Consider the following 72,089-nt stretch of genomic DNA (forward strand, 5'->3'; position numbering starts at 1 on the left):
GGCCTTTCTTTTTTCCTGAAAGTCTAAAGAGGCCGCGCCAAAGGAAATTTATTGACTCCCTTTGGAAAAAAGACAAGTCAGTAGGTAGCCCAAAGAACGACCAAAAAAGGATGTTCCGACAGAAACACGAAAATATAGGGGAAAATGTAAAGTGGATTACTGTTGCGGTCACAGGCTACGCGATCAGGGGTTACGCATTCCTCGAGCAGGAAAGAGAAAAAGGCACGGGGGCTTCATGTGATAGCACAAACGTATGTAATCCCGTGAATGGGCTGAGAATGATTAAGTCAAGAGATCCCTGCATGATTTCACAGCAGTTAAGTAAAATAAATAAATAAATAGTCCAATAAATTAGGACTTATGCAAGAAGGGAGCAAGAAAGACGTGGGTAAACATCCCCCCCCCCTCGACTGAGCCAGATCGGCGAACACACCTGCAATGCCGGTACTTAATACTTAAGTATTTGCGCTGCATTATTAAAAAGGAAAAGCTCGCGTTTCTGCTTTCATTAATTCTGGTAACACCTGGTATTTATTCTTAGTTTTTTTTTTTATATTGGCATTTTCAGCGTGCACCTTTCCTGCTCCATTACTTGCTCTTGGTGAATCACGGTGAGCAACATTGTCTAGTTCCCAAACCAAGCCAATCCGTTCCTTCGTCGTTTGTTTCTTTGCCATTTTGCCGGAAAGTGTCGTGGCGCCATTTACAAGTTCTCTGACAAGTTAGCTCTACTTTTTTTTCTTTTCTCGCGTTTCAACTGGCTTTTTGTTTTGGTGAAGTGTTCCAATGTGGGCACGCTGCACGTCTATCCGATCGAAAACTTCCAGGACGTTGATGCTGATTTACGGATGCTGTAAAACGTAGACGATTTGCGAGGAAAGAAATTCGTCGTCAAATGGATTTCCGACACAGATATGCTTCCGAGGCTTATATTGTGGCTACAGGGGAGTCTTCTAATGTTTTATTTATTTCAACGTATTAAGGGAGGGATAAATCTGATGATGATAAAAAGTAGTTGTAGCTGCTGCATGTAGCGAGATGCACTGCACGTGTTTGTCCGATAGCGCTCAGCTCATCTTTTATTTTTTCAAGCGCCTATAGACGATTTCAGTTGCATACCTAATGGTTCACACCGTCTGTATTAGAGCGCATAATACAGTCGGGGATACTTGTTTATTCCACTGTTTATCACGATGACGGTGTAGCATAACTGGTGTATAATTAATCAATGGAAGTATAAATGGCCACCTTTTGCCCACATATTGTGGGTAGGCGTGGGGGATGTGTGATATACCCATATTACGTGTACATACAGCGGATTTGAAAATATTTAGGAGAGCAATATTCTGTTTTCAATCAAATGCTGAAAATTCTGCTTTCCCTCAAGGAACACAAAGTGGAAAGTGGACAAGCACCAGCCTACGTACGACCAAGGAAAGCCTCGCGTAAATGCTTTCGAAAATGAACTGACTCAATAAAGTACACTAGTTCACATGTGCTCTTGCCTTCCTGTTCCTTAATACTTCACAGAAAATTGAATTAAATTTGTGGCCAAGGCAACCCGAGACAACGTGGTATATACAGGGGTGAGGAAGTAATCAAAAGAAAAGTCAATGTCTTTCAGCAGATGTTCAAAGCAGAGTGTGTTCACTTTCAAAAGGAAGCCCAAAGGAAGTCCAGAGCAGAATTGTGTTTTAAATCCAAATTAGTTGTCCAAAGCAACTCCCAGGAATTTTCCATTTAAAATCTATAGAATTCTAATAACATGCTTATTGACTCTTTTGACTTATTTCTATAGGATTTCTATTGCATTAACAAATATTCTTTCATAAAGGCATGTGGTATCTCCTCTGCGGAGAACGGTGTAACAGTGACCTGGATAGCAATTACTTAGCTGCTGTGCCTTAGCTGGGCAACGTTTCCGAATGTCGAGAGTTGGCCTGCCTAAAGCCTGTCGTAGAGTTCGCACAACAGATAATACACTGTGTATTTGTACGTTAACTGGACTTTTTTTTTTCACCCCATCCAATAAAACGTACAGTTGGTATCTTAAAAGGCTAAACAAGGCTAAAACATTGGCTGGTTGGTACGACATCGTTAAACACGGCAAAAGCCCTGAGGGATAGGGCGAACAAACTGACGGCGCCGAATAAATGTTAGTATAGCTTTGCACGGGGGAAAAGCCTCGACAGTTTCTTTAGGTTCGTTGGGCAGTGTCTCTACAAGTTAAATATGATAGTCGTCCTTCTAACTGACCTTCCTCGACTGCCGTAAGTGCAACACCACATCCTTCTATACTACTTACTTGTGAGCCAACTCGTGGGCCATAAGACGCACTACATTGAAAGACCAAGCCTTGTCTTCCACCACAGACGTTTTTGAAAAGTCACATACACCCGCTAAGTACGCCAGACCTGCGAAGATGATATGCGATAAGGCAAATTTCAACGCGAGTGCAGCTGAATTATTTAACACAAAATAATGAAACTATCAGCATTATCAGGGCCAAGCACAATGATGCCCACTTACGCTGTGGTGTCCCCTTCACAAAAGTTGGCTTCCCCTCTTTATAGAATTATTAACTTCATTTATAGACTGTGTCTATTATCCATACACTGCTACTTTCTATCCACTTAATCTAACGGAAGTGTACAGAATTCCCGTTCACAACCTATATTTTTTTAAACAGTGCTGCTTTCTACTTTTTATACACGCGACCTAAAATCATTCTATACAAGTTCTACAGGCACATATATATATACAACGTAGATGAAAACCTTTGTATATACATGGTGTCTATAGCAGTTGTATAGAATGGTTATGGTTCGCGTGTATAGAAAATAGAAAGCAGCACTGGTTTTTAAGAAAATAATAGCTTGTCAATGGGAGTCCAGTATCTTACAGTTCCAATTGACAAGCTATGATATTGTCACGAAGCGAAATATTTCTAACGAGCGCTGCTTTCTACATCTACACGTGAGACGTATAGGCATTTTACAGACACATGTATGTACACAACTTAGACGAGATTTGAGAAAGCGCAATAATAATGTAATGACAAATGTGTAAAATTCTTAATGAATACGTTGCTAATATTGAGAAGTTTACAACTGAGATGCTACAGCAGCACGGATTGTGGTGACTTCAGTAGAAATGTGGTGTCGGCTGTAACAGTAGTCCTCCCAATCAAGTCCCTTGCAGAATGTTACACGGACCATTCATTGCGAGATAGAGAGAGAACAGAGAGGAACGCGGGGGCGATTGCGTGGCACTGCGCATGCTTGACTTTCGGTGGACCTAGTGAATGTCAACCAAAAGCAGTAGGAACCGAAGACGTTATGTCGATGGTGAATTAATGCTCCAAGCATTTCCTCACTTCGGCGTTATGTGTATGCGTAACTGAGTTTATCTTAGGCACTTCACTCTTCAATTTGGCTCTTCGTGCAGGACTCTAGAATTCGCAGAGGCTCTCAAGGCAAGCACTGTACAGGCCTCTTTTTTTTTTTTCGTTAGATAACTTTATAAAAGAAACTAGCAGAGCAAAATAGATGCTGTTTTTGCAGTTGATGCGGTAGGTTTTGCAGTTGTTCCACTTATATGACTACACGAACATTTTCTAGAAAAAATCGAATCTAAGAATGCCGATTTCTACTGAAAATCTGTTATTTATTGGCTCTGATGGGTGTTTTGGTAGGACGTTTACTGATTCTTAAATATTTTTAACACTCCAGATCACTCCATTTTTTTACGCTCCAGCTGTCAAGTAAATATTCGCTGTCTAAAGGAAGGTGTACATTTTGTATAGAACGTCTATGCGCTGGTTGAATAGACTTTCTATAGAATGGGGCTGTGACTATAGAATTTATAAACATGCCCAGTCAAAATAGGTTATAAAGTCCTTATCTTCTGTAAACACATTTTATTGACACTTCCACAAAAAGTACGTAGACATTAGACAAAGTTTTTTTCTAAGCGTCGAAGAGGCGAGAGAGGTTTACAAGTAGGGGTTGACTAGTGCACCTTGTTCTTCGCAGATTCTACCTACGGCTCCAACTGTCCTTCAGGTATACGTCTGTAATACAGTATAGTTCATTTACAGAAAGAGCAGTATTAATGTCGCAACTGCTACCCATATAGGTGGACGGGCCTAAAGTAAGCGTGCAGCAAAAAGGTTGCTGCTCCATGCACAGAAGAATGGGCATTGGTATTTTCAAGTGCTGTGCACAGTTATGCCTTTCATGCAGTGAGAGAAAGTAGCGCAACTCATGTCATCTTGTCCCTGACTGGAGATATGGGCGAAGGGAATATCCGTAGGAAGTGTTTTTACCGGGTGATATTTCACTCACGCCTTCAAACGGTGTATCCTTTCCCGGTGACAATACTGGGGCATCCTATCAGATTTCCCATGGTTTGCATACAGTGTCTATGTTGTAGAGTGGCGTATGGGGCCTTAATACTTTAAACAGAAAGTCAATCCATTTCAACGTCAACTTACCCGCCACGTCGCGAGTCACCACGTTTCCGTTAAGGGAGTACATATCTCGCCTGTATAGGAAGAAACAGACATAATACGACACAATACATGGACAATAAATGGATACGCCGGTCCCCAACGGTCATATGGTAGCTCGTCTGCTTTCTCATCCGCGTACAGATGCGCTCTTCGGAAAGTTTGGTCAAAGCAATTTGAACTCTAGTCAAATTGAACTTGGATAACCGAACCAAGGCCGAGCACGTTATCGTGGCAGTACCTTCCGGCTACATCGAAGGAAGGCTTCGCTGGAAGGCCTGAGATGTCCGGAGCACGCACGCAGAGAAAACGACCCTAGATTGAACGTTATTCCCATGGAACATAGAAATCCTACGGAGAGAGTCTAGAAGGAAAGGCGGGGAGGATGATCGGAGGACAGCGAGGAGAGGACTTGAACGGGGCTCTCACTCTCTCAATGTGTTCGCCCGGAGGCAACCATATTGAATCAGCCCAGAGAACGTCACGTATTTTCAGACCGTGAAAACAGGCGCGGGTCCGAAAACTGTTGGCAACGCTTGCTCCGCCGCTTCCATTGGCAAGGGATTTTGTCACTCTCCGCTCCTACCAAGGCTGATCGAGGCAGCTGAGGCGCCAGTGCGAAGTGACGTACATGGACGCTTGGTGTGTGTGCCGTTTACGTGTTTCACCTTTGAGCACAGGCCTCGTTTTCTAATTGGTGCGCTGTGGGTACGTTATGCTATCAGCTAAGCTTAGCGGTACGAACTCTTGCATTACGAGTTTAAAAGTAACACGGTTTTGCCTTTGATTGTTTCTTAGTTTTACGGAAACAATTCAGACTAGAGAGTTTATGTATTTCCTGTAGTCGATGAACGACATGTTGAATAAATTATATTTGAGAAGTATATAGGTATGTTTTTTTTTCTGAAAGTGAACTATTATTCAATTTGTTTTTCTTAAACAAATATATCATATTGTGCGTCAAAATTCTTTTCACAAGAAGTGTATTTCCCACGGACCTTTTAAAACTTTTTCTTTCTTTTTTTTAAAGGAAGGATTCGAAAGATCTGCGATTCATAAGATTCGTGGATTCGCGGAACCTACATTGGATTCGGATTCGTCCCATCTTCAATATCTACGCTCTTTATATGAAGTCCTGCAACACCGGCGACACGTGTTCTCCTCCCCCTCCCCTCGAGGTTTTGCAGTCCCCATCGAACCTTCGGAGGCTGTCCAATACAGGTCGTATACCAATGCCTATGCATGCCATCTATCAACCCCTTCCACCCGTTTATTTATTTATTCCTTCTTCTTTTTTTTTCGTACGTCGATTTTTGCGAAAACTACTCGGCGGGTGGGCGATTTCAGATATTGCCCTTGTGCTCCGCAGGGGGCCCTCCGTCGCCCAAGTCACGCGCATCGCGCAATGCGTCGTGGGAAATGGTTTGCATTCATGCTTGCCTGCCTGCTGCTTCGGACGGGGGGAAAACCGAAACCGTTTGCGCTCTACTTCTTCTGTCTGAAGTCTGACTCATGAAAACTAGATCCCAAGATGCAGTGGGACATTCGCAACACGGCGCTCTCTAGCGGGCCATCCATGCAATTTCTGCAATCGTCTGCTGAAGCTGCATTATCCTTTCCCGAACGCGTCCGTGTACGTATGTCCTAAAGAAGGACGTCGGGGCACTGCGTCCGGAGAGAGCCTACAGCCCATCGGGCGTCGCTGTCTGGAACGGGAGAAACTACCTCACCTTATTTCTCTCATCAATTCAACAATTCGAATTCCGTGCACAGGTGTGCGCCTCCTTACTCGGCTTATCGGCGGGTAGAGCGATAGCATCCGCGACCCCCCCCCCCCACACACACACACAGCCAGAGACAATTTTTTTTTTTTCTGCACCCGTCTGGAACACTCGTTCATACACTGTTAAAACATAACTTCACCAGATGGCGCGCTCCTAGCCAACCATCATTCCAAATCATAGCATTCTGTGTCATGATTTGTTCAAAACAAGGGGAAGCGCATATCTGGGAAAAGCATAATGTGTCTCAGATAGGCGCCTCCTCCCATTTTCAACAAATCAATGCACAGAATGATATCACTATGATGGTTGGCTAGGAGCGTGCTATGTGGTGAAGTTCTGTTTGAACAGCGTAGAGCACACTGCTCGGTCGCTTACTTTGGCAGTCTTTTTGGTTGGTTTTGTGGCAAAATCTGTTTTTAGGGCAAAGTCGGATAGAAAGGACGGCTTTCTATCCGAGGAAGTATTTTTGTTTGACTGTTTTCTCGAAGTCTTGTTATTGGGCGTGACATAGATAAAAATTGCGGAGTACAATTAATGTTTCGCGGCTGAGCACCATGATGGTCGTGAAAGTCTACAACGTACCCTGTGACAAAGGAAAGCAAATCCGCTCCGTAAAATATGTTGGCATGGCTGTTCTTGTAAAAATCTCTGAATGCAGCAAGCGTGCTGTGAATGTCGGCATACTGGTTCCAGCTTGCACCTTGCACCTTGTAAAACTTCACAAAGTTCGCTTCCTCTTTGCCCTAAAAAAGAAGAAATAAGACGACATTTTATGAATCTTCAAGTTTCTTTCTTGGGCAGGGCACTTTGAACAGGGCGATGAACGGCGCACCATTTGCATTCACCGAAAGCGCCTCACTGGCTACAAAAGCGAACAACATTGTCCAAATACGTGCTGTTGTTTCAAGGTTCTTATCGAAACATGCAGGTCTGTCACTTTTTTTTTTCTCTGAAACGTGGAATGCAAGATCACGTCAATGTAAATTCGCTTATTCCCCAGTAACACCGAATATCCTCTGGACGTACGAATAATGTCCCAACGGATTCACATGTCCGATGGATATCTGAATAATATGTATCGGCCGTACGAATCCGCTAAGACGTTATTTGTATATTCAGAGCATATTATGGTGTTGTTAGGGTTCTACCCCTGTCCGGCACGACACTCGGCAAAGTGTCACGGTGTCATCTAATTGGGAGTGCCCACACTCTTAAAAATGAACTTCACCACATAGCACGCTACTAGCCAACCACCATCCCGAATGACAACGTTCTCGCCCCTGATTTGTTGAAAACGGGAGGAGGAGCCTATTTTGTGCCGTGCATAATAGCACAAAATAGGCTCCTCCTCCAGTTTTCAACAAATCTAGTGTGAATCTAGTGCGGTGAAGTTCATTTTTAAGAGTCCAGTACCAAAATTTGAAAGGGCGGCTCACGGTTAGGGCATCCACACGATGTAAGCAATTGGCAACTGACAGGGACATAAATGGGCGGGGATATCAGCCGGGGCGGCCAGGAGTCGGACACCCGCGGGACGCTTGCGGCATAGCGCAAGGTCAAGCGCGCCAAAAGTTCCGGTGCTTATCACTGTTATTCGTGGTCTCTTAATGGAGTGAGAAAGGTAGATTTCCGAATTTCCCATTTATACTGCTCGTCTGATATCCTCACCTGCAGGAGGAGAAAAGATGGTCCCCTTCATTTGTGAGGAAGGTGACCTTCACCACGTCACGAGAGCATCGTGTCGGCCACCCGCGGCTGCTTTCTCCGGCTGTTTTTTTTTCTTTTTCTTCTTCTGTTTTTTTTTTTTTTTTTGTAAATGCTCTTGCACAGCTATAATGCACCGCAGAGCTAGAATATTTTGCATGGTGACTCCTTTTAGACAGCTTGACAGACGAGGCAGGATTTCTAGCGAAGTTAAATGTCACCTCATTGCTCCTTTAATAAAGTTAAGAAATGTGTCTGTTGTACAGTTTAGTGTTGCACGGCAAGCGAATTCCACAGGCAAGAGGGCGCGCTCTGTGTTTGATTTCCCATTCTTAAAGGCGCACTGAGGAAAAGGACTGGAAAAAAGGTAGAGTGAAACACGTACATATTCGTAAAACGTAAATGCGATGGCGACAATTTCGACTTCCAGGGTCTTCACTGTCTTATACTTCAGATTGATCTGCGAAAATATGTGAGAGAGTAAAACAGAGTTTTGAGTCAACGTTATGGGGTTGGTCAAAGTTGCCGGACGGAAACACAAGCGCGTAAACTTACGGAGTTGATAGCTGCTCCGAAGTACAAAATTGCGTCTGTCGTATTCTTTTTGAACTGTGCAAATAGGAGGCTGCCCACAACGATGTGCGTTTCTGGTCGGGCAAAGTTTTTGTATATTCGGCCCCTCTGCAAGAAAGAATGTGCCGTGAGTTGTTGATTAGGTTTACAATGACACTAACCCCCGCTTGCACCAGCGACGCTCAACGCTATACCGACTTCACGGAGCCCGCTGAGCTAGATTCCCGTTTCCGTGCGTTGTAGCTACAGCGCTCCTGAGACTACCACCGTTCTCAAAACCGGCTCAAATCTCGCCACAGGGAAACCGTCCTTGGCGACGGTTCAGGGAGTTGAACCGAGTTCATGTGAACAGCTGTTTATACGTTTCTGTATTGAAAGATGTCGTGTGGTGACGTCAAAGAATGGCTTTCGGGCATTTACTATGGAGATGAATAGGTTTTTCTGTGGATAAGTAGTAATAGGGGGTATCGAGTGAGGCCAGATGTCATTTAGATCTATAGGTGTCCTGGTTCGAACCCCACAGCGTCTGGGACACCGTCGCGTGTGCGGAGGGCGCGGCGCCAGTGCGGAGGGTTGTCCGCGCGCTTATCGGCGGAGGAGGGCTGCGCGTGCGCTCATCGTAGCGTATTTTTCAGCCTGGGCAGACTTCTTTGGCCATACATGGGCCGACTTCACATATTTTCAGATACAACAGGTGAGCGGTTTACATGCAGAGACATGCAAAGGAGGGTCATACACAAAAAGTACAAGTGAAAATATATTTATTAATGCCAATCAAGTTGCCAATTGTAAAGCCAGTGCTGGGAATTGTGATGCCAATCAGGTGAAGGAGAAAAACCCGACCGAAAAACCTTCACAACCTGTAATAGAAGAAACACAACACACATAATAAAGAACATACTTACTCATTACCAATTTCACAGATTCCATATGGATATGACTCAATGGCATTAAAGAGGTATCTCTTATCAAAGTGGGCCAACTTCTTTCCTCATTTTTCAATCTGCGCCGAATTTTTTCGCGACTTTTTCCCGTGCGCGACAGGCGACGCTCGGGTAGAGGGCTGCTGCGGTGGGCGGAGCGTGGCCAGAGGGCTGCGTGAGCGCTTACTTGCTCACATTTTTCAGCCTGGGCCGACTTCTTTCATCATTTTTCAATCTGTGTCGACTTCAATCGCAATTTTTTTCCAGCTACAGCAGGTGTGCAGTAGGCGATTTACATGCAAAGGATAGCTATACACAAAAGTACGAGTGAAAATATATTTATTAAAGTCATTAGTGTCAGGAATTATATTATGACTCAGTGTGAAGGAGAAAAACTCAATCAAAAATCTGATGCAATAGCATTGAAGGGGTATTTTATTAGTGATAATCACGCAAGTTTTCAATTAAGCAGAAGGAGTAGCACATTTTTAATAAAAGAAGATATTTTTAATCAATACGATTACTATCAAATTAAAAGTTTTATTATAAAAAGTCTAACATGACAACCATAGCAGAGTTTTAATTACAATGTTCTGATATGTAACTTCATGCGCAACAGCTAGTATTCCATTATGACATATTTAATCAAAGAATATATTTTTAATCAATATGATTACAACCAAAATTAAAAGTTTTATTATAAAAAGTCTAACATTATTATACGTGACCACCATACTGGAGCTTTAATTACAAGTGCCGATATATGTATGTGAACAGCAGAGAACCTGGAAGACCATGGGACACGAACACAAGAGGAAATAAAATCTATAACAATACATTGGTTAATCAAAACAACAGAGAAGGAGACTATCATTTTAACTATCATAAAATCACCCTCGTGACTTCCCCATACAATTTTCATTCTAAGAGACACTTTGTTTTATGAATTCAACACAGAAAATATATTAAAACATGAACTTCACCACATAGCACGCTCCTAGCCAACAATCAGCTCTAATAATATCTGCCCTGATTTGTTGAAGACGGCAGGCGTACACCTGACAGTTATGAACATTTTCGAGCGCAATAGGGAAGATTATTCCAACATTACACAATTAATCAATTTCTTATTAAGTAAACAGCATAGACATACGGAAATAATGAGAAAAACGATCAACAGCTAATAGAGACCAAAACAGATCACATAAACAACAGACACATGCAGGAAAATAAATGGAAAAGAATCTATCAAAACGATCAACATGCACGGATGAACAGCAGAGAACCTGGAAGACCATGGGACACGAACACAAGAGGAAATAAAATCTATAACAATACATTGGTTAATCAAAACAACAGAGGAGGAGACTATCATTTTAAATATCATAAAATCATCCTCGTGACTTCCCCATACAATTTTCATTCTAAGAGACACTTTGTTTTATGAATTCAACACAGAAAATATATTAAAAAATGAACTTCACCACATAGCACGCTCCTAGCCAACAATCAGCTCTAATAATATCTGCCCTGATTTGTTGAAGACGGCAGGCGTACACCTGACAGTTATGAACATTTTCGAGCGCAATAGGGAAGATTATTCCAACATTACACAATTAATCAATTTCTTATTAAGTAAACAGCATAGACATATGGAAATAATGAGAAAAACGATCAACAGCTAATAGAGAACCAAAACACATCACATAAACAACAGACACATGCAGGAAAATAAATGAAAAAGAATCTATCAAAACAATCAACATGCACGGATGAATGGCAGAGAAACACTTTGAACAGCACATGATGAATAATTTAATACAGCACAGAGCTAACGCTAAGAAACACTCTAAACGGTGCATCTACCAATGGTAAACAACAGACACATGCAGGAAAATAATTGAAAAAGAATCAATCAAAACGATAAACATGCACGAATGAATAGCAGAGAAAGGCTTTGAACGATGCATCTGCCAACATGTAAACAACACACAGGAAAATAATAGCAAACATTACAATTTGAAATAATATATCTTTTGAACTATCATAAAATCAACCTTGCGAGCTAACAATATCCTACTCAGGCACTTACCTTGACAGAGGTATCCAAAACAAGCACCACAGCTTTACAATAATTACAACCAGACTCGAGACATGGTGGGGTCACTCTCTCCCTCTATGCAGACTGGTGGGGTCACTCTCTCCATCTATACAGCCCAAAAAGCGGGGAGCCTGTTGTCAATCTGCGAGGTGGGGAAATCCTCTCTCTTTTTCAAATTCTTTCCTCCAAAAAGGAAATATTCTTAGGACTGGTGTACAGAGGCGAAAATTTTCATTAATCGCAAATAGACATTGGAATTATTCGATTCTAAAGAACACAATAAGAATTCTATTTAAAAAAAAAATCTAAGAATAGACTTTCTAAGCAAACGAGAAAATATTATCGGTGCAAACAATACTCAACGAGAAACGTTGCATTTAATGTATTTCAGATCAGACAAAACTATTAGGCATACATTATTCTCAACTCACAAATATCATTCGATTGAATATCTGAAGCAAAGAGAGAAAGTCAAATTTATTCAATGATAGAAACAATACTCATTCGAAAACGAGAATCAAATTTAATTACATCATTTTATGTTAACTTTGCAATACACGCAGAAGTCGCAAACAACTCATCTGAAATGCAAATTATTGTGTTTGCTATAGCGGAAATCAACGCACACAATATTCCCAACTAATATAATATTTTTTATTAATATCAACCGAGTGATCACCTGAAACAAAGTCAAAAGCAGTAATTAATTTAGGCAAACATTTTTCGTAATCACACAGCGCAAATATACATCACAGAAACATGTCTTTTTTCATTCAGGACCCACTAGTGGAAACGAAGTGAGAGAGGGAAGCTGAGTTCCCGTACACATTCGTTAAGGTTACGCCCGCAGGGAGTAGGGGAATCCAAACAATGGTCTCGGTATACAAAGCCATAAAATCGCTCCTACAAGTCAAGTTAGGGAAGGAGGGCCTCTTGCGCTGTCCTGTACATAGAATCACTGAAAGCAAACGTTTTTCCTTTACACATCACATCTTTTTTGTAAATTGACTTTCATAATTCTAACGTCAGGTGGAATATTATGAACCTGATAATAAAATTTTAATAAATAAAATTAGCACCAATATGATTTAATTAAATGTCGAGGCGCACTACAAAACAGAACAGACAACTGATATACATTGAAGAGATGGACAGATTTTGTACTCGTTACCATTCGTCATGGAGGACCTGATAAAAAGTTGCTTCGAAAAGGAGGAGCCGCGAAATGATTCATTTATCGCTGCATTTCAATACGTCCTAGACATGGTCGTATTCGGAGATATGGTGCAAATTATGGAATTCAAGATGCGAGAACTTGTATGCCGAATCTACAATAGTTATAAAAAATATTTGCACGTCATCATCGGAAGGACCGTTTGGATTGATGGTGGAGTTTTTGAGGTTCGCTAACGAAGAATTGAAATACACTAGACCAAATGTAATTGTAATCATTGCAATGGGCATTGCATTAATCAAGAAAGCAATCAGATCAAATTATCATATACAAGCAGTCTATATCGCACGATTCATTACGGATTTGTTGAAATTACACCTAACGGTTGAAATGGAAAGTACATAAAAACATCTTATCACGTGGTATATTCCACCCTAGAACCTCTACACATTTATTTTATTCTACCAGTCAAGGATGTCGAATGAACAGAAGTTCAATATTGTCGTGCAAGGTCTGATGTATTATCACCTATTGAAACTCAACAAACATATCAATTGCGGTGGACCACCAGACGATTTTCATCTAATACTCTCTTGTACGCCATTCAAGAACATTCATACAAAGAAAGGAAGCATCAATAAGAGATTGTGTAAGTTCATCGCGACAAAGTGCAAGTTGTTGAAGCAATACAAACACGGCGACAACATATCACCTGCCTTAATCAACGCTGGATTCAAGCGCCCAATAATCAGAATAAACTACCTGATGTCTTCGGAATTCATCAAACAAGACAACAAACGCAAACTTCAGAGTTTGGAATAGAATTGTAATTTATCAAAATAAACAAGTGTATAATTGAAATAATAATTGTATTCTTTGTCATCATTGTAATGTATTCTACACAGCGCAACGAAAGCAGCTTTTGATTAGATTGCTAAGGAGACACTACGTACAAGGATCTTCGCATGGAATCAGCGCTGGCAATCAAAGAGATTTTTACACGACCACACTCTATACAACACCGACGCCCGAAGGAAAGAATTGTAGAAGAATCGATAATAGAAATTTAGAGGCATGTTACATCAATATTTGCTTACAAAGAGGATCAATAATATTTTGCGATAGCTTATTTTACGAATTAAATTGCACAGTGTATATATTTTCTCAAACTATTGGACAGTTGACAATACTATATTGAAAGGAATCTGTTATCAAATGACGCGAAGGTGGAGTCTACAATTCTAATCATGATAACATGCGGCACACAATTCCAATAAGATTTTGGGAGAATCGAATCACGCAACTGTCATCAGAAATGCTTAACCAATGAAGACGTGCACTATCCATAAGATATGTAATTATAATAAGTAAATATTCCTTTTGCAAACTTAACCAAAGCAGCACACATAAACGTAGCTCCAATTCACAGAACACACCAGAGTTTTTTCATTAGCCATACCGAAAAACTATGAGTCTACTCACTATGTCACGGCATATGAGGCACTACAAATGGGAAGGGCATACTTTAATTTTAGAAGATTTTAGATCATAATGAAACAAAACGCAAACTCCAACACCAAAGGTTCTTGTTTAAATTTTCAAAGTCAAAACTGTATACTCTTTCTTACAATGTTTTAATATATAGATTAAAAAGCTGTCTATATAGTCACACATTGTATACAAGATATTTGTTTGTACATTAATTGATAAAATTTATCAGATCACATTCCGGAGCAGTGGTGACTATCGGTAAGTGTTTAATTTGAACTGCTGTCGCAATTTACGAACTGAGTTGTAGAAAGTGTAATTTCACAGTTTTAGCTGGCTCACTTTGATACGCGAAGGTTTTAAGAACTCTTTTGCGATGACAAAGAATTTAATCGAGTGTATTGATGTTTTCTATATACTCAATAACGTAATGTGAATTCTCCACGACGTGGATAGTAAAAGTTACGAATATTTTTCGAACAAAATTTACTTAAAACTCGGAGAAAGGATCACTCGCGTCGACGAACCCGTTTCCGGAAGAAAGCAACACGCTCGCGTGGGGTGCCGCGTTAACGCTTTGGGCGCCGAATCGCGTTCGGTTTGGGAAGGGTGTCCGGGAAACGCTGCCCGGCGTGTTGCCGAAACGCATTCGACGACGCGAGTGACCCTTTCTCCGAGTTTTAAGTAAATTTTGTTCGAAAAATATTCGTAACTTTTACTATCCACGTCGTGGAGAATTCACATTACGTTATTGAGTATATAGAAAACATCAATACACTCGATTAAATTCTTTGTCATCGCAAAAGAGTTCTTAAAACCTTCGCGTATCAAAGTGAGCCAGCTAAAACTGTGAAATTACACTTTCTACAACTCAGTTCGTAAATTGCGACAGCAGTTCAAATTAAACACTTACCGATAGTCACCACTGCTCCGGAATGTGATCTGATAAATTTTATCAATTAATGTACAAACAAATATCTTGTATACAATGTGTGACTATATAGACAGCTTTTTAATCTATATATTAAAACATTGTAAGAAAGAGTATACAGTTTTGACTTTGAAAATTTAAACAAGAACCTTTGGTGTTGGAGTTTGCGTTTTGTTTCATTATGATCTAAAATCTTCTAAAATTAAAGTATGCCCTTCCATTTGTAGTGCCTCATATGCCGTGACATAGTGAGTAGACTCATAGTTTTTCGGTATGGCTAATGAAAAAACTCTGGTGTGTTCTGTGAATTGGAGCTACGTTTATGTGTGCTGCTTTGGTTAAGTTTGCAAAAGGAATATTTACTTATTATAATTACATATCTTATGGATAGTGCACGTCTTCATTGGTTAAGCATTTCTGATGACAGTTGCGTGATTCGATTCTCCCAAAATCTTATTGGAATTGTGTGCCGCATGTTATCATGATTAGAATTGTAGACTCCACCTTCGCGTCATTTGATAACAGATTCCTTTCAATATAGTATTGTCAACTGTCCAATAGTTTGAGAAAATATATACACTGTGCAATTTAATTCGTAAAATAAGCTATCGCAAAATATTATTGATCCTCTTTGTAAGCAAATATTGATGTAACATGCCTCTAAATTTCTATTATCGATTCTTCTACAATTCTTTCCTTCGGGCGTCGGTGTTGTATAGAGTGTGGTCGTGTAAAAATCTCTTTGATTGCCAGCGCTGATTCCATGCGAAGATCCTTGTACGTAGTGTCTCCTTAGCAATCTAATCAAAAGCTGCTTTCGTTGCGCTGTGTAGAATACATTACAATGATGACAAAGAATACAATTATTATTTCAATTATACACTTGTTTATTTTGATAAATTACAATTCTATTCCAAACTCTGAAGTTTGCGTTTGTTGTCTTGTTTGATGAATTCCGAAGACATCAGGTAGTTTATTCTGATTATTGGGCGCTTGAATCCAGCGTTGATTAAGGCAGGTGATATGTTGTCGCCGTGTTTGTATTGCTTCAACAACTTGCACTTTGTCGCGATGAACTTACACAATCTCTTATTGATGCTTCCTTTCTTTGTATGAATGTTCTTGAATGGCGTACAAGAGAGTATTAGATGAAAATCGTCTGGTGGTCCACCGCAATTGATATGTTTGTTGAGTTTCAATAGGTGATAATACATCAGACCTTGCACGACAATATTGAACTTCTGTTCATTCGACATCCTTGACTGGTAGAATAAAATAAATGTGTAGAGGTTCTAGGGTGGAATATACCACGTGATAAGATGTTTTTATGTACTTTCCATTTCAACCGTTAGGTGTAATTTCAACAAATCCGTAATGAATCGTGCGATATAGACTGCTTGTATATGATAATTTGATCTGATTGCTTTCTTGATTAATGCAATGCCCATTGCAATGATTACAATTACATTTGGTCTAGTGTATTTCAATTCTTCGTTAGCGAACCTCAAAAACTCCACCATCAATCCAAACGGTCCTTCCGATGATGACGTGCAAATATTTTTATAACTATTGTAGATTCGGCATACAAGTTCTCGCATCTTGAATTCCATAATTTGCACCATATCTCCGAATACGACCATGTCTAGGACGTATTGAAATGCAGCGATAAATGAATCATTTCGCGGCTCCTCCTTTTCGAAGCAACTTTTTATCAGGTCCTCCCATGACGAATGGTAACGAGTACAAAATCTGTCCATCTCTTCAATGTATATCAGTTGTCTGTTCTGTTTTGTAGTGCGCCTCGACATTTAATTAAATCATATTGGTGCTAATTTTATTTATTAAAATTTTATTATCAGGTTCATAATATTCCACCTGACGTTAGAATTATGAAAGTCAATTTACAAAAAAGATGTGATGTGTAAAGGAAAAACGTTTGCTTTCAGTGATTCTATGTACAGGACAGCGCAAGAGGCCCTCCTTCCCTAACTTGACTTGTAGGAGCGATTTTATGGCTTTGTATACCGAGACCATTGTTTGGATTCCCCTACTCCCTGCGGGCGTAACCTTAACGAATGTGTACGGGAACTCAGCTTCCCTCTCTCACTTCGTTTCCACTAGTGGGTCCTGAATGAAAAAAGACATGTTTCTGTGATGTATATTTGCGCTGTGTGATTACGAAAAATGTTTGCCTAAATTAATTACTGCTTTTGACTTTGTTTCAGGTGATCACTCGGTTGATATTAATAAAAAATATTATATTAGTTGGGAATATTGTGTGCGTTGATTTCCGCTATAGCAAACACAATAATTTGCATTTCAGATGAGTTGTTTGCGACTTCTGCGTGTATTGCAAAGTTAACATAAAATGATGTAATTAAATTTGATTCTCGTTTTCGAATGAGTATTGTTTCTATCATTGAATAAATTTGACTTTCTCTCTTTGCTTCAGATATTCAATCGAATGATATTTGTGAGTTGAGAATAATGTATGCCTAATAGTTTTGTCTGATCTGAAATACATTAAATGCAACGTTTCTCGTTGAGTATTGTTTGCACCGATAATATTTTCTCGTTTGCTTAGAAAGTCTATTCTTAGATTTTTTTTTTAAATAGAATTCTTATTGTGTTCTTTAGAATCGAATAATTCCAATGTCTATTTGCGATTAATGAAAATTTTCGCCTCTGTACACCAGTCCTAAGAATATTTCCTTTTTGGAGGAAAGAATTTGAAAAAGAGAGAGGATTTCCCCACCTCGCAGATTGACAACAGGCTCCCCGCTTTTTGGGCTGTATAGATGGAGAGAGTGACCCCACCAGTCTGCATAGAGGGAGAGAGTGACCCCACCATGTCTCGAGTCTGGTTGTAATTATTGTAAAGCTGTGGTGCTTGTTTTGGATACCTCTGTCAAGGTAAGTGCCTGAGTAGGATATTGTTAGCTCGCAAGGTTGATTTTATGATAGTTCAAAAGATATATTATTTCAAATTGTAATGTTTGCTATTATTTTCCTGTGTGTTGTTTACATGTTGGCAGATGCATCGTTCAAAGCCTTTCTCTGCTATTCATTCGTGCATGTTTATCGTTTTGATTGATTCTTTTTCAATTATTTTCCTGCATGTGTCTGTTGTTTACCATTGGTAGATGCACCGTTTAGAGTGTTTCTTAGCGTTAGCTCTGTGCTGTATTAAATTATTCATCATGTGCTGTTCAAAGTGTTTCTCTGCCATTCATCCGTGCATGTTGATTGTTTTGATAGATTCTTTTTCATTTATTTTCCTGCATGTGTCTGTTGTTTATGTGATGTGTTTTGGTTCTCTATTAGCTGTTGATCGTTTTTCTCATTATTTCCATATGTCTATGCTGTTTACTTAATAAGAAATTGATTAATTGTGTAATGTTGGAATAATCTTCCCTATTGCGCTCGAAAATGTTCATAACTGTCAGGTGTACGCCTGCCGTCTTCAACAAATCAGGGCAGATATTATTAGAGCTGATTGTTGGCTAGGAGCGTGCTATGTGGTGAAGTTCATTTTTTAATATATTTTCTGTGTTGAATTCATAAAACAAAGTGTCTCTTAGAATGAAAATTGTATGGGGAAGTCACGAGGATGATTTTATGATATTTAAAATGATAGTCTCCTCCTCTGTTGTTTTGATTAACCAATGTATTGTTATAGATTTTATTTCCTCTTGTGTTCGTGTCCCATGGTCTTCCAGGTTCTCTGCTGTTCATCCGTGCATGTTGATCGTTTTGATAGATTCTTTTCCATTTATTTTCCTGCATGTGTCTGTTGTTTATGTGATCTGTTTTGGTTCTCTATTAGCTGTTGATCGTTTTTCTCATTATTTCCGTATGTCTATGCTGTTTACTTAATAAGAAATTGATTAATTGTGTAATGTTGGAATAATCTTCCCTATTGCGCTCGAAAATGTTCATAACTGTCAGGTGTACGCCTGCCGTCTTCAACAAATCAGGGCAGATATTATTAGAGCTGATTGTTGGCTAGGAGCGTGCTATGTGGTGAAGTTCATGTTTTAATATATTTTCTGTGTTGAATTCATAAAACAAAGTGTCTCTTAGAATGAAAATTGTATGGGGAAGTCACGAGGGTGATTTTATGATAGTTAAAATGATAGTCCTCCTTCTCTGTTGTTTTGATTAACCAATGTATTGTTATAGATTTTATTTCCTCTTGTGTTCGTGTCCCATGGTCTTCCAGGTTCTCTGCTGTTCACATACATATATCGGCACTTGTAATAAAGCTCCAGTATGGTGGTCACGTATAATAATGTTAGACTTTTTATAATAAAACTTTTAATTTTGGTTGTAATCATATTGATTAAAAATATATTCTTTGATTAAATATGTCATAATGGAATACTAGCTGTTGCGCATGAAGTTACATATCAGAACATTGTAATTAAAACTCTGCTATGGTTGTCATGTTAGACTTTTTATAATAAAACTTTTAATTTGATAGTAATCGTATTGATTAAAAATATCTTCTTTTATTAAAAATGTGCTACTCCTTCTGCTTAATTGAAAACTTGCGTGATTATCACTAATAAAATACCCCTTCAATGCTATTGCATCAGATTTTGATTGAGTTTTTCTCCTTCACACTGAGTCATAATATAATTCTTGACACTAATGACTTTAATAAATATATTTTCACTCGTACTTTTGTGTATAGCTATCCTTTGCATGTAAATCGCCTACTGCACACCTGCTGTAGCTGGAAAAAAATTGCGATTGAAGTCGACACAGATTGAAAAATGATGAAAGAAGTCGGCCCAGGCTGAAAAATGTGAGCAAGTAAGCGCTCACGCAGCCCTCTGGCCACGCTCCGCCCACCGCAGCAGCCCTCTACCCGAGCGTCGCCTGTCGCGCACGGGAAAAAGTCGCGAAAAAATTCGGCGCAGATTGAAAAATGAGGAAAGAAGTTGGCCCACTTTGATAAGAGATACCTCTTTAATGCCATTGAGTCATATCCATATGGAATCTGTGAAATTGGTAATGAGTAAGTATGTTCTTTATTATGTGTGTTGTGTTTCTTCTATTACAGGTTGTGAAGGTTTTTCGGTCGGGTTTTTCTCCTTCACCTGATTGGCATCACAATTCCCAGCACTGGCTTTACAATTGGCAACTTGATTGGCATTAATAAATATATTTTCACTTGTACTTTTTGTGTATGACCCTCCTTTGCATGTCTCTGCATGTAAACCGCTCACCTGTTGTATCTGAAAATATGTGAAGTCGGCCCATGTATGGCCAAAGAAGTCTGCCCAGGCTGAAAAATACGCTACGATGAGCGCACGCGCAGCCCTCCTCCGCCGATAAGCGCGCGGACAACCCTCCGCACTGGCGCCGCGCCCTCCGCACACGCGACGGTGTCCCAGACGCTGTGGGGTTCGAACCAGGACACCTATAGATCTAAATGACATCTGGCCTCACTCGATACCCCCTATTACTACTTGGATAGAGTTGCGTCTGACAAGAAAAGAAGGCGTACAAGCGAACTTTCATCGTTTTTACGGGCAAGCGGTCATCTTGACTGCTCGAGGCGCCAGTGTGCGTTCTTGTAGTTGGAAGCCCAGGTCGTGCGTTGATCTTACCGTTGCAAGATAGAAACTGTAATGCGGTGTCGTGCTGTGAAAACATTGTTGAATCCAGGATGCAGGAGCCTCCAAGCATCCGAACGTTGCGTTGTTTGTTGTGGTGTTTCCTGTCGGAACTGGTCCATCTTTACGGATTACAAAGCAGCGTTAGGGGTTATCAGCTCACATGGATCCCAGACGATCAACGACCTCCACGACTATCTCTTCATACAACTCCGATCTCGCATTCGGTCATACCGTTTGGCTCCAGTGGGTTCCCAGCCACATAGGCCTCCCTGAGAATACCCGTGCTGACGCTGCTGCAAGGCGCGCGCATAGCTGTGACAGTCCCAGCGCAAACCTACCACTTACGGCATCAGCTTGCCTCCTTCAAATTCGTCGATTGTCTGCCTCTGAAACCCGCCACTTCATTGCAGACGCTATTCGATGCAACACCATTCTTCGAGCCATCGAGCCCGCGATGCAACTTTACCACACCCAACACCTTACCAGGGCCGAGGAAACCCTCCTTCATCGCCTCCGCCTCAACGCCTACACTCCGTCACTCCTGCACAAGATGGGCAGACGCGGCAACGCAAAATGCGATGCCTGCGGCGCCGTCGCTGACGTAGCCCACCTCCTGTTAACGTGCCAGACGTTCTCCGCGGCCCGTGCCGCCCTCCCCCGACGCCTCCAAGCCTTGGGCCACCACCCCCTCTCGCCCGCTACACTCCTCGGGCCTGTCCCGCGCCCTGGGCAACGGGATGTTACCAAGGCGCTCTTTGAGTACCTCAAGGCCACCGAAATGATGACCACCCTCTGAAGGACAGGCCGCACGCCTCACCGCAAACAGCACATTCTTGCATCGCGGCTTCTCCCGCACCTGTTTTTTTCAAGGAGCAGCAAGCCGGCACATGCCTGTCTGACATCTCCTCATTTTCTGTGAGTAAACATATACTCCTCCCCCTGTCGGATCACATGATTCTTATCCAGACATCTTTCATTAACTTTTCTCGTTCGTCTTGAGGTTATAGCGCCCCGTTATCATAGTGGCAGATCGTAGTGTCGCCATGCCAGAAATCTTTACATGGTATATTACCTTACGTTGACATATTTATTAGGTACCGAACTGTTGTCGGTCGGTTTCACCTGTGTTCCTTGTTTTTCTTTTTTTTTTTACAATCCACTTATTTTTCTACCCGCAGTTTGCGACGTTTTCACAGACGACAAAATATAGCGAAGGCGTCGTCAACAATTCTGCAGTCCTCCCGAGACCTCACGGGGAATCTCCCATCGCTAATTCCTGTATAGCTTTCAAGACTAGTTTTGAGTTGCCTCGGGACGCCTAAGAAATGCTAATGATGTGGTCATAGAACTGGGTATAATGTAGCTGAACGTCCACTGTATTGGACACTAGGTCAACGCCGGTACGGGACAATGTGGCTTTCCCGCAAGACTCACTGGACTGGCGCGCTGCCTTCGTGCGAGATCATTCATAGACAATGCAGTTATAAAGACATTTTATTAAATATGTATTGAATGGCTGCTTAGAACACTTAAAGAGAAAAGGCAAATATTTTATTTACATTTCTATTCACAGAAGCACATGGTTGTGTAAAGCACTTTCACATTCGACTGACGTCTACTTGCTCGTGTGTGCACTTTCAAGTCCGTCTTTTCTTTCCGTCCTTTCGCCATACAAAAGAATATTTGACATTCTGGGCAGAAAGCTTTCATGCTGCAGCCCTGGATCGATCCTGCAGTGAGCTGCATTTGCAAGGTCAAGTCTTGGCGTGTGCCCAAGTGTTTTTAGCCCGGGCTTCACCTTGTGGCAGTGATGCTCGCTTTGCTGGTGGGCACCAGTCTACATCATTGTCATATGTGGTTTCTTGTTAGACTTGTACCACAAGGTCTCATCAAGAAAATGGCGAAGATCCAACCAATTGAAATGCCATTTTACTTTTTCTCATGGGTCTCATACCCTTCTTGTAGAGTATATAGGAGTAGCTCAAGGCCATGTTGAACAAATGGAACTTGCAACGAATCGTCCACTACCTCACCCTTGCCTGCGTGTGGTAATACATGATCATTCTACCAGCTATGTCGACACCTTCATGTACACTTGTACACTGTGTGGCCATGTGAGTTTTTTTCTTCCTTTGCAGACCATCTGCGGCACGTGTCCTCGGGCTTCTTTCCGTGTATGGGGACAACAATGTGACTCGTTTGTTGTCATACCAACGAACAAGGTGCTTGTCATCACTGCGAGCCCATACCTCTGAGATTCCTCGTCCCTTGGCGTTGAGTTGCAGTTCAGATGAGAGCTTCACCCCCTTTGGTATGCGGTTCTTCATCAGTGTCCCCGTGGCTCCAATGCCCTTTTCCGCAATCTGATATAACGGTGCTGGTAATATGGATAAGCGGTCAAAGAAACCTTGTGTCCTGTCGGTTACTTTCACCTTTTGTAGATACGGCGGCAGCTCGCTTTTATTTATTTATTGAAGGATTGACCCGGGAATGTGCCAGGATTACCAACGGGCACTTATGTTACGGGCATTCAAGGGGCACTTAAAAAAACGGGGCAGAAACCTCCCACTCTTTCGTAGATAAGAACTCAACCTTGTATCCGAGAAGTGGTCTCCTGAAGACATGAACTTCAAAATTGTCTTTCTCAGGTTTATAAACCCATAGGGTTTGCAAATCCCACACGAATAAGATATGAAATAATGCCTAAGACTACACAAATAAGCTTCTCATCGTCCATCTGTTATGTATCTTATATTACTTCCAACGAGAGGGCGCAAGTGCGCCGGAGGTATATGTCGTCACTAGGTGACTTCTAAACCAAGTGCTCACTGAACACCGGCGTGACAAGTTTGTATGTTGTACCAGTTCTGCAGCAAGCGGCAAGTTAGCACTAGCGCAAATAATGGTGTAACAATGGCGACGAGGTAAAACGTTAAATTACGAACAACGCAGTACAGTAAGGAAGGAGTTGCCTCAGGACAGAAGCCGCCGATATTTCGAACAGAGACTGTTCTTCTTCTGGGAACAGTCTCTGTTCGAAATATCGGCGGCTTCTGTCCTGAGGCAACTCCTTCCTACATTCTACCGGTTCGCTGGATTTCTACCCATCTACGCAGTACAGTAAGGCATGTCTCAAGAGAACAACGGAGCCAACGTCGGGAAGCACGGGACTATGACGACATACGGCACCTCGAACCTTCGAGGACCTTCGAGATCGGGGGGAGTATGGCCTTCTTACTTGGAAAGGCTGGAATTTTAATTCAACGCTTATGACATAACGTCAAGTGAGAAGAAGCGAGCTGTGGTCTGCACAGTATGTGGGGTAAGGACGTGCGCAGTGATTCGTTCCCTTTGTTCCACAACTTTGCCTTCAGAGAATGAGTACAAGGACATCGTTGGTGAAGTTAACGGCACATTTTAACCCAGCGCCATCCGTAATCGTTCAAGCATTCCAGTTCGGCAAACGTGACCAGCAACCTGGAGAAGCCGTTGCAGACTGCGTCGCCGAACTTCGTTGGCTATCACGACACTGTAAGCTTGGATATACACTCGACCACATGGTCCGTGGTAGACTGATTTGTGGTCTGCGCGAGGAATCTCTTCAGCGATGACTGCGTACTGTACCCAACCTAACCGTCGGTGGTGGTGCTAATGAAAGAGGTCGCCGTTGTCGGCCTCACGGAGGAACTTTCCGCCTTTCCCAAGCGGGCAGCCCGTACCTCTTTCTCTTTCGCGTCAATCCCTCAAGTCTGTTCGTTATCAGTTTACGCGAACTGCTTTTGTTTAGCATTGGACGAATGACAGTAAAATCACCCAACAGCATGGAAAAATGTCAAGAACTTTACTTAGCCTTTGGCTTATAGCGTTACTTCCTTAGCCTCATTCACCGGACTTACCCTTCGCACTAGTTAATACTCACGATGCTGCCGTATACGTTCTTGAAACGCAAAATTTCAAGGCCTCAACTGTGCGCCACAATCACCTCGGAGTACGGTACACATAGAAATGTCGAAATAAACTTACCAATCATATTGTCGACGCTACGGACTGCTCTACTTGTAGCTGGCGCTGAAACTGGAGGACGCAAACATGGATTGTTATTACTTTTTCACAATATATAGGGATTATAACATGTGGTACATGTTTTAACGCACAATCTATTTAAACAATACTATTGGCTACCCGACAGGTGTAACGAGAGGAAAGAAGGAAGTCACTGAAAAGATTAGCCAGGTTGTAGGACTCGAATCCACATCTTCTGGATTACCAGGCGATTGTGCATGGGTTCGAGTCCTACAGCCTGGCTGACCTTTTCAGTGACTTTCATCTTTCATCTTTAATTTCCTCGGCACTTGAGGTCTTGTATGTATTTCTCCCTTCTATGTGTTCCAGCATCAGAACATCAATTGACATCAAGTGTAACATGATAAGGGCTTTTGGGTGCTGAAGTCAAAGCTTGATATGCCCCCCGCGGACATATGTGCCGCGTGACCTTGCGGATGCTCGCGAAGTGCAATGTAGCACTTCTAATTCCACATAAAGTCATTGAAATGTTATTCAGGTATGGGCATTAACAACATTGTGTAGTGTAACTACAACTACTCAATACCCCTTGGAATCGCAGTTAATCTACTTGTGCAACTACATCGTGGCTCCCGCAGTTAAAACAAGTTTGTAACTATTGGGACCTAGTGTATCTGCGTTTTAGCTACCTTGGCGTTTTGCGAGCGTTGTCATAGAGGGTGTCCACGCTAAAGTACACCGGCGGTTTAAAAAGGGCGATACGCTCTACGTAATGCAGAACTGCTCGATATTTTTCAGAACCCTGAGTTTTGAAATTTTAGTATTCTCGCTCCACACTCAGTTACCCCTAGTAGTACCCTCGAGTGAAGAGCACGCTAAAGGACTTCCGCCTTCTGCTTAAGTCACATCAAATTGCTCTTTCAAGAGCCCTCGACTCTATGGATCATATGATTCCAGAGTACAAAGCAAAAGTTGCTTAAACTCAGCGGTGACACGAAACGTGTTTCTGAGCACTGCCAGGCTTCTAATGACTCAGTAAGTCCATATGGTACTGGAAGGTGGTGCGCGGGCGGTGGACACAAAGACGTAATATGAGGATCAAGCGTAATCTTAACGCGTCTACGCTTATAGGTATCCCCTTTTTAGAGTACTAATGCTTTTGACAAAAAAAAAATCGGGTAGGCATAAAATCTAGAGAAGTGGGATGAACCTGGAATTTTCTGAACCCGATCCCAGAAAGGGTCCTGGATCCACATTTCTTACGAACCTCGAATCTTTCGAATTCTTCCTTAAAAAAAAAGAAAAAGAAAACAGCATACAGAAAAAAGAGTCTAAAATGCCAGGAAGAAACGCTGCAACTGAAAAGTGCTTGGCAGCAAAATTTGACATCTTTGAAGAAACAAATTAAATAATAGTTGACTTTCAAGAGAAAACATGCCCATATACTTCATTGCCGGTATTCAGCAGTCACACTTAGCCACTGGTTTAGTGGCGTCTGGTTTAAGTTGATCACGTGATCTCTCCGGCTCTGAAGCCCATTGACCACAACGCATGCGCATTATTCATATTGTTACGGGATGGTTGAGGGTAGGGGGAAATTAGCAGACGACGGAAGGACCGCAAAAGGAAGAAGGTCCTTTTTTTTTTTTTTTTTGCTATGAGGTTGATAAAGAAAAGTTCAGGCAGCGCTGCTACAGGTGGTTGCGTGATGGTGTGTGGGTAGCCGGCGGTTAAGCCTGCCTTTGTGTTTGTTAATACGATCGCTAAAACAATGTACAAAGAGCGCATTTGCCAAGTTATTGAAGAGGCAAGAGTACGCATTCTCGTGAAGGCGATCGTTGCTCTTTTGTCAGTGTTCGGTCGTCGATTGTGGTTGCGTATAATAACTGCACCTCCATGGATCATCGCTTGTTTATCGTTTGTTGTGCGGCCTGTGTGGTGAATTGCAACGATCAAGATAGCCTTTCGATCGCTGGGGCATGTCAGCACTGTGTTTTTACGCTTTCAAGTCTGGTGTCATGTGCGTAGCGTGTGTGCAGGCGCATCATCACGGTAGGCTGCCCGTAAGTAAACAGCAATAACATTGACGCAAGGGTCGCCATATCCTGGATCGGACTCCCGTACGCATAACTTGTATAGTGTTATGGTTTCAAGAAATTGACGTAGTACTTTACAAGGTGTCGCAAATCTGCACAGCATTAAAGCATCGCTTCGCTGGCTGCGGTTGTTCTAGCGCACGACGGAAAACGAACGGTGCAGTCATGTTTACATCCGCGTCCTGTGTGTGTGTGTGTGTTAGCGCTGTTTTCGTTGTGTTACCCAGGATGCCCCTACCTGTGAGTTGTGTGGAAGTTGCCAGTGTCGTGACCTCCTGTCGTTCTATCAGTGCGGTGCTATGGTTAATTGTGACCTCCTTTATCTGCGTATCTCTGGATATAATATTCCTGTATAAATCATCAAGCACTGAATTGATTTATTCTGTTCAGCTAACAAAGACTGGCTGTGCTGTGACTGTCACTTGCTGGAACTTAATATAATGGGAATGTACACACTTGGCCTACAGTCATATATTGAGCGCGCTTGACATCAGAGATGCATATCTGCAAAAATAAATGGGCACACTTTAGTGTCGTTACAATAGATCCGAGCCATTCAGAATTTGTTATTTATTGAGACCACATACACAAAATACAATCTTCTCTTTCCTGTTAAAATTGATAAAATATCTCGTGCAGAAGGTCTTATTTGTCTCAATAATGGTGTTTCAAGGGTGGAGCAAACATACAATGGACAAAGGCAAACACATACAACAACAGCTGCAACATTAGCTACAAGCAGATCCGTGGTGCTATTTGCATTGTGCTTGCTTGTTCAGTGTCATATATTATTGAGGAAACACTTTTACATATCTGGTAAGGGGCTTGTGAATTTTTCTGTGCTCTTTCTTTATAAGCTCCTCTCTTGACTTCATACTGGCATTGTAAACAACCTCACTTCCATTATCATTGCACCATTACATGCCAAACAATCACCACCACCAATGCCTAAAAACTCCCACAGCTTATGCCATGCTATAACATGCCAGCTGAGACTTTCAATTTAGGCTTTTTGTTCTGAAAGAATTTCTACGGAGATACAGTTGCACAGTTACCGCTTCACTTCGACACAGATAACTGAACTTTGACAGTAAAATCACATGAGAGGCCCGTGTGACCTCTGCTTCTCCTTTGGCAAGGCTGCTCTGAGAACTGCTACTGTCCAATTGTGCAAATTAAGGTATTGCACGATTACATCAGCAGCTCTATACAGCGTTCTTGACAATTTTTTTAGAAGCTTCTAAGTCACGCTATAGTTGTCTGACTGTTCCCAGTTTTCTACACTGTCCTGTATTGCAGACAACCTGAAATACAGATGGTAAAGCTCTGAAAATTCGTGCATGTGCCCCATGCATTTGTGCACTGCGTAGTTACGCAGTTATAAACCGCACAGCTGTGTGCTGAGAGACTGTGCTATTTCTTGAGAAACAACACCGTGGAATATCAAAGCAAAATTGGACAGAAAGTGGAAAGCTGCAATGGACAAATGAATGCAATGCAAATAAGCTCATATAAAGAAAAGAATGAAACTTGAAATCAGATGCATCTTATCTACAATGTGCTGCTATTATTTTTTAGGAAATACAGGACTGTATATCTTTCTTCCACATTTTCTGTTATCTTTTGAGATACTTTGGCAGTTGTCACTTTGCAAAAGCCGACATATTCATTCAGCTGTGTCAGCACAAAATTCTGGAAATTAATAGGTGACGTATGGGGAGGGGGGATGGTTTGCAAGTTAACAGCACCCAACAGCAACAACAGTTTCACAGATTTTGGGCAAACACATCTATGTTGGCACATATGAAGGGCATATAGTTATTTCATTACACTTTACTGAACTTTATGTACTCATATGGGCGCATTACAAAAAAAATTGGGAGGGGGCAGGGTTACAAAAAGAAACAGAGGTAGAGGTAGTATGAAAGTCCCCTTTAGAAGAAAGGAAAAATTCCGCACACACAACCACAATATTCCTGAAGCAATGGTTTCTACTCTTACAATGACATGTTTTTCATGCATTTAAGCAGGGTTAGTCACGTTCCAGCCACATATTTGTACGACAATTAGTTTTCTTCACGTATTGCATTGAAGAACTGCTTTCCTGAGACAAACTAAATAAGAAGGTGTATCATATGTGACAGGCATTTTGTGCCGGTTATGCAGTAAAACTAACACGCTTGAGGCACCACATATCCTGCTGGTGATGATGTGAAGGAAGGAAGCCTCAATCTTTCCAAATGTAAATGAGTGCCGTGGTGTCTTGCATTGTAACAGCATCTAGGCACTCTTTCCTGTGGGCTTTAGAGTGACAAATTCATACACATTAGAATCATTTGTAATGATGCTGATAACAACACTCTTAATCACATGATAATTTTGTGACGGTAGCATGCCCGTATTGCGTTCATCCTTCATTCACTGGTGTGCATTTAGGGGTGGAATGTGAGTCAAGGCAGAGGTAAGCTAGTGCGAAATGGGAGTACCTGTTCCTATCAGGTAATATACAGGACATGTCAAAAAGGAAGAACCGTGGGCACTTAGCACGTACCTGTACTGGTGTAAGGAGAACGGAGTTGCAACAAAATTGAAAGTACAGTGAAGTGAAGTGTATATTAGAAGTGGCCATTGGTTTGGTTCATGCGGTATTACTACAATTTCTACTATTCTATACTTATTGCTCGAACTCAGCTATTTAGAACACATTGAAGACAGACACAACAGAACAAAATTACAGGCATTGGGACATTCATGATAAATAGAGGCATGGTTGCAATATGGATGTGAATGCAGATGTATATAATAAATCTTGTGACCTGATTACACAGGAACGTGTTTTTCTATTCAAGATTTGCCTTGCAGCATATGAGACTACACAACAAGTGCACAGATTACACCAGTGTAAAGCTGGAGTGTCGTTGACATCCGTGTCGCCACCATGTCATGACATCAGTGTCATGACAGCTGTCAACAATGCATAGCATGTGAGATTTGCCAGGAAATCTTGCAAAAAATGAGCATGCCTGTGTTCTCAGATCACGTTATCTGTCATACATCTGCAGTCACATCATAATGATACCCATGTTTTAGCACAGACGATACAAATGTCAATCTGCCACGTGGTGACTGTCCTCAGCATAGCTGCGTTTCAGACAGATCGATGTACTTGTGCGCCGCAGTACAAGGTGGAAAAAACATCATTACCAATAACAACAGGTCCCCGTGATCTACATATATTTCACGGTACTGGTAATTTTGTTACTGGTTCTCTTTGCACCGGCTCAGACACACCCTACATGTCCTTCCATCACAGTTCCCTTTTTCATGATCTCTATTTCTTCGTTATGTGTAACAGACAGCATTTCCGGTGTTCAATCACTCTTCATGTCCAATGTACAGCAGTAATTTCAACTGTTCCGTGTTGGTACTTCCTGTGCCAGTAAGAAAGAGTGTCAGCTACTGCTTCTGCTTTTCATGCTAAACTGCCCAATAAAATTCAGCTCTGTTGCACTATCAATGCATTGGAGTTGTGTCTCCACGCACAATGTAGTAAATACTATTTCTTTTTTCCATAGCATTTGGCATGGGACACACATCTGTACTCCACAACTAATAGTTGATATCCTTAATAATAATAATCCTTGTGAAAATACCTAACAAGTTTTATTGATTTAATGCAAAGAAACAACTCAAAAGTGTGAGGTACAGGCACTGCTGTGCCCATAACAGATAATTTGGAAGAAAAGAAACAAAGTGTTGGGCATACACAGTGCTGCTCACACAATGAAAGGGAACACTGTGTGAATCATGGTCATGGGCTTGTATTGGCAGTAATCGCATCCCAAAAATATGTTGCTTTGATAAAGTCTGCAGCCATGTTTCTTGTGTTTTGTGTCTTGCGGTGGCAGTCTACAAAGCCACATCTACTGTTAGCAGATGATAAATGTGAGCATAAAAGCAAGTAGCTGTCACCTTAAATATTTTCTAATATTACGGTACACCACCACTGCAGAAATGTTGGTTGTTGGCATATTTGCCCTCCCCTTCTGGTGTGGTGTGCGGGAAGCGGTAGAGCACACATTTTAGCTATACGTGTACTTTCATGTGCGTCCTTCTTGTGAAGGGGCTTGTTATTTTATTCCCCACATTCCCACCAGCAATGGGGTAGAGTATCGCCTGCGGCGATGAACCTCCCCACTCTCCGAAGCCAAAATAAAGTTGTTGTTGTTGTGCGTCCTTATAAAATTTTGAGACCTTCACTTCTCTGGATTTTCCCCTGAACCGGCAAGGTGAGACCTGCTCACAATTTTGCACGCAGCATCTGCACACACCTGACAGTGGTATCGACATCATGACTACATGGGCTGCTAGACACTCTAGTGTTGTTATTATATGCCCCCGTGAAGGCTCTATCTGTCCATACAAATTCGTTGACACAAAACACTGCTCGCGATATTGCCTTGTATGCCTCTGCGGGATATTTCTACCTGTACTTTTATCGAATAACCAAGTCTTATATCTGAAAGACACGGTTTTTTGTCAAAATTTCTCCTACTCGACATATACAGCAGCACACTGCATTGAAGCCGATAAGCATAGCCAGATCTCACCGGCACAAGAAACATGCTCATAGCGATTTCCAAAAAAACATTAGTGCTTTCATAATGACAGAACACAATAGTGCTTTCCTATGGGCTTGCACCTTTCTGGGCAAGCAAATCAAGCTTCCAAGGGGATCTAGACCTTCCTCCATATGTTGCCCTTTCCAGAGTCAGACCTGAAAAATTGTACCTTGTTAATGCACTGGGATGTCTAACATATAACTCCAGGTACTCTCTCAATGCTACTATTTTGGAATGTCACTCGCACATTTCAAAGGCGAGCAACGTGTTTCACATTTGTGCCTTTACATGCTGGGTAACATGTACCATACTCTGCTGTATAGCTGTAAGGCACATGGAGGTATAACTGCTCCATGCAACCCACCCTCCCTCTTGAGACCTCAGTTTAGTTTAGAAGACAAACATGATGGATGCATTTTTAACAGGAAACACTTAACAGTAATCTAGGAACACAAAGCTCGTTCACCAGTACCGGTGATCACTGTAGTGTGCAGCAAGTTGTTAAATGTATCAATCAGAACCAGCAACGGCAGCACAGTACGAACTATTGTTAGTGGTGTACAACAGAGGCACTAGGGGCTGTATTAAAAGTACCACGCACAATCAGCGTCATTTTTGTTGCTGGAGGTAACAGCTGTTTGTGCACGACCTCCTGTCAGCTTTGGATCGGAAAGTGACTTGTGTCTAGCTGCCAAGGTTGACATCACTAACTTTGACGATGTTGGTCCTAAATTAGGAGAGCGGATTTCAAAATTCCACTTCATACCGATCGTTAACTTTTTATCGGCGGTTTTATTACTTCACTTACTTCGCTCATCCTCACAACGTTGTTTTTGCTTAATTTGTGCAATTTCGACTTGAAAACTAGGCAACAGCGTCCAGCAACAACTAATTTTGGGTTGTTTTTCGAAAGGCTCATTCACGGCTGTTCCGCGGTAGACCGCCTTTAAACTACCCCCACCCCTAGTTTAAATCAGTCCTATGCAAATACATGGAGTTAGACCATCGCTAGAGCGCCGGGTTTACGTCGTGTGAACGGCGAATGAAATGAGACGTTGAGTGCAAATATTGATTGGAGTGCAACAACATTCGCCTTACGAACGCTTCTAGTAGCTTTACAAGTCAAAACTTACCTGTATTTCGCCGAAAAATTTCCGGCGAAGCGTAGATAAGGCCTATGCGCTGTGCACACAAACTCCATGGTCGTGCTCTGGCAGGCTCGTTGCAGAGCTGTAGCTCGCCGTCAACGCAGCACCCCCTTTTTGTATTGGAGAGGACCGTGCGTGTACTTCTGACGATCGAACTCCAATGAGAACTTTTCGCTATTGGAGAGGCTGAGTTCACACGCAAGTGGCGACATCATCCTTCCCTTATTGTGAGGCGAGGGGCTGTGAGCATCATTGGCTTCCCTCCATGAATTTCATTTGTCGCACTGCCACCATTGTCATGTTTCTTCATCTTTCTTTCGTATGTAAATACTCACCGGAATGAGTGTACACAGACTGTAGATATAACTTGTACATATTGTAATTATTGTCACTGCCTCACGGGAAGTTGACTCAAGTTGTTGTGTGTAAATATTTTGTGAAGCGAATGTACATAATATTGTCTCTATACTTGTAACTGTTTGTTGTATGTTGTGCTTCGGGTGTTCGGGTGTGTGTGTTGTTGTTACCGTTAATAAATTTTCCTATTACAACTCCATGGAGGCCGCCATGGGCCTCACGGTAGCCGGGTTAGACCAGCGGGGTGGTTGTTCGTATTTGGCGGACGAAGTACTGACGTGATCAACTTAAACCAGACGTCACTAAACCACTGGCTAAGTGGGACTGTTGAATACAGGCACATAAATTTAATTGACGTAACACGTTGTTCATCGACCACAGAAAAATATATAAACTCTTCAGTTTGAATTCTTTTCATAAAATTAATAAATTTTAAAAGTAAAACCATGTTACTCTTACACATATACTGAAAGAGTTCCTGCCTGAACACATTCACTCCCGAACAATGTAAACAAATAAATAAGAAAACAATCGCCAGCCAATCATACTTTCGGCGGACACCCGAGGCGCCAATTTTAGAAAGAAATAAACAAAGGTGGTCTGTGGATTCGAAAGATTCGATTCGCACTTTTTGGCACTAGGATTCGGATTCCCAAATCCCGAAATCTCTGATTCTAGGATTGGAGTATTCGTGGATTCAGTTGGCCCATCCTTAATCAAAGCCAACGGAGTTGATACACTGTTCTGCAATTGGAATAATGCAAAAAGGAACAACAACAACGTGTATATTGTGATGATGAATTGGGGAGGTTTTCCACTCTAGGAGTGGAACGCTACCCCATAGCTACGGGTCTAATATGAGTGATGACAATGATAAGTAATGACGATGAGAGATGACTGGAATGATCGAAGTGGCGATGGCGATGCTGAACGTGATCGTCATGGTGGGAATGTCCGAGGGCGCCGCTGGGGTCATAATGCGTCCTTTAGGCCTGTCGCCTCAAAGAAGTCAACCACATGACGTAAGGCCGCCCTGGAGCCGGCCGCGGTGTCCCAAGGGCCGAGGATGGTCGACAAGTTGAAGGGGCGGCAGCCAAGAGTGGCAAGCTGTGACTGCAGTGTACGCCTCTCGTTGATATAGGTCCGGCAGGGGAGGAGTATGTGCTCAACGTTGGCAAGTACACCACACTCGTTGCACATAGGACTAGCCTCACAGCCTAGCTGGTATTGGCAAAGAAGAATATAATTAGCAAAACTGCGAAACTAATATTTCATTCTTGAGCTTCGTGAAAATCTGAAATATCGTCGTCTCTTCAGGTGACAGTCCTTTCTGCCCTGTCAGCGACTAAAAGTGTATTGCAACGGATATTTGTTCATTGTTTGTTTATTTGTTTGGTAGTACACAAAATATCAGGAACACACTTGAGATGAGGGACCGTGAGGGGAAACCCTGTTAAACGGTCCCGCAAGAAAATAATTTATCCAAATACGATTGAACATCTTATGATGGAAGAGGGAATGCAAATACAGCAGCCCGTACATAATGATACAAGGAAGTACGCAAGATGGCGCGCGTCAATACATACAATATGCACAAATGGTGTAGGTTGCTACAATGATGTAATGGACATGAAGACACAAAGTAATGGAGATGTTCATCAACTACATAAAGAGATTAATGCCGCTGCTGAAAGTGTAATCTGCAAGAGCGCTTGAAAGCGAGGTAACTATTGTTGACCGAAGCTTCTCTGAGAATGCATTCCACAACCTAGTTCCAAAAGAAGAAATGGAGAAATGACCGAAATTAGAGCGAAAGGCCGGGCATTGAAGAGAATGCGACACGTTCCGTAGGGAATATGGTGAAACGAAATTTTGAAAATTAAGTTGTAGTCTGTCTAGAGACCTGTAGAAAAAGTTATGCATGAGAAGGGCAACTTTATAATCACGGAAATCGAAAATATTAAGTACAGACAAAAGAGGACAATAACAACAACTTTATTTGTGACCTTGGAGAGTGTGGAGTTTCATCGCCACAGGCGATACTCTACCCCATTGCTGGATGGAATGGGGGGAATAAAATAACGAGCCCCTTCACAATAACGATCGAAGTCCGATGGTGTCCAGAAATGTCAGAAGAGCTTTGAGCGCAGAGCGTTGCTGGGCTGGATTGGACCAGGGACCAAGCAATTTCGAGAGGGAGAAAGGGCGAGAGTCCAGCTGACGAAGAGACGCTGAGAGTGTGGTTCGGGGGCGGTACCGGTAGAGACCAGGGGGCTTCCGGCGGTATAGTGTCCTTAGTTATGAAGCCAGTGAGAGTCTGGCGTGTCCTCTGCGCTACTCGACAGAAGTCGCTTTCAGGGCGGTATTGAATTTTCCTGAGGAGCGGGTGGCGGGGAATGTGAGCACGCAAACGGAGGTGGTGCCGAGCCGTCTCCCGTTCACGGAGAACTTCAATCGGGAGCTCACCAGCTTCAGCCAGTACTTGCCTTGTTTCAGCCATTCTTGGAACTCCGAGGCATCGACGAAGGCTTCGAGCAGACAGGGGCCGAAGTGTATTTAATGAAGTTGTTGATATCATGTGCAGAATAGGAAGGCTGTAAAGCACAGTCGCCCTCACCAATGCCGCGTGAACCGCGAGCAGGGAACGCTGATCACAGCCCCATCCTGAGCCAGAAAGATGTTGAATTGCGGGGAGCCATCGCTGCACTTTAGTTTCAAGGTGTTTAATGTGCCGAGCCCAGAGCAAATCCGAGTCGATTACCACGCCAAAGAAGCGCTGAAAGCGTACCGGTTCAAGCTTCTTTGTACCAAGCCAAAGAGGGAAATTGGCCATAGCTTTTCGCGTGGAAGAGAGCTCGACACACTTTTCGGGTGAACGGTCCATCCCAAGGTGGGTGAGGTACGTATGGATATTGTTTAAAGCGAGCTGCAGGCGGCGCTGGAGAGCTGGGCGTGATTTTCCTACTGTCCAAAGGGCGACGTCATCTGCATATACGGAAAACGACACTTTGCGAGGAATTACTGATTGTAGGCTGGCCCAGCACGTTAAAACGTGTCGGGCTGAGAATGCTTCCTTGGGGGACTCCTTGAGGAACAGGATGCTGAGGGCTTTGGCCTTGGGACGTACGGACAGCGACAGTTCGGTCCGTAAGGAAGTCTTGGAACCAGATGAAGAGCCGACCGGATACTCCAAACGAGCGCAAGGCGTGCAGCACACAAATGTGCGAGACGGTATCATATGCGCGCTTGATGTCGAGGAAAACCGATCGGACGATCCGTCGATGGGCACGAGCATGTTGAACTGTAGAGACTAGGTCGAGAACCGGATCCATTGAGCTTAGGTGGCGACGAAATCCAGCCATTCCATGGTTCCATTTCGTGAGGGAACGCACGTTGCTTTTCGAGCCACCAGTCGAGGCGATGCAAAACCATTCTCTCCATCAGTTTCCCCATACAGCTTGTCAGGCTCACCGGGCGAAAGGAGGATGGGGCATTTGGGGGCTTGCCTGGTTTCAGGATGGGAACAACCAATGCCTCCTTCCATGTATGTGGTAAAAATCATTGTTGCCAAGGATTATACACATGACACAATGATTATTATACACATGAAGGAGGGCTTGGAGTGACCGCCCGTCAAGGTTTCGTAGGGCGGCATAGGTGATTTTATCGGGTCCAGGGGACGAGCCGGCGTTCACAAGCTTCAACGCTGCCTTTAGCTCGATTAGTGTGAAGTCGCGGTCCATAACTTCCGGGGGACGGGGCCAGTCTTGGTGAAGTTCAGCCGCCAAACTGCATACAAAACTGTGGTGTAGTGGCGTGGTCGAGGCAGCCGCCGGAGTCATTAGTACCACACAGAAGTCCGTCGCAAGCGTGTTTTCGTCTACACCCTTAACGATAGCCAAGGCCACGAGAGGATTCTTTTGAGGGGGCGCCTCCTTCAGAGATCGGATTGTCCGCCAGATCTTCGTGGCCGGATCAAACGGTGAAAGGTGGTTGCAAAACTTACGCCAACGCTTCCTGTCCTCTTTCTTAAGTTCTCGTGTTACTTTAGCTTTCATCCGGCGGTATTCCACAATGTCCGTAAGTTGCCCTGTCCGACGAGCCGTTCTTTCTGCTCGGCGACGTAATGCTCTAAGGTGATTAATAGCAGGGGAATGGCCGATATGGCCTGTTACCCTTTTAGACATGACCACCGCGTCCTGAATACCGCGGGTAATTGCTTGAGAGAGAGCCTCTGGGGACATACCGGTGTGCACAGATGTTCTCAGGCCCGCACGAAAAAGACTCCAGTTTGTGAAAGAAATTAGTCCAGTAGTGGCTGAGAGGGGCAGTCTGTCGTGCGAAATATATAGAGGAAAATGATCGCTACCTGTACTGTCGGCGTCCGTAGCGCAAGACAAGTGGCGAATTATGTCGGTTGAGCACCACGAGAGGTCCAATACATCAAGTGACGTTGGGGATCGCATGTAAGTGGGCTCGTGGTTGTTCAGCAGGCACATGTTATTATTCTCCATTGCCTCCAACAACCTCCTTCCCCTACCGTCCGTCCTTCGGCTTCCCCAGGCCGAGTGATGTGCATTGAAGTCACCCAGCACAAGCGCCGGGGCTTCCTTCCAGAGAACCAAGTAAGCGTTCGAGGTCACTCCACGGTACCTGTACCGCGGGACGGATATAGATACTGACGACCGTTAACAGAATGGGGCCAAGGCGGATCCTGCCTTGACGTAATCATAAGAGCGATGACAAACTGACCCGATGGGTGCAGCAACGAGTCATTGCGAACGTATAGCGCTGTTCTGCTCGCAGGGGATTGATGAGATCGATAGATTGTGTATCCATTAACGCGATGTGTACAATCCATGCCGTGTTCGCATATAGCTATGAAAGGGAACTTGTACTGTTGTAGATGTAATTTAAAATCAGGGAGCTTGTTACGCAGGCTGCGAGGATTCCACTGCATTGCCATGGCCTTTCTATACAATGCCGTCATGCTGATGCGAAGATAATGCCTCCAGTGCCAGAAGCGCTTGAACCTCGGGCAGTTGCGACGCACCAGGAAAAGCAGAGACAATTGCCTTAAGAGCAGCGAGTACCGCTGAGAAGAGTCCCAGAGAAGGCATATGTTCAGAGGCTGATGAGGGTAACTGTCTCCTCGTGCCTGCTGGTTCCGTCACACTGGCGTAAGTGTTTGTAATCTGCCTTGATGGACGAGGAGGCAGTGGGTGACTGCTTGTGATAGGTTTAGCCGCAACTGTGTTCAGCGACCCTCGTGCACCTGGTGCAGATCGAGGGGGATAGTGCAGGAAATTCTTGTGCATTTGTACGAGACGGGAGTGTGGCACTACCATCCCTAGGAGCGTCAGACGGAAGTCGTAGGGTCCGGTCTTGGTGCCTTTCGGTGGCGGCGGTCTTGACAGGATATAAAGAAAATGATGCGGGATGGCTGGATTTGCAGTTAGCACACTTTGTCTCTCTTTTATTGTTGCAGTTTGATCTCCGGTGAGGCCCGGCGCAGATGCCACACCGTGTAGAACCTCGGCAATTTCGTGCAATATGGCCAAATCGTTGGCAGTTATAACACTGTATGGGACCTTCTATGTACTCTTGGACAGTGAAGGTCTGAAACCCAAGGGCAATTCGGTGGGGAAGACGGATTGTAGGTTCAAAAGTCAGGATAACGCTCCGTAACGGGGTAAACACATCACTGCCATCTTCTGCTATGGAATGCCGAACCTGTCGCCGTGCAGATAAAACCCCTGCGTCTTTAAGGTAGAGCACGAGGTCGTCGTTTGAATACTCTCTTGGAACATCATATATCTTGCCCATATTTCTGGCGTACGATTGGGGTATTGTCGGTATCACCGGAATCCCAGCTAAGCACTTAGCAGACAAAAGGTTGCGGGCAGCTGCTTCGGACCGTACGGAGAGGAAGAGAGAACCATCTCGGTGGAAACGGTGGTGCATAACCTGTTGTTGGGCTTGCAGGCGTATCTCACTAGCGACCGCATTAGGATTCACCTTCCAGAAGGAGTAGTCACTAGTAGCTGGTCGAAACAGTATGGGAATACCGCCGGCTCGGTTCTTCCTGTAGGTGACAGTGGTGAACGGATCATGAAGAGAAGTGGAAAGGTTGCCATCGTTCATCTCATCTGTCTGCTGAGGAGCTGCCGGTACCGAAGTGTCCATGGTGTTATCGGGAACATTCACGATCTGTGGATTGTTGGGATCACTAGAAGAAGGGCTCCCTACCCGTTGTCGTTTGGCAGGGCTGACGGGGACCTGTTGACCTGTGGTAAGTGTCATAGAGACGTTGGACCTCCCGTCCAGATTACGGCGGGAGGTCCGTGACGGTTAGATTTCTTTTTTCAAAGGCTCTGAAAAAGTCTAAGGGCTGTTCCACTTCACAACGGTTATCGTCGTTCGACAAAAGAGGAAAATTATATCATTCTGTGTCATGATTTCAAAACAGGGGGGAGGCGCCTATCCGGGACAGATTATCTTGTCCCAGATCCTGTCCCAGATAGGCGCCTCCCCCCTGTTTTGAACAAGTCACGACACGGACTGATATCATTCGGTATGATGGTTGGTTAGGAGCGTGCTATGTGGTGAAGTTCTGTTTTAACAGTGCAAGCTCTTCTGAGACGGTCGGAAAACCATATACGACGTTTTTTTTTCTTTTCGAAAGTTAGTAACAAGTTTGTTATGTGATAGCCACAAGTTACACTTATCGAGAACAGAGCTCGCTTTACAAAATAGTATTATGAGGTTTTTAGATTCGACAAAAATAGCCGTGTCATCTGCGTAACGAAAACAAGCAGCTGAAAGAAAGTAAGGCAGGTCATTTATGTAGACGAGGAATAAGAAGGGATCCAGCATTGAACCCTGGGGGACATCCATAGATAGCGTTCCGAGTTCGGAACTGCACCAAGAATGGATGACATACTGTTTCCGATGGCTCAAAAAGCTTCCTATTAATTTGAAAGGGGTGTCTTTAATGCCGTATCTATCTAGCTTCAGAAGTAAAATTTTATGGTTAAATAAATAAAAAGTCTTGGTTAGGTCAACGAAAATGCCCAGAGACAATATTGTTTCTTCGATATTCATTCTAATTTTTTCCGTCGCATGAATTAATGCAGGCGTGGTTGATTTCTTTTTCCGGAATCCATATTGAGATGAACTTAGCAACTGATTGGATTCAAAAAACCTCTTCAAGCTTTGCAGAATTATCTTCTCCGACACCCTACTAACAGTCGAAAGCAAGGAAATAGGACGATAATTGGAAGTGTATGCTAAATGGATATTATTAGGAAGTGTTTACATGGGGGAATCATTGTCGTCTTCTGTCAAAGCCCTTTGTAGAAATGCCATTAGTAAACGTGCTATTCGAGGTGCGTGAAACGTGCCGTGCAATGAACGGAGGTGATGTACGAAGTACTCACCGTACTGGTAAATCGGAGTGTCAGAACGCACTTCTTCCACCTTGTACAGCCTGTGAGCTACACGACCTTCTGAGGAACGCTCAGCTGTGAGCAGAGGTTCGATGCGCAAATCATCGCCAATCATGCCTTGCTGAAAAAAAAAAAAAAAAAAAAGAAGGAAAAAGCTAGTCTTATCCTCCGAACACATAGGAATATACAGGGTGTCTTTATTTTCGATACAAATTTTTCATAAAAAAAACTATAAGGGCTGTAGCCATCCTGTTTACACTTGTGTCATCTCTGAGCCGGCGGGCGTTCTTGGTCATCTGTTGCTCAATCGTCGAATGACTAATTAACTATAAATCGATAATTAACTTGTTAATTATAAATGGAACGAAGCTGTCCCATACGAGAACATCTGTGTCCTTTGGTCACCTGATATCGTAGCCGTTTTCAAAACAAAAGTCCTTCGATAGATCACCCGCAAAAAAAAAAAAAAAAAAGAAAAAAACACATAAAGGAACACTTTTTTTCTCTTTATTTTGTTCATTGCTCATCTTCGAAGACACCCTTCACCCCCAATGTGAGAGGGCGAAAGAGCACAGGATCGCCTCCTGTGTCCTGGAAAACGATTAAAAAGTAATAGAAAATGGAGCCCAAGATAGGGCATTCCCGATGGCGTCATCCGATACATCTCTTTTTCTGCATGTTCCCAAGCAGCACAATGTACTGAAAGTCGAGTGCAACAGGGGTGGCCGGTATCTGTCTTATCAATGTTCTTTAGTTTCATAAGTCTGTTCAAGGGCTCCCACCTACCAGTCCACTTCTATTGCACTCGAGTTTCAGTACATTGTGCTGCTTGCCCAAGAAGCACAATGTACTGAAAGTCGGGTGCAATAGTGGTGGACGAGTACGTGGAGGGCGTTGAACAGACTCATGAAACTAAAGAACATCGATAAGACACATACCGTCCACCACTATTCCACCCGACTTTCAGTACATTGTACTGCCTGGGTGGGTTAGAACTCATCTTCGACGCATAAAGGGCAACCTCCATGGAATTTGTTGCAGCGAAGTTCGCGCGGCAGACTGCCAAGCGCGTTCCGCCGCCAGTTGTTCACCGGCACCGGCTCCATGGGACGAAAAACACGAACGGACGAAGTGGACAGCGTCGGGAAGTCATGCTGTGATGTCACTGATGCAAGAGTACAAGATGAAAGCTTAGCGAAATCAGTTGCTCGAAAAAATGCATTTAATGTCACAAATTCTGCAACTAAATCCAACAACTGTCTGAAATGGTGCGCCCAGTAATGTACCGAAAGGCATATTCACTACTGCGCAAGGAAAACATGTTTCTTGGTATGCCTCGCGTTCTAGCGATACAGCTGTCGAAACAGCGAGCACACGATCTTATCCAGCTGCAAGAAGAGGCCAATGACGATGACTCACGAGAGCAGACGACCATGTGCAGACGATCTGGTGTACATTCGTAGCGGAAGAGCGCTTTGATTGGTTCATCGGCAGTTGACGCTTCCACAATCGCGGACGCTGGGCGAAAATATCTGGCACGGGCAGATCGACGGCGAACGTTCACATTTTTGACGCCTCGCGCAGGGCGTCTGACGCTGAGCGAAGTTCGCAGATTTTTCGCTGTACATTCGCTCCATGGAGGTTAAGCCCTTAAGGCAGCATTGTGCTCGTTCACCCTATCACATTGGAGACGAAGGAAGGACGCGTTTCCGAGGGTATGCAGTGAACGAAATAATGAAACAAAAGGTGCTCCTTCACGAATTTTTCGCGGGCGATCTATCGAAGGAATTTTTGTTCTGAAAAGAGCTACGATATCAGATGACCAAAGGGAACAGATGTTCTCGTATGGGACAGCTGCGTTCCTTTTATAATTAAAAAGTTAATTAGCGATTTTTAGTTAATTGGTCACTCGACAGTCGAGCAACAGATGGCCAAGAACATCTGCCGGTGCTCAGACCATGTAATGTGCCTCATGTTTCTTTTTTCTTTTTTTTTAATTTTTTGTAGAGTGCGGAGAAGATGAAAGACACGCTCACAAAATGAAAGCCGTTGTTGTTGGTCACCACGAGAGATGCGAAGTTGTCCTCATCCTGGAATAGCTTGGACGAGTACGGCGACGACGGAACCTGCAACAGGATATGATGTCGGTTAATGATTCGGCGCTGTCCGACCACTGTGATCATGTCGGTTAAGTGATGGCTAAGTACACATATTTGACATATCATGACAGGGTTACTCCGGCCTGAAGGTTTGAACGTGAAGCCAGGAGACGCGGTTTCATACAATGCCGCTTTTTATTATGCTTTATATGAATATTTAATTTAATTTCTATGCAACGTTTATATTTTTATATGTATATTTAATGTTTTTCTTACGAGCCGCAGTTCCGCCACGTGTTATGTTCAGCATTCACACTGTGCTGGAATATCGGGAGCGCCGTATACTGCGCACTAGAGGTGTACGCCGCCGCCGGAGGTCTGGATCTCGCCGCCTACGCCGCCGTTGTTAAAAAATCGGCGCGGTTGTTGATTGTGCTCATTTTAATCCGTTTACCATAAAAAGCTCTCATACACCTGGTCTTTCCGTTTGTTTTTCTTGCGTCGTAGGTCCCAGGCTTCATTTGTGGTGTTTTTAGCAGTAAGAATTTCATCACTGATATGCTGTTTATGCTTCACAGTTTCGTTTCACAGTCCACCGTGGAGCACAACTCCAGGGAAACTTGTCATTCAATTCCTGCAGGTTGTTTGCCGGTCATCCACCAACACCATAGCGTTGGTCATTATTCGTTAACAGGGCGTTTTTTTTTAATTCGTTACAGGCATTTCGTTAAAAAAAGAAAGAGAAAAAAAACTAGCGCAACAAAATCGATGCCGTTTTTGAGTTGGTCAGGCGAAGATTATCTCGAAGAAAGTATGTAACTACCAGATCACCAATTACTTAAAATTCATTAATTCTTTAATAAAGGATTTCGCGCAAAAGCGAGATAGCAGGACGGAAGATATTCCTCGTTGAAAGCAATTCCATGTTTAACAAATCCATAAACGCGCACGTTGAAATATCCGACGCTGAATGTCGCTATGCAAATCTGCCGAAACAAGAAGTACGCAATTTCTGAGCGCACAAATGACCAGAATGTTGGAAAGCGATCTATCTGTCCAACAGATTAGCGCCTACACCGGAGCTCGATCGCTGCAAAGCACGTGGTCCTCCCACGCTGTTTGCCTGTCGCTATTTCTGCGCTCGAAAAGTGCGTAGCAAATAGTGCGTTTTGTGTGTGCCGGCGACAAGCACCCCGTCAGACGGGGTTTTCAATCGCGAGATCGCCGGCTAATGCGCGCGAAGCGTGCCTGCCTCAACCCACTCGCTCTGGACAAGCTTGGGAAAATTCGCGAACTTTAGGGCACGCCAAAATTTTCAAAATAGAGAGGGAGGAACTCCAGGAGCGCGCGAAATTTAGTGGTTGTGAATACATCTCTGTTGATTGGCGAAAATTTAGGGCTGCGAAATTAAAGGGTTTTACAGTATTTATTCAAGATAACTACAGCCTCTGCAAAAATACTATTCAATGACGTTATCGGTGCGCCTTATGTCATATCGTTTTCTTACGTTTGCATATTTACATATATCTACTATAATTTCGGGAAAATAGCCACTGGATCAGTGGAACAAGCTGTTACGCATTGTCGTCCTGTGAACGTTCGGCACTCGCTATAACTGTTACGTGTGGTTACCATTTAAGGGGTGGCTCATCGTTCTGACTGTCTAGTTATGTTGTTTTCTCCAGCGAAACCGGCCCTTAACGGGCCCCGTCGAAGTTTTTGAGCGACGACCTTCTTGTAGTGCGTTCTCCTAATATCCCTTTGTGTGTTCTGGTTTTCTTTCATAATACGCACTTATACAGTGCTGATGTACTTGGTTGGCGCAAGGTGCAATAAATACTGTCATCGTCTCGGTGTCTATGATGGAGAAAATGCCCCCGCCCTGAGGTGTCTGTGCGTTGCCGTCCGAGAAGAGAACACATATTGACAATGCAAGTCGAAAGTCACTGAAAACGTTAGCCAGCTGTAGGACTCGAACCCACATCTTCTAGATTACCGGTCCAGGGCTCTACCAACTGAGCTAAGCTAACACACCTCCCCAGCGACTTCCAAGGGCGCGTCATCTGAAGGGACAAACCAGCCACTCTCTCTCAGTCATCCGCCTTTCACTCTTACATTTTTGCTCACTCATACACACATCCATACGACGGGATCGACGCAAGTGGCAACTCTTGAACTGGAACAACATAGAAAGGCTGTATGTATTTGTCCATGCTATGCTGTTCCAGCCTCAGAACATCAGTTCTCACATATTGACAGCCGAGCCCACTGGGCCCACACCGATAAGACAGCATCGGCGTGGCGCCGCTGACGCCGCCGTCGCTGGTCCTTCAACGTGCTCTACGCCGCCGACGTGAAAAATGCTCACGGCGCACACCTCTACTGCACATTTAGCAGACGACACCGTCACCGTCTTTTCCTATCGTCTGCTACGGAACGTCATCTGGTTGAAAGAAGGAAGGGTGTTGTGTTGTCCTTCCTTCTATGTTTCAGCCTCAGAATACCAATTTCCATCGTCTTCTGGCTGTGTCGCCGGATATTCTCCGTGGTTAGCAGTGTACGTGAAGACACAGCGCTGAACGTTTGCGATCACGTGACAGTAGAGAGCTACGTCGCTCGTGTGAATACTCGGTAAAAGTCAACCCCAAAGAGCATGAATCGATACGCAACACAGAGCCCTGCAGTGCGACGTCATTAGTGTTTCCACAGCGCTGGTGTACTTACATAAGTGTTGAGTACCGAACCATCCTGTTGGGGCGTTCGAAGATGGAGACGTTCAGGAAACGGTGACTTCTGCACTAAGCTCAGGGTCAGGTCGTCCTTGATCTTCACTGTTCGGGCGCCATTATCGGACCTTTCCTCTAGGAACTCCGGATACACAATCGCCTCCTCAGATTGTACTGAAAGTGTGAGAGGGAGTCAATGTTTCCTTCATGAAGGGAAGCTAGTAACTGATCTACTGCCGGACGAAAGTTTGCGGAACTCCTTTGAAGAGCAACTAAACCGTGCTTCCGTAGACCTGTCGCGTCTGCCGTGCACGGGAACGTCGATTGCGCTTTCTTGTTGGGGTAAATAACTGTTGCAGAAATATGAAAACGTAAAAAGAAACGCGAAAACGGCGAAGCTACACGACGGCAACACCAATTTGCACTTGGTTTGCCAACGAACCACTCTTTCTCAACAACGTTAGATCTTTGTGTGACGTGGCACACGGGTGATCTATTGTAGGTGACGAAGGAAAGGTCAAGAGTTCGATAGCCATTCCGCGTGCTGAATAACGTTCAGTATTAAACACAAGACTTGTAAAACGTAGCACTCCGAATTGAAAGGATGAACCACAAAGAACATCGTTAGGCTGTGACGTAATGCTCAAGATTAGAAGAAGGTATATATACTCACGCGCACTTAACGCAACCACTTGTGCAATTAGCACCCACACTGAAGCTCTTCGCAACAACAGCATAATGCATTCACCCTAAACAACAGTCAGTACTGTACGAAGGTCACCCTTCGATGATATTTGTACTGGAGGTACTAGAAGCGAAATACGGCAGCTAGAGCGCAAACGAGTTGATTTATATGTGGTTGTGAACATCCTCTCGTGCAGGCCCGCAACAGCTGGTCAAACGGAATCAATCTGAGGATGTGCATAGCTAAAAGATCATTGATTCGATTTATTTTGCTCTTAAAGGGCGAGGCATGGAACATTACAATGAACACTTGAAATGTGTTTGTATGGTTTGAATGGCAGCTTCGATAAGGTAACCAACAAAGAACATCTCGCATTTCAATAGCAGAAGACACGCTAGCATGAAAGAAGCTAGCTTCTTTGTGCTTTCTAGAGGGCGAACAGTGCTGTTGCAATCAATATCAGGATATCCGCTTCAACGTAAAGAATACCTGCAGACAAAAGGCACCCTTTCGGATACAACCACTTTTTTTTATGGAGTTTATTTAGTTTTATTATTGAGGTTAGTAGTTGACAGCATAGTTTAGTTTATTATTCAGAAATTCACTGGGGAAATTTGGACCGCGTCTCTTCGCGTTTCGCGTCTGCAGAACGTTGCTGTTTACCAACGGGGTGTCGGCACAGATGTTTGAACGAAGATGCCTAGGAACTGCTGCGTTCCACTGTGCAAATCGAATGCGATAAACAACCCTTCGCTTAGTTTCCACGAGTTTCCGTCCAAGCAAGAACTTCGCAATGCGTGGCTGAAACGGATATCCCGTTATGGCCACGACAAGGGTACCCATGGTAGCAGGGTACCTTGCCAAGGTCTGCGAAGAGAATGTAGGTGGCACCTGAACTGGTGAAAAACATCAGCTATCCATGGCATGACAAAATGCCCTGTGTTCCCCTAAAAGAAATGTCTGACTTTTGCAGGTGAAGTGCAGTGAATGTCAGGATCTCCTGCAGGTCCCACCCTCCAGCGGCAGAATGTATAGTTTCCTACAAAACATTGATCTTGGAGGGCTAAAGTATCCATCACCTAGCACCGTATGGATATGCAAAGTAGTCTGCAGATTTGTCGAAGAAGCCATGAAGAGCCCCAATGTTCGCCGTTCACATTATATTATATCGCATCTTATGGACGTAATCCTTCCTCACCTGAAATCATGCTCTGCCATGCAGTGTACGCACCGTTCCGCCAACCACTCTGACCTACTGTGTCGTATATTTCTGACTAAGCTCTTGCGCCCACTGCTTGTGAACTGGGCTGGCAATCCGACAGCATCGGTCGAGAAGGTGGTGAGGTACATGCACAAGCCATTGTCAAGGAAATTTCTTCGGCTATGATTGTGTTGAGATCATTTTGTGTCATGCTTTGTCCCTGAGTTTCGTGTATAATAATATCTCTTTCTGCACTTAATATTGCATTTGTACAGATCAGTATGCATACGTTCTGGCACCTGCATGGAGCACGATGCTACTTTGTAAATACAGTTTATTTGTACATAAAGATATCCATGCCAGACCTTGCAACATTTGGATTGTCTTGCACTTTGATATAAATTATAGGGACCGTGCGACACATAAAGGGGGCGCGCTGCTCCGTCGCGACAGCGCCGCCAATGGCGGTCTTGGAAGTATCCGACGTGATACCACGCCGCCCGTTCTATGCATTCTCAAGTGGAACCGTAGCTTGCGTAGCGACCGCCGTAATTAGAAGGGCTAGTTTTCGAAGTGCAAATAATGTGGAACCTTTCTGGGGCGCGAACGAAGAGAATGGAGACAAACTGCACAGAAGCAACCACCGTGTTTATAATGTATCTAACAGTGCGGAAGGAGAACAGCCAATCGCGTCTGTCTGGTCAAAACACCTCTAAGTGATACGTCGAGAGGATGGTTATTTGACGCCTCATATCCTGGCTCGCTAGCGAAGGCTATATACGCGTATTTCTCTGATTCCAGCCGCTTGTAATATGTTTTTGACTGAGTCTTCTATTCGTCCTCTTTGCACACACATAGCTTCGTCACTGAAATCTACATCGTTCTATCCATACAAATAAACATGTGAGGTCACAACTTCTTGCCTAAACTTGTACTGGAGTTTTTCCAGGATCTTCTGATACAATAACGCTAAAGAGATCCTCAAAGAAGAAATTATATGAGTCCTTACCTCGGCTACCGCCGTAGTAGGCTTGCGGCACGACAGCTGTGAAATGGTTGGTGCGTAAATACTAAAACTAAACCTTTTGGACAACGTAGAACCTCCGTTCTCACTGTGACACTCGTTAACCAGATTACCGGGAGCAATATCGGCTCGTGGCACTGGCGATGAAACACCTCAATCAGTATCACGATCCAGCGGCGTTTCACCGTCACGAAAGTAGCAACTGTAAATCATTGATCATTTTGCAGGTCCTCATTCAGTTTCGCTGAAACTAGAACAAAAGAAATAGAATATGTTGTGCACACCTCATACAATGGCCGAAAGCGCGTCACAAACGCTATTCGCTGCCAGTCTAGTGCCCTCGGTGGTATTGGAAGCATAGAATCACGAGAAATGAAACATCAGGTCCCTAACGAAGAATTCCTTTAGGTGCTGGCACAGTTAGCGATGCAACAGTTCCAGTGTGGCAAAAAAAGACGCCCGCACTTCACATGTAAACAAAGCTGGCTACCCGGCGGCTATCACGCAAGGTACTTCCTCCGGAGGCCGCATCGCGGCGCCACCAGATTGTCGCACACTCCCTATATGTATTTTCTCTCAGGGTTCATGGCTCTGAAATCAGAATTCTATGTTCGTCGCTGGCAAACAACAAAAAGAAAAGGCCCAGAGATTTTAATGTTGTGCCATGACGAAACAATATTTGTATCGTGAGCGGCACAAAGTGTGTACATATTTTAACAGCTAATAGTCATGTTGACGTCGTCCCGGCTGAGTGCTCCACCGAGCTTTGGTAGCTGTCACTTGAACGGCCGCTGAAAAGTGTCACTGGATTTGCCATCCCATCGAGTGTGCACTGCTAAAACCAATTACTACAACCGCGAATGCTTCGACGGACATCCACGGCCTCGCTGTCACCGGGAGCAAACTGCAAGGCGCGCGAGCGCAGCGAACGCGGTATCAAAGTAGGTGGGATAAGGATCTTGCTTTGTGCCGCCAACAATTGTTACTAAAAACGGCGCGCAGGCGTTGCTGTAACCGTTTGTCCACACTCATTAATACATTGAGGTGTTTGAAATCACAATTGGACAGACAAAAAGCACAATTTATTGTTACTGTTGCAACGAAAACGTAAGCAGAAGTGAGCGGGTGAGACCTTCCCGCGAGCGCTCCATCCCCCGATTGGCAGCGCCGTCGCTTGAGGTCGAGTGGCCGTGCATGGGATAAGTGCTTCGAAAAGGAAAACGTGATGTGACCCGGACTTTGAAGTACTCACTTTGAAATAGGAAAAAAATCACAAAAGCTATGCCATATTAAAGGGACGAAAGTTATTTCCAGTTGCCGTCATTGGTAGTTATGATGGCGTTATGGCCTTAACTTTATTGTAGCTGTCTTCATTGTGTGACTCACCGTATTCTTTTTCGTTACTTCGGTGACAAATAAATAAATAAATAAATGACGGGAGGCATGGACGTGCAATAAAAGGGACGGATCCCCAGGATCCTCATAATACTCAGGACCTGTGTCTGTCCCATTTTTGTGCGTGTCCGTGCTTTCCGGTTCTGTGTCACGGAATAACATAGAACAACAACAACTTTGCATCATCTTCACCAGCTCGCTTGCTTCCTAGCCATTTTTTCATTGACAACAACTTCATCAGGAGATGATGGACGGAGAGCTTCATCGCCGGGGCCGATGCTCTACCCCATTACTGGTGGTCATGCAGGGAATGAAATACTGTAGTGAGCCCCTTCACAATAAGGATCGAAGTCCAATGGTATCCAGGAAGGTGAAGAAAGCTTTGAGGGCAGAATATTCGTGGGCTGGATATGGCCAGGGACCAAGCAATTTTGTGTGTGTGTGTGAGAGAGAGAGAGGGCGGGAGTCCAGCTCGTTAAAGGATTCGGAGAGCACGGCTCGGGAAGGTTGGTAGTATGGGCAACGGAGAAGAATATGCTCTAGATATTCTACAGCCCCGCAATGACCGCATTGGGGAGAGTCAACTTGTCTCAAGCGATAACGCCACAGCGCTGTAAAAGCGATATCGAGGCGCGTTCGATGAAGTAAGCGCGTTTGAGGAGAGGTGTGTCCGGGCATGTGGAAAGCGAGCGTTCTATTAACTCTGCTCAGCATGACTGGGAGTGGGGGTGGGGGAGAATGTCAGCGGCTCATTGGCGGAAGCCAGATGTGTCACGAGGCGTCGAAGTACGCAAGGACGACCTCCTATCAGCAGCGCAATACACGCCGTGTCCGAGACGAGAGAGCTGCTTCTGCGGCGCTGTCGGCCTGTTCGTTCCCTTCGAGACCGCAGTGGGATGGAACCCATTGCGAGAACAAGTCCGTGCCTAGAACTAGAAGAGTCTGATGATGGGTCTGTTGGAACATGTTGAAAAGTTAAAATCAGCGGATAAAACGCAGACAAGAGAGAGGAGAAGTAGCGCGTTCGTGTCGCGCGTAGAGATAGCGTTTTACAGCATGTCCTTTGTAACGCTCCTCTGTCTTGTCCGCGTTTCACCAGCTGCTTTTAACCTTTTGACGTTTACTAGCTTGCCTGCATCCTACCCCCTTCTCTTGTAGCATCTGGCTTCTGTGTGGCTTCTATGAGCGATATGAACGGCGCACCCGGGTCTCGCAAGATGAGGGAGAGACGGGATAAGGGCACCACCTACATTCTTTTCCAAGCTGCTCCGACTAGCTGAGCGAAAGTACTGCTTGCGACACACTTGTCTGAAATCACAACGCCGCTGCTGCACGATTATTTCGAGTAATATACACGTGCAGCATGCGGTCCTCCTTCCGGTCCTTCTTTAAATACAATATTGGCACAGCACTTTCGAGGGCAACCAAGGAAACATGGGCATTACTACCGACAGGCTATTTCAGACAAACGTGTTGCGAGCAGTACATTCAGGAGAAAACTTCTTGCCATACGTCTACCTGGCTATAAGCTACCTGCGGCTCTTCCCGGGAAGTCGCAGTTTTCACGTCCTGACAGACCGCAAGCCTCTATCACGCTGAACCATCAGTGATAAAAGGTATTATATGTAATATGCTCTTTTCTGGTTGCTGTCACCCTTGTATCGAGGGGATACGAGCTCCCTCAAGCTGCATTGTGTAGCTTTTTTTTTTCTGTACCTCCCATTTCCGCGGAAAAGAACAATACACTTATAAAAAGACCGCTGAAATGACACACACGACGAAGACGAGGCGACACACAAGGTAAGCGCTTTTATCATGGAACGTCAACACCAACATGTTCAAGTGGACACGTTATGCCATCCACTTCAACAGGTCTTCACTCTAGCACCGTAAGACCCGTCACTGTGGCTATGTGTCCGAATTCATGACTGGCCTTCGTCACATCAGCAGCCCACTTAATACAGTAGCCGATGCCTTGTCCTATACACTCATCTCCGCTGTTCAGTCGCTTCCCACATAGAATAAGTCGATCCCGTGAACGCCCACAGGAAGTCTTTAGCGGTACTCTGGGACGTCCCGTGGAATGGGTGTGGCTGCAGAAATGACGTCCAAGCAGGCACCGTACTGTCACTTCCCAGGACATCCTAGTGTCTCCCCACGGAGGTGCCGGTTGAAAATCGGCGATCCCTGATGGACAAAGTGGTCATTCATGTGGAAACTTAACTTATTTGTTTACTTTTAATATCGCGATTGAAGCTACAAATAGTACCCTGATGAGCAGTATTGATTTATTTTCACTCATGATACATGCACAAGGCACAGGTGCAACGAAGACGCTTGCGGCCCGTAGCAGTAGCGTCCGTCACCACATTGTGATGCTGCAATACAGTTTCAGAACACGAGAGAAATAGCTGAAAAGTTATGTCTACTCTCCTAAGGCAAAAAAGAAAGAAATTGCACAACATCTTTTTTAAATTCCGTGTTAGCACCGCGAAGCAACTGCCGCTATGGGCGGTGTGCAGATGGAGAGGACAGAGAAAAGAAGTGTATGACTTGGGGGAAGTTGGCGTCGTGGGACGACTTCAGGGGGAACAGTGTCGGCATTCGTACGGAGAGTCTTCGGCGAACCCATGGAAAAACTCAAACAGCACAGCCGGTGGGAGGATTCAAAGCCGCCGCCTCCCAGTCTTCAGCACGACCTTGGCTACCACCAACGAGCAGGATGCCTTAACCCGGTCGGCCATGACGCTGGTGTGTGCAACATCTGTACGACGTACATAAATCACGTTATCATACTATGGCTAGGTGCCCAAAACGTCTCAGTGAAACATGTTGTGAAAGGACAAGTACAACAAAATAGTCGATGGCGTGTTACTGTCGAGCGAACCGCCAGTCAGTGTCTCGGCATATTCCTGGACCGACGTCACACGTTACAGTGGAGATTTTTTTTTTTTCTTGTAGCATCTGTAGACACAGTATTAAAACGTGCATATTCCAATGTCACCACCCGTACGCTTCATTTGCGCACAAGTTGTAAATTTGGTAAACAAATTTTCTATTTGAAAAAAAAAAAATCAATTTCTCGCAAGGTTACACTGCTATGCACAGAGAGCATAGGAAATATGTACAAGAGCATTTGGAGCCCCGAAACACGCCAAATTTAGGCAAACCCAGAGCCGGCGAGAAGGGGGCCAGCAGTGGATGGAGAGCGTGGGCACGGACTTTTTCAGGGGCACGTGTGAAATCTAGACCCATTACACAAAATAAGCATGATCACATATAAAAAAGTGACAGTTGTCAGATGGGAGTACCGTGAGATCCCATACCCTAAGGAAAATAAAGTGTCATGAAAATTCACCTGTCCAGTCTCGCGAAATATGTTCGCGTACAGGCTGGACCATGGCCGACGTTGTCAAACCCGTACCCGGCACGGTGGTTCAAACGCGGCCCAGACCCGTGCAGTGCTCTAATCAGAGCCTCTGAAGCGTATCAGTGAAGTGTATGTGGTGCGGGGTTCTGGGCAGTCGGGGGCTTGTGGCGAGGCCCAGTGAACTGACCTGCTGAACTAATGTGTTTCTCGTTGGTGAACTAGTTCGTTCAGTTCACCCGAATGACTCGTTCAATTCGAAGGGTTCGTTCACGAACGACACTTCACTAGTCTTCTTCCAGCTATCTCCTCCTTCTTCACATTCCATTTCTTCGTAATTGCAAAAACGTGACTTGAACGTACGACCTTCTGACAAGCGTTACGTTTTCTTTCGGTCTCTCGTGTGTGCTTTGCGCTCACCGTTTATATTCAAAAAACGGGAGAACACTAGAACGCCTGCCGAGCTAATTTTTGTTGCGTTTTCCTCCAAATAGTCTCTTTCGTCTCTACTTCTCTTGCAGATACTTCGCTTTGTGTCACAACATGCTCTTTTGCGTATGCATGCTACCTGAACCACAATGGGACTTCGATCCTTATTGTAAAGGGGCCCACTATTTCATTCCCCATATCACCACCAGCAATGAGGCAGAGTATCGCCCCTGCGAAGAAACTCCCCATTCATCCTTTTTAAGTAAAGTAGTTGTTGTTAGCTGAACCACTTGCTTTCAAAAAGGTAATCTTTCTTCAACTACATTATACGTCGCATTTTCGATCCCAGTGTCGGAACTGGTTTATCTGAATTCCCGAGCGCGGGATGGGGGAGGAGGGGAGAGGGTTAAAAAAATCGAGCTCATACACGGCTCTGGTCGAGCTTGTCACCTAACTCCATCAGCCGTGGAATCAGTGCAGTAGCTACGGGACAGCAATAGCCCGACAGAGTAGAACAATTTCACCGTCAATTCCAAACCAGAAGCAGTACAAGGAGCGGATTTAATAAGGGGGGGCGACAGCCCCCCATACGGCTGTGTTCCCCATATAAAAACCATATCTCCTCGATGATGCTGTGCCGCAAAGCACAAAATTTCCTGAAGACCCCCCCCCCCCCCCCCATGAGCAGACCCTTAGATCCGCCCCTGAGCAGTACCCGCATACGAAATTATCAGAAAGTTCTCCTAGGACTCTGGAACAACCCAACATCCCTATGCTTTGCGGCACACTCCCTGCAACTATTCCTGACAGACTCAGGCTGGGTCTCTAGCTTTGAATACGTCTCGACGTTGATTGTCACTATTTGACCGTGACTACTCGAGTGTCCCAGTGACATTATATTTCAGTGTGTATTCCCACTGAAATATGTGGTCACTGGCTGCAGGCCACTGCAGGTGCAGGTCACTGGCTGCAGGCAGTATACTCCTGCAGCCACGGCCGGCGAGCGAAATTACGTGCCCCGGGATGAGTGGTGCCCGGGCCCCTCCTCATGATACCGTCGTGATAACAGAGCTCAGTATTTCTTCTTTGTATGTATCGACAGGTCCTGGATCCTGCCAGCACCTGAAGTCGCCCTTGCCACTGGGCCATCCCCGGCTGCCCCACACTATTGCCGGCCTTCCCTGCAGCCTCAACTAACGAACGAGCTCTGACCAATCTGGCAACTTCCGCGTATTTTGCCTTTATATATCCCCCTGCACACGTGAAAAAAAAAAAAGAGATTGAGAGTCTTTATGCGTGATCTACAATCCATATGAGCTGCTAAACGACACGAAGGGAGATTTTCAGCCTGTAATGTCTCGGGAGCGTCTCGTCGACAATTTTTAGTACGTGTCTGAATAACATATAAATCGATAGATGTCTAGTAGACTTGCGAATTTAGATGCCTACTATACGTATAACCCCGTAGAGGTCTAGTAGGCGTCTACGTGTTCCCTAGTCTCGGGGTTTTACATTATGCATCATGTAGATGCAGAGGTTTACTAAACATCTAACCCCATAGAGGTCTAATAGGCGTCTACTTTTAGACCTACCCTAAAGTTTTAACTTATCCCTGGGTTATAAATGTATTATCCCACCCTGTGCTACATGTGGTCCTGTCCCGCCAGTAGCGGACGAAATAGAGCACTATATTGGCAGCTCAGCTTCCTGGAAACGTGCTTCTGTTGAATGCGCACCTGAGAAAGTTGCTGCTTTACTGATTCCAGCTGTAGCGATGTCGCGATATTCCGATGTCGGGCTGCCTCTTGCTGCAGGGCTACCCTAGATGGCCTGCGGTTCTGACTCGCAAACTCTTCTGCAAGCCCTTTGGCGTCCTGCAGGAGACGCTGGTTCAACTCATACTCCTATGAGTTGAACCAGCGTCTCCAGTTTCTCCTCTGTCCCTGAGCTGTAGATATTGTTAGGCCTGTGAGGTTCACTCTGCGATCGTATGGTACATTGCTGGACAAAAGCTTACGGAACACGTTCCAGCACATCCCTTCCTCGGAGTGACACGCTAGCAGCGAATGGGACCGAGCTGACTTTCAGGCATGTGCCTAGGTAACCTAGTCGCCTCTTTGCAAGTCCGTACTGTTTCATTCTCTGCTATCTTGTCGCTCTGAAGACGAATGCGCCGATACATGTTCCATAAACCTTTGTCCAGCACTGTAGAACTCACATACTCCGTAGTGGTTCCGTGATGTTACATGTAAGTTTTGTCTGAGCACTGTGGCGATATGTTGCCCGTGCCGCAGGCCGGGAGGCATCCCACTGATGCATATGAAGCGCCCACCGCGCCGGCGAAGTCACATGCGCTTTGCTATACGCGCGGCTTGAGTACAAATACTTCGTAACCGATAAAACAGTTCAGTATACAGACAAGCAGGCTGCATTCCAAAAGTCTTTTGGTCGAAAAATACGGTGAATGCCTCAGCTTCTTGTCGTAGTTCAACGAGAACCCGCATGGTGTGCGGCAGTCGCGTGCTGTCCAAGGTCACGTGCCCGGCTTCAATCGAGGGGCACACGCTCGGAATGCTTTGGATAGGGCGCTAAGCACACCATAGATACTGTCTGCCATGCTGTCCGTCAAATGACCCGGTTGTATTTTATTTTATGCGTTTCTTGTATACTAACATTTCTTCTGCGGCATTCGTGATGTGTTCCTTGCCCTATCCTATACAGTTGGAAACACAATATCATTCATATCATTTTGATACGGCAATCAGGGAGTGGCAGTCCGGTCCCGCAGTTCCTTCGCTGGCAACGAAGCTTTCGTGGGGTCGAATCACTGCGGGATGGCTAGACGCTCGCCGCGCCAGTCTTCAGTGGAAGCTTGCCCACAACATTCTTCTCCTCCCTTCTCGTGTGATTACAGCGGTTTCACATCTCTCGCTCTGACGGTTGCCCCTCATGCGGTACGTGTGATACCGCAGAGCACTGTTTCAGGCGTTGTCGTGTTCCTCTTTTGCAGTGGCGCAGATGAACCCAAATATTTCACCTGTCGACGGTCGCCTGGGCCACCGTACAGTTCCTGGAACTGTTGCCTGTACCGCGCACTGAGCGTAAATAATTGGCTTTATTAATTACCGAGATACACGTTCAAATTTGGATCCGTCGTTGCTGGTTGACTTTCGGTGGACCAAACTTCGGAGACACAGCTATATTTTAGGCTATCAGGGCGGGGTTCATAGCCACACTGTCCGTGAGGAACCACCGTATGGTCTTGTAGAGTGCTCTCGCCGCTGGCTGACGTCTGCTAGTCTTTTCCGACACGTTCAGGGGGAGTGGCGAATCATGTTCCAGCCAGCTCGCTAGAACTGAACTGCACTCCACGGCAACCCTCCCGTGTCTTGTTCGCTTGGTATGGTCAGTACGAAAAGCAAACTATCCTAGAGAGTGTCGTTCTTTTTTTACTTTTTTTTAAGGATAAACGATGCTTTATTGCAACTTCCACATAAAGAATACAATCAGGAGGAATCCAGAAAGCAGCACGAGGCTGCTTGACAAGGGCATTACCCATTTTCTAGCTTGTAAGGCTGTAACGTGAAGTTTGTGTCACTCCAAAGGGGACTGCTTCCGTAGGTAGCTCTCTTGCTTGATGACAATAACACAGTAGTCGTTGTGTCTGAAATTCGCAATGATGTGAAATCGTGGCCTGAGGCTCGTTGTACTTCCCCTCCTTTCACGCCAGGCTGGCGGGAGGAGACGAAGATCGGGGCCGCGAGGCTTTTTCGTCAGTGGTGGGGGACACGTGCATGTGAGGGTGCAGCATCTTCGGCAGCTGCTATCTATACTGCGCCATCCAGGGTCTAGAAGCCTCGGAAATGATGAGGCCATACAGGAACTCCTGCGGAGGATTTCCTTCTTGCAAATGTAAGCGTGGGATAGTTTTGCCTCGCTCCAGTCAGTAGAGCGTTGGTCACGGGAATCATGCTGTTCCCGTCTCTTCCTTGGCCGTTACTATGGCCGTCCTCAAAGTGTCATTGAGAAACCGTCGGCGGCTGACGGGTGTGTCTGCGTGCAGCCCGATGGCATTAGGTCGCTCTTTCGAGAACACTTTGCGACACTATATGACGCTGTGAACCTACCCACTGGAGTAGCACGTTCTTTCTTGCCTTGTGCAAAGCACTCTGCTCTCAGTGCCGACCATTTTACGTACGCTGAGTACACGGCTGCTGTCAAGGTCCTGCGCACTGGGAAGTCTCCCGGCTCTGATGGATTTCCGGCTGAATTCTATAAATGTTTGTTGTGAACATTGTCCCGTCCGTTGGCAATTCTTTTCAATAGCTGTTTGGCGGGCGGTCTCCTGTGCCCTTCCATGTGATAGCGTTATTGTCGGGGTAGGGAGGGTTGTAAATTTTTGGTGCATTCACTATTGCGATACCTATGAAGGCTTCCGAGGGATGTTTTTCATTCGTAGTTCTATGGGCCTTCCTGCTTAGTATTTGTTGCTTCTCTTTTAGAGCGAGGGCAGTACTATTCTTGAACTGTGATGTGGGTAAGCCTTCGCTTGTCCCATTCTACAGTTGGTAATACGACTGCCTGAGTCCTTCAGCAAGGCGGGCATAGCACCTGTTCTTCGTTTTTTCGGCGATGCGATGTGGTTTTTGTAATGCTATGCAACGTGGATCAATAAGAAGATCTGCAGAAATGACAACGCAAAAAGAAGAGAGAGGTAATATCTCTGGTGGATATTAAACCGGATACTGCTTTACACGGACTCCCCGTTGGCGTCATGACGAAAATATTTGCGCAATATGGACAAAATTGGGTTTCCAATGTGGGAAGCCCATATTGGACAATTTGAATCGCAAAATTATTAAGAATCGTTCCAACACTACTCCTGTTTAGGTGAAGGGTGCAGGCAGCAACAACGTCATACCAGCGGCATGGACGAGTGGGTTAAGGCGTCTCACTCGTTGGTGTCGTGCTGACAGGGAGGTGGTGGGTTCAAATCCTACCACCAACTGTGCTGTCTGAGGTTTTCCCCGGGTTTTTCGAAGACTCTCCAGGCGAATGTCGGCACAGTCCCTCCTCAAGTCTGCTCAGGACGCGTACCAAACCCTCTGTCCCCCACTCCCTGCTGCTGTCCTCTCTTCATCTCTCCACGACTGCATGCCGCTCATAGCCGCTATTGCCTCGCGGTGCTATAAAGGAACCTAAAAAAGAAAAACTAAGATGGACAGCAACATGAGCAAGAAGAAGTTGGAACCACGCCGTACCGTCTGTGAATGCTTCTCCAAAGTAAAACAGTTCGGCAACATTTCGTCGAACCTGAGGAGAATTTTGTATGCAAAGACGATTCTTTCAAGAATAAGTTAATTATGTTCTCTGCAATATGTGGTTCCCGGACCCCGCCTGCCCCTGGCCCCATTGGGAAAGAGACGACGCCGCGATAAAACGCATACCTTAAATTAATAAGGATAAATCGCTAGGTGACTTTTATTGAACTCTAGATAAGGATTTCGTGAGCGAATGCAAGTGAACTGACTGAAAAGGCGACATGTTTTTCGCATAGGCAGGCAGTTTCGGATTCGCCATGGTTGTCCGTTTACCCACAACGCAAGAGTACTTCCACGTAATCGCAATAACACCGGGGCGTGTCTAGAGCAGCGCTTCTGTCGGGGTGACGAGGTTTCTTTGTCGAAGCTCCTAACTGGGGAGAGGAGAGGGGGCAACCTTATGTGTAACCAGGCGTCTCGTGGGGACGAGCCGCCAACAGTCCACGCCCCCTAACTTGACATCGGCACTGCGCCATGGTGGAGGAGTGTGCGTTTAACGCCCCTTGCCTGTGGAATACGCCAGTGGTTAACACAAAGTCGATGTGAAAACCACGATCCACGGCCTTCCAAATCTAATCCCCCGCAATCCGAAACATTTCACCCAAAACACATTTCCCAAGCAAGTCGTGAAGCAGACACGGCGGCTACGTGCTGACAATTCGCTAGCGGCGGCGGCGGCGAAGTCTGTATCAGTAATCGGAGGCCGCATACGTGAGGCCGACAACGGCAAGCCCTTTCACCATCACCAAGACCACCACCACCATCAGTAATCGGCAACGCGCACACCTCTATCGTTAAAGGCATCAGCGCACGCTCCTATCGTTCGTTGTGGGTGCCGACTCATTGCCTCTGCAGCGCTTCAATACCTGTGATATACTTCTTTCTGGTAAGTAATCGAGTTGACGTTCTGAGCAGATAAAACATTTGTTCCTGAGGTTGCGTACCATGTGAACTTGGTTTGCGCGATTATTTTCAGAGTCTGCGCCGAAGTGAAGTGTTCCATTCCACATATGCGACTCTTGTTTGGGTTTTGGTTTGATCCCCCCGGTTTCCCCAAACATGTCTAGGTACCTCGATTCGCGTACTTTGTGTCGAGTTTTGAGCCTGCATGCTTGGCATTGCTTGGCTGCTATTACACATCTTTGTTTGACGCGAGCTCTATCTTGATTCCTTGTAATGTATCGCCACACTCTAAAAGCAGCTGGAGGTGGTGGTGATGTTGAAAGACCACCACCACATAGTACGCTTCACCACATAGTACCACATCACCACACAGTGCGCTCTTAGTCAATCACAGTCGTTCTGCCCCCTGACACGTGAAAGACGGTAGCCGTACGCCTTTTGGGAACACTTATGCATTTAACAAAACGAAATATAAGCAGACATCACGTGCATTGCGCTGTTCTTGTATGGAACCTAGCCTAACCTAATGCGTTTATGTGAGACGTTATCAACTTATGGCTGCATGTTAGTCATTTCTCATATAAAAAAAAAAAATTAGAGCTCGCTCGGCTAGAGATCGGCAGAAATCGCTCTGCAGATATTCATTGAAATGCGATAGGACTTATGAGTTCATCGGCGGTCATTGTCAGACGATGGGCAGTAGAGGCCAGTGGAAACTAAGTAGCTGACATGGCTGGCAACCACTAGCTTGTGTCTGCTCCTGATGTGGCCACAACCTATTGCCTTTCCCGCAGGGTGTCGAACCGAACCCGAACCCGAACCGAAAATCATACCCGAACCGTTATTTTTGCCGGAACCGAACCCGAACCGAAATTTTCAGAACACTGCTGAACCCGAACCGGAGCAGAACCATAAAAAATAATAGCGGTAACCGGTTCGCAACAAAACGGTTCGGACATAGAAGTCAGCACAAGAGTTCCTCTCTATCCCCGAACGAAGACACATCGGTATCATCATCACGCGCCTATATCATGGATTTCAGAAATTTTCACCTAGCAGTCAGACGACGACGTATAGTAAGTATACTTTCAGCATCTTTTTAACATGTTGAAGCGCAGTTGTCCTTGTGAGCGCCGCGGCTGGCGCCCCACGCACGCGGTGATGCGGCGTCTACTCTTCAGAGACGAGGTGCCACGCGGACGAATGCAACAGGAATGGAGTAGGCCAGTTATGTAGCTCTACACGACGAATATGTGATCAAATAAGCGCCCAAGATTTCTTTTTACACGTGAGCAGTAAAAATTAAACAAGTCGGAAACATGAGAAGTGGAGAAGGAGCGTACGCAGAACGGTGCCTGTTTTGATTGGTCGTGGTTTGAAAAGTAAATGTGGTTCTGCTTATTGGTAGTGCAGTTGTGTCGTGATACATTGCCTTTGTGAGGTGGATTAACTAGTACACTGCTATGAGCTTGGACAGAGTAAGGCTGGCAGGCTTATTTTCGACATGCTTCAGTACGGTTTCAGATCGATTCACGCTGCGAAGGCAGTGTGCCGGCAAGTACTGTCGTCTATCTTACGCTGTCCATCTTATTAGGCTTCCTTTAAGTTTTTCTTGCTGGCACTGTGCGTGTGAAAAAGAGATTTTGGGAACAGAAAGTAGCGGGACAACACCACTTCATCAGCGTAGACTCTATTTGCAATAAGTGTTCATCCATTTCTTATTTCTCTCGCTAAAGGGCTACCTCACCGCTAAAAACGTCAATGCAGACAACAGCAGTAAGCTATTAGCCACGCATTTCCTGATAAAAGCAGTTTTATGGAACATATAAAACGGAAGCGTTGAACCGGTTCGCGAACCGGTTCGGGGCTGCGAACCGGTTTGCGAACCGGTTCGGTTTTTGGCGTGGCCGAACCGGAACTGAACCGGAACGAAATCAAAACAACGCGAACCCGAACCCGAACCGAACCCGTATTTTTTGCGGTTCGACACCCTGCTTTCCCGTACGAGTTGTGGGAATTTTGTCATCAGTGGCTAGATGCAAATCGAAGACTTCCTTCGCCAGTCGTCCTGATCCTGCTTAATGTACACTCTTAAAACCGAGTTTCACCGCATAGCACGCTCCTAGCCAACCATTATCTCGAATGATATGCTCGGATTTGTTGAAAACGGGAGGCGTACGCCTTTTTTGTGACACTTATGCTGTTCATAATTGTCACAAAAAAGGCGTGCGCCTCCCGTTTTCAACAAATCAGGGCAGATAACGATATCATTCGAGATGATGGTTGGCTAGGAGCGTGCTATGCGGTGAAGTTCATTTCTAAGAGTGTACTGTTAATTACATAGTTTTTGTATAAACGATGACAGAAAGAAAAAATAAAAAGTCTCAAGTCTGGCGGCAATGAACAAATTGGGGGGGGGGGGGTCTCTTCGAGTATTCACTGGCCCGGGCGCAAACTCGCCTCGAGACGGCTGTGGTAGTCAGTGACTCAAGTGCTCCCGTGAGGTATAAAGGCTTCTCCAAGCTTGTATGCGCGCTCAGTGTTCTCGTGTGTGTATAGTCTTCAAGCTCGTGTTTCAGACAACTGATTAGCACGTACCGTTCATTTGAACAACAGTCCGGACACAGACAAGATGGATCGTTACATGGGAGCCGGGTCTCCGCAAGACCTGAGAGGCTTCAGCATTATCTTTGGTCTGGTACAGGTCGTGGGGATTGCTTGCGTTGCTCTAGTGGCCGTATGGACAAGCCATTTCCTGGGTGGATTCGCCGGACCCCACAAGCCAAATCTCGAATTCAACTTCCATCCTCTCTTCATGGTTCTCGCTCTTGTCATCTGCTATGGAAATGGTAATGGGTTTGTGTGGGCTGTATTGTAAAGACATGGGGTCATACATTATAATACAATGCATTGTATCTTGCTAAGTAGTAATACGAATACGTTATATTTTGTGGATGAGGAATTAGTTATGTAATGACATTATATTTTGGCAAAGTGATGCGTACACTCTTAAAAGAATGCTTCACGCGATAGCACGCTGAAGGCCAACCATTGTAGAGAGTGATACATCTACCTGTCTTGATTTGTGGAAAGTGCGAGGCATACGCTTTTTTTGTGACACTTAACATTTCTGCATAAGTGTCACAAAAGGCGTATACTTCCTGTTTTCAACGAATCAGGGGACAGAACGATGCCACTCGGAATGATGGTTGGCTAGGAGCGTGCTATGCGGTGAAGTTGAGTGTATCATATGTTACCCATTACTCTGGTTGAAAATTCAAGCTTTGTCTAATGTTGGGACGTTTATGTTTATGGCATGTATAATGTTGTAATGTTATCCATTGTTGTTTGTCTAGCGGTTGGGAATCCTGCCTGGTCCAGGCCAGAAACATCTCCCAGCTGTTTTTTCCGAGCAACTTTATTACTGGCCAGGGCGCTAAACCGGAAGGCAGAGCCCATGCGGTGTCTTTCAATAACAATTCGTCTTATGCAGGGATTTCCCTACACCCCCGTCAGGGGGGTGTACACCCTCCCTGCATTTTTGCAACACCCCCCCCCCCCCCTGAAATTTCTTAGGTGACCCCACCCAGCTCGGCCACCAACACGTTCTGGTAGTGAGTCCGGCGCAGCGAATTACACCCTGTGCTGTCAAACTTGGGCTGTAGGGCCACAGTCATGCAGATGATCGTACCATGCATTTGTCCAAAATCATTTGAAAGTGACTGTGCAATGCATATATTGCGCGTATGTACGAGCAAAAATGCGTGCGGACACGCAAACTCAATGTGGATCATCAGGAGTCATTTGCGCCCAACTCAACCAAGCGAGGTATTCTAAGGTTTTCACCGTTGATTGCTAGGTGTTCTTTGACAAGATGGTAGTCTCTTATCTTTGTCGGTCGTGTGATTATGCATTTTAATGTTGAATGTTGAAATGCCGTTCACAATGAATCTCTATTCTAATGTAGTGTGTTCTAAAGTAATAACACGTACAAATAAACCGGGAAAGCTGTGCAGATATGTCATCGTTGTGCCACGATTCTTTCCGTGTCTAAGAAAAATTCCGTATGTGGAACCTTCACCAAGCATGACCCCCTCCCCCCTTGAAAGCTCGCCCCCCCCAGTAGTGAATTTCTGGGGAAATCACTGGTCTTATGCATGGTTTCTCCATTAGATTATGCGTACTGCTCTGATCTCTCGACGAACTCATTTATACGTAGCAATTTCGCAGGAGTTCTAATTACTATGACTGGTAAAGTGGAGATGTGCAGCGAAGTAAAACATGCGCTTCAAACCCCGCGCTTCAAACCCCGCAGGCAGCGCGGTGGAGCGCCAGGGGAGGAGCATATATCGCGGGAGGCCGCAGTCTCCTCGCGCATGTCGTTTCGCGACGTTGCTTCAGGGCTGGCGTTAGCAAGCCGGACCTCCATGACGGGAAAAGGGCACGCCCTCTTGACGTCACACCGCTCTCAGGATGGCATCACGCGCGCGTCCTCCTCCGCTGGAAAGCCTACTTGCGTGGATCTCGTTGCTTTCAGACGCCTACAATAAATCATACCGCTCGAGCTGCAGGAAACCAATGCACGGGTCTGGTAAAGTTACAGTTTACACCAGAAATCAACGAATCGATGCTTGGAGGGTGGACTATACTTTTAAATAAACGATTTACGCCTACATCACTCCGGCGCACCAATGCTAGAGGGCATAGGTTACACATACATAGGCAGCCTCCGTAAGAACTGCTTTTCAGAGAGCAGCACCGATGCGTATTTTGCTATTTTACGCATCGTTTGATAACGCGCACTGCCTTTCTGAGACACTGAGACTTTTTAGGCCGGCCCGCATTGTGCGTATTCCTGTGAATATCGCGCTACGTAGAACTCATCATGGCAACGCACAGTGAAAGAATACGCCTGTTAAGCCGCATGGGGCGCAAGTCCCGCTGTTGCGTGCACAGCGGGCATATGTGCTTTACAAAATGTTGGCAACATCATCTCCTCTCCTTCCTGTTCCGTCCTGAAATGTCTGTTTTTGTGTGCGTTCCTTGTGTGCGATTTGCATTTGGTAAAATAGACCCTGACGAAAGTTGCTGTACTTGGAGATGTTGCTCTTGTAGCTTTTTTGTAAGAGCGGCCATTGGTCAAAAAGAAGTTGGATGCCGGACCAGAACCAGAAGTGACTTGCTGCGCCGTGATTGGTTGCTGCGGACGCCCGTGGAATATCATACCTGATCCGATGCAGAGAATCACGCGCTGCGAGCATATACGACGTACAAAATTTCGCACTGACCGTGAAAAGTCAGCTTTTGCGCGAGACAAACGCACCATCCGGACCGGTCTTTAGTACATCGTACGCTATCATCTTTCTGTACGTAAGGGATAGCATTGAGGGTTCTGTGCATGCCCATAAGAGAAAGAGAGCTTCGCGCAGTGCGCAGAACCACTGACGCTATCCGCTGCGTACGCTATCGCTTTCCGTATACGATCTACTGAAACTCTCTACCGTTTACAACGTGTAGCGCGCGTGTTAAACACCGGAATACACGGTAGCTCAGTACATGCTACGCAACAGCAGTAATTTGTATTATTGTGCAGCCACCCTCATTTATCGTGTGCTCCGCTACGAGCGCCTGTCCCGACTGAAGTGCCTGCATGGTGCCCTTCAGGGCTTAGCCCTCGTCTTTTCTGTGGTAGCCGTGAAGACAGCTTTTGACTCGCACAACTTGGCGCCAACTCCCATTCCCAACTTGTACTCCCTGCACAGTTGGCTTGGCCTCGGAACAGTCGTACTCTTCGTGCTGCAGGTGAGACACTCACCGTGTATTGACAAGAGCGACATTCTAACGGAAGATTCTAGCTTAAAAAAAAATCAAGAAACCGCTCACGGAGCCGAAGTTCCACTCGGTGGTTTACAGGGTGGTCCACCAACCATAATGGAAATTTATAGTAAATAACATATAGGCAACGGAAAGACACGAATTCATGGGGTTTTCTTGTGCCGGGAACATTCGCGACGTATTCGTACCATTTTTATTTCATTTCAGTTGATTGAAATTTAATTTATTGAATTGCACTCCCATATTTTCCAAGTCAAACTAAACGTTTCCTTTGGGAAATGGGTTCCCCATTGCCATGTTAGTCATTTTACTCAGTATATAGCACCTGTAACGCAACGACAACTGCACTCTTAAAAATGAACTTCACCGCATAGCACGCTCCTAGCCAACCATCATTCCGAGTGGCATCGTCCTGTCCCCTGATTCGTTGAAAACATGAGGCGTACGCCTTTTGTGACACTTATGCAGGAATGTTAAGTGTCACAAAAAGGCGTACGCCCCGCGCTTTCCACAAATCATGAGAGATAGATGTATCACTCTCCACAATCGGTTGGCCTTCAGCGTGCTATGTGGTGAAGCTTTGTTTTAAGAGTGTGCTGATATAAAGTGGGCGAAAATCCGCGGAAGTCGGTCCTTGGCTCCGCCTCCTTTTTTTGGAGGAATTTGGAGGAAATTTTGGAGTTCAATTAATGTTAGTGAATTTCTTTTAATTAAAATCAAATGAAAATATTTTTGCAAGGCGGCGAATTTAGTTGCCACACAAATGCCGTTTACCCCGTATTTTCCCGTCACCCCGTTTTTCTATCAAGTCCGAATGAGACGTTTTGTGAAACACCCTGTATATACACAGTCAAATTGGATGCAACCTGACCTCAGATCAGCTGACACATGGCGTACTCTTGCCTAGCAGGATTCTTGCTGTTGTGATACAATTTTTTATTATTATTGTTATTGTTCGCAGTTTGCAGTAGGGTTCTTCATTTTCCTGTTCCCGGGGATGGGCCAGCTGGTGGAGGAAAATTTCCGTCCATTTCACGTGTTCTTCGGTCTGTCTACTTTCGTCATGGCTGTGGCCACGGCTCTCATAGGCATCACGGAGAAGCTCATATTTAAACTGTTAGTATGTCCTTGTTTACTCTCAAAGCGCAACGTTACTTATAAACTAAGGGGGAGGGGGCAGTGCAGCCAGTCTTACTCCGCAGATGATGTTCGCATGCATTGTGTCCAAGAAAACCTTATTTGGAATGGTCATCATTTCAAGAAACAGACATTGGAAAGGTCTCCCCACCAAAACGCTACTGTATGTAATGCAAACAATTTTCAGTTTAACGCGAGCTTCAATGCAACAGAAATTCCAGTTCTACGAACATTTTCCACTGTGCCGCTGCACGTCTCCCAATTTTTGTTCGAAAAAGGCAGGCCAAGACAAATAATATCGAAAGAATGAAGCACAAAATCAGAGTAATTATTTAATTGTTTTTTTCGAAGCTTCCGGGTAGAGCCAACGTTTCGACTTTGCAACAAGCTGAACTGTGCATTATTTTACCCTCTTGAACAAGGCTGGATAAGTGGGGTTTCGAGGTATAAGCGAATTGATGTCGTTTTGAATGCAGGAATCGCAGGTTGTGAGAATGTATTTATCTCGGCATCTGAAGGGACACATCAACCACTCCCTCACTCATCCCACATTCACTCTTGCATGTTCTCTCACTCATACACACATTCATACGACGAGATCGACGCAGGCGGCATGTGTTGAACATGGTGGCAATTAATGTTCTGAGCTGGAACACATGGAGGGGGCAAACGCATACAAAGCCTCAAGATTGATGATGAAAGGAGGAAGTCACTGAAAAGGTTAGCCAGCTGTAGGACTCGAACCCACATCTTCTGGATTACCGAACCGAGTGGTTGATTTGTCCCTTCAGATGACGTACCTTTTCAGCGACTTCCTTCTTTCATCATTAATTTCTTAGGCACTTGAGGCTTTGCATGTATTTGTTCCCTCTATGTGTTCCGGCCTCAGAACATTAATTGCCACCATGTTTGTGATGTATGTTTTCTTGGCGTTATCCAGTGTTGCCACATTTTTCCCCTGCTCGGAGCATAGGTGGGCATTTTCCTGCGGCCTCACTCACCAGTAACTCACCAGTAACTTAACCTCAGTCGCCCTGAAATTCCATTTCAAATTTTGCCTTCACAAACCTCACTTCAGGGCATCGGGATCCCTAAAGGCCTCACCATCCTCAGCCTCACATGCCTTCACCTCATGAGGGTCCGCATCCTCACGTGCCCTCACCTCATGAGGGCCCTCATGTCCTCACGGCGCCTCACGTACTTTTGCCTAATGAGAAGCCACATGGCCTCACGTGTCCTCATCCTCACGTGCATCCACCTCATGAGGAACCACATGGCCTCACGTGTGTTCAAGTCACTAGGAGGCACGTGAGCCTCAAAAGAACTTTCTGTCATGTTCACATGAGACGTCGGCGTTGAACTACTGTTCCGGTAGTTGGTATAAATGATACTGCGCGGCGTTAAACTGTTTATAGGATTTCGTGCTGTGCTTGGATAAATGTGGTGACAGTTGTTACTGTCACAGTGAGGTTTAACGTTAGTGTTCCGCATCGGTAAAGTGGAGCCCGAAATACTACAGTGTAGATGTACCGTTACGGAAATGATCGGGTGCTGGCGGGTGCTTGAAGAGATCCTGTACTCGATTCTCAGAACCGTATGACGCTGCTGCCAGAATCGAGAGGATACGCTCAAAGCTGAAGTGTTTGGGCACAACGATAGTACTAATCGCACCTGCAATCAGGTCGTGCCGTTTTGTTGTTGTTTTTTCTTCTCCTTTTCCATTTCAAAGGCGCGTTACAGTCACGGGGATTCCAGTTGTTTGGAAGAGACAAATAAAGATTTTGAAAATTCTTACAACTTCATGATGAAAAAACCGAGACTGGTAAAAGAACAGACGATGCACACACTCTCAATTTCAACGTCTGTTTTTCGTCTCATCCCCAGTCTCGGGTATATCATCATATATATTTTTGATTGTTATTTGTTTGTTCTGCTTTGTTAGTTCCTTCCTTAGTACTTCCTTCATTATTGCTGTCGCCCAGACTTTGGGGAGCCCGGTAAAGGCTGCTTTATGTTGAGCTTTATGCTGTTAAGAACAAGAGACGTCAAAATAAAAAGAAAGCCTCGTTACATTCCCAGCCAGCGGTAACATTTGTTTAAAAAGAAAATACCGCACATGGCACCTTTGGCAGGCATGGCACGCGTGTGTCCAGTTGCAATCATTCGAAATTAGCGGGGGAAAGCAGCTGCACGCGCTTTCGAAAACGCAGTACAGGGCCTCTCCAAACGGCGCTGCAATTCCAGTAAACATTCAGAAAAACGAATCCATAAGAGGTAGTGTGGCACTCAAAACACGACCTAACGTCAACGAAATCGTCTTCCCTACTCTCGGGGTTGTACCTTATGCATAGGGTTTCCGGTTTTCAGTAGTTACTGAAAAGCACTGATAAACGTGCGCCGGTAAAATTTTCTCATGTTCGGTGGAAACGGATTTTGCACCGATAACCATCGTAAAGGACTTTCTCAGGCTGCTCGGTTTCGCACCAAAGAAGGGAATTTGGAACGGGCAAAGCAAACAAGCACTCGAAAACGACGGTTATTCACCTCACTTTCCTTTGCACTTCACTCAGCTTTCCTCGGGGGCGAAATCTGGGGGGTAGTTCCAAATAGTGTGTTCACAAATACACTTGTGTACTCACGAACTGCTTTGTTAGGGAGCACCGAACGTGACCTGGCATGTGTAAGCATGTTTCGGTCGGAGAGGTGGCACGGGATCTGAAAACGTTAGATAAACTTGAAGCAGCAGAAGTGGTCCGGAATTCGAACAGGGGTCCTTCGCGCGGAGCGTCTTATCCACTGTGCCATGTAAGACACTGGCAGCACTTGCTTCACATCGCTACACCTTTCTTTCATGGGCACTCGTTCGACCTTCTTTCTTGTCTGGCGAAGAGAGTGAGGAGGAAGGGAGTAGAGTTATAGGTTAAGTCATCTTTAGAGATAACGACCCTCATTTATATGCCAGTAACCTTGAATGGTGCCCAAGCAGCACCAAAATAATTCTGAAACATAAATGTAACTTCTACGTTCGAAGACGGTAACATTATTTAAAAAGTTATCCTGTTTTGAAGCTAACGTTAAATGTTACAGATGTTACAGTGTAGAGCTAGCGCCACTGTCGTTTCTCGCCGATTTTCACTGAGCGTCTTGATGTTTAAGGTATTTCCATCGAAAGCCACCGCTTCGTGGTGAGCGGAATAACTACCGTTTTCTTTTCACCCTTTCTCTAAAAAAATAAGCACCGAAAACGGGAAACCCTACTTATGCAACAAGATAACGTGACCGCCTAAGAGAGTCATGACTTATCTGTACCCTGATGAAAAAGTCGCATGCCCCCCACCTATGAGGTTCTTCCTGGTAGCCTTCATACAGGGTGGTCCACCAACCATGATAGAAATTCATTGTAAAAAACGTAGGCCCCGGAGAGATATGTGGTCAAGGGATTTTTTTCTCTCAATAACTTTTGTCACATATTTGTAATATTTTTATTTCATTTCAATTGACAGAAAGTTAATTTCTTGAATTAAACTCCGAAATTTCCCAAGTCAATCTAAGGTATTCTTTGCGGAAATGGGTTCCCCGTCGTCATTTTACTCAGTATAGCACATAACCCCATTCGTAATGCAATGGCTATTGCCGAAATAAATTCGCCGACAATCCGTGGAAATGAGAGCCCTTGGCTTAGACTCTTTTTTGACGGCTCTAAATTTGAGCGCAAAGCTGCGAAGAAAGGAGGTTACATTGACACCCCACACGAGGGGCAAAGGGTACAAATCCAAGAGGAGTTCTGCTGCCAGGTATCAGCTTTCCCCGCGTCAGTTTCAGGGTCGCGTTCTTTTTCCTTTATTCGTGTTTTGCTCAGTGTGTTTGTTTGCTTTTGGGTGCGTACGCGGCAGTTTTCACTATGACCGCGGATAGCGGCCTCGCAGTTTTTCTGCACCACCTTATTGTCATGAACCTGCGTATGTGTGTTTGTGTGCGTGAGAGAGAGAGAGCTGTATGCATGAACGCCTGTCAGCTCTCTTCTTTTTTCAATTCGTTTGTTTCAACATGCTACGGATTTCTTCACATTCAACACACTTTCTGTGTACTTTTATTAGGTTATTAGCGACACTTTCAATGCAGAGCAGGATACCTGAACAACATATCTTCGAACAAGACAAACCAACTTAAAAAAAAAAGAAAACGAAAGTTGAAAGCAAAACGAAATGCGTGAAAGCAAAATATCACCATGCACCAGGTATGGGTAAAAGTGTTCGAAGTGTTCGCCATCTGCTGCAATGCATAGGTGGACTCTCCGAATTGTATCTTTCGCGGCACATTTTTATTTCGGATCTGGAAAGTGACGAGCAGAAAGCAGTGATTGTCTCCTGCTGGTCAGCCGGCGATCGTGGTTAGCTTTTGTATACTTCGTCTTTGATGCGACCCCAGGGGTAAAAGTCCATCGGCGTTAAGTCAGGAGACCTGGCGGGCCGTGACACTGGACCAAATCGTCCAGCACACTTCTCCCGGAACATCTGACTGAGCAGCTATACTTGTGAGCTGGAGCCCCATCAAGCTGAAACCACACGGGGGTTCGTTCAGCATGAGGGAGGTCATCAACAAAGCTGAACACGGCATCTAAAAATTTCGCCACAGTAGCGGTTGGCATTTAGGGATCCCGTGAATAAGATTGGCCCAATAATGGCTCCGTTATAAATCCTGGCCCATACATTGAATCCCCACTCTTACTCATGCTTGCAGTCCCGTAGCCAGTGTGGGTTTGTTTGGCTCAAATAATGGCGTTCGCGTTGCGGCGATTCACTTAAGCGCAATGACAGAAGTGGGCCTCATCAGCCCAAATGACCCTGTTCACAAAGTTTCTGCTTTCCTCGGTCTGATATGGGGTCCAGCAGCTACAGGAATCTAGCCGTTTCTCGTTGACGCCCGGCTCGAAATGTTGAAGGCTCACGTGGTACGGGTGGAGCAGGTGATTTTGTAGAATCCTCAGCACACTCGACTTTGATGTCTGTACTCACATTGCAAAGGTGCGCAGACTTTACGTGGAGATCATCTCCTACTTCTTTCAGGACCTTGTCTGTTTGTCTCGACTCACTGGCAGTGATTGGGTGTGACCGGCTGTGGGTACCGGAATGGAAGCTTGCTGTTGTGGACAAGAGCTCACCACCCTAGTTCCTGGAAGCGTTCCACTGTATTTGAGGACTGTCATAGTCCATACCTGCAGCCCCTAGAGCAATGATCATCTTCGTTTTTTCTGGGTTTGAATACACGGTGCTTGCCATCGCTGCCGTTTACCTGTTATATGCATTCACTGAGACCGGAGTGCAAAAAGGGGCTCCCAAAAATATGTTTCCTTCTCTACCTGTCAACACGTCGGGTGATCTCATTTTTTATAAGATAGCTTATAACCCTTTCCCCCCTCGTGTGACGTGTCAGTGTAACCTCCTTTCTTCGCAGATTT

At 44.9% G+C, this 72,089-nt stretch overlaps 3 protein-coding genes across 3 annotated transcripts in view; 1 reads left to right on the forward strand and 2 right to left on the reverse strand.

Moving 5' to 3' along the window:
* LOC135366479 (A disintegrin and metalloproteinase with thrombospondin motifs like) overlaps positions 1-8,720 on the reverse strand; it is a 14,889-nt gene extending 6,169 nt beyond the window's left edge. The window contains exons 1-5 of the mRNA XM_064599188.1: positions 8,554-8,720; positions 8,384-8,458; positions 6,877-7,037; positions 4,496-4,545; positions 2,306-2,414 (exon numbers count right to left, since the gene is read on the reverse strand). Of these exons, the coding sequence (XP_064455258.1) occupies positions 2,306-2,414; positions 4,496-4,538 (152 nt within the window). The 5' untranslated portion in view covers positions 4,539-4,545; positions 6,877-7,037; positions 8,384-8,458; positions 8,554-8,720. The remainder of the gene's footprint in view (positions 1-2,305; positions 2,415-4,495; positions 4,546-6,876; positions 7,038-8,383; positions 8,459-8,553) is intronic.
* A 12,711-nt stretch (positions 8,721-21,431) lies between these two features.
* On the reverse strand, positions 21,432-46,230 carry LOC135367510 (uncharacterized). Its single transcript, XM_064600810.1, has 7 exons — positions 46,008-46,230; positions 45,333-45,508; positions 42,546-42,635; positions 40,501-40,630; positions 24,839-24,889; positions 23,065-23,192; positions 21,432-21,671 (listed from the first exon to the last, which is right to left on the reverse strand). Exons 1-7 carry the CDS (start codon positions 46,069-46,071, stop codon positions 21,432-21,434), a joined length of 879 nt encoding a protein of 292 aa, XP_064456880.1. The 5' UTR covers positions 46,072-46,230.
* A 13,332-nt stretch (positions 46,231-59,562) lies between these two features.
* The window catches only part of LOC135366480 (transmembrane ascorbate-dependent reductase CYB561-like), a 16,095-nt gene continuing 3,568 nt past the window's right edge, over positions 59,563-72,089 (forward strand). Inside the window, exons 1-4 of the mRNA XM_064599189.1 lie at positions 59,563-59,642; positions 62,276-62,508; positions 65,253-65,461; positions 66,456-66,610. Coding sequence (XP_064455259.1) covers positions 62,292-62,508; positions 65,253-65,461; positions 66,456-66,610 — 581 coding nt within the window. The 5' untranslated portion in view covers positions 59,563-59,642; positions 62,276-62,291. The remainder of the gene's footprint in view (positions 59,643-62,275; positions 62,509-65,252; positions 65,462-66,455; positions 66,611-72,089) is intronic.

Source organism: Ornithodoros turicata, chromosome 8 (assembly GCF_037126465.1).
Source record: "Ornithodoros turicata isolate Travis chromosome 8, ASM3712646v1, whole genome shotgun sequence".
Taxonomy (NCBI): Eukaryota; Metazoa; Arthropoda; class Arachnida; order Ixodida; family Argasidae; genus Ornithodoros; species Ornithodoros turicata.

Bases quoted from the DNA above. Each gene is read 5' to 3' on its own strand.
- LOC135367510 (XM_064600810.1), bottom strand. From the start codon at position 46,071: ATGCTGTTGTTGCGAAGAGCTTCAGTGTGGGTGCTAATTGCACAAGTG. The intron at 42,636-45,332 runs GTAAGTACACCA...ATCCTGTTGCAG, and splicing joins GTTCGGTACTCAACACTTAT to GTTCCGTCGTCGCCGTACTC. The intron at 21,672-23,064 runs GTATGGGCTCGC...TGAAAAAAACAG, and splicing joins AGGGACGAGGAATCTCAGAG to GTGCGGGAGAAGCCGCGATG.